The following is a 69,143-nucleotide window of genomic DNA, read 5'->3' on the forward strand; positions in this document are numbered from 1 at the left end:
GTAGCAGGATGCTGTTGGAAAGGGCCTCTCTTTGTTTCCCTGCAAGGCTTCCTCCCTTCCATGCCATGCCCTCAACCCTTCTGTATGAACAAGCCTCCAGATCAGAACATGAACCCTCCAGATCCCAGCACTGAGATCAGACTTGCCAGGGCCTCAGCACTGCTGTTCAAAGCTCCCCACAAAAGCACCTTTGGCACGGAATGGGTGCCAGCTGACAGAGCAAGCACAGGGACAGGCATGAAGACAGAGCCCCAGCAGTGTCACTGCCACGGGCTCTGGGCTCACAGCTCTGCCTGCAGCTTGTACCTGCCCTACACCAGCTCCTTCAGGCAGGTGTCCAAGTGCCCTGCAGCTCAGCAACCTCCTGCTGACCAAGGGCACCCAGGGCCCAGTGTGCCTGTGCCAGGCCGGGCTCACGGGCACAGCACATCCTCTGCCCTGGCCCTGCAGCTGTGCCATGCTCACTTGTGCTCTGGGACAGCACAGCTGACAGGCTGCACAACAGAGGGGGTGAAAAAGCACCGGCTATGCTCCAGCCCAGGGGCAGGCAGGGAAGCTGTTGGCAGTCCAGGAAGGAGGAAAGCTCTCTGACCTCTTTGTTCCTCCGGTGTTTTCCATCAGAATGAAACCCCTTCCACTGGACCTAGAGATGGCCCAACATCTATCAAGAGCCCTCTGTCATTTTCATCCTGTTTCCCGTGCATCTTCCCTTGGCAATGCTCAGCAGTGTGCAGGGAGGGCAAGCAGAGCCTGTCAGGCCTGGCTGCAGTGCCTGCCAGCAGTGCCAAGGTGTGACTGGCTGCAGGCTGCCTGCCCACGCCTGGAGCCCAGCTCACAGCATGCAATGGGCTGGAGCCAGAGTGCAGGGAAAACAATGGCTGTGGAGATCATTGTGTGCTTTGGCTCCTCCAGCCTCACCTTGTTCTTGCTGGGGGTGAAGCGGATGCGCACAGGGGCAGAGGCGCCCGGCGGCACGGCACGGTACGCATCGCTGGAGCTCACCAGCTGGAAGTAAGGTGAGCTCTCCATGGAGACCTTCACCACGTGAAGAAACTGCAGCAAAGACATGAAATTATGATTTTGCCACTTGTGGAAACAGGACGAGAGGAGACCTGTCCATGCCCTGCTAACATCCCTCCCCTGCCCCTTTTCCAAAGCACTTCCAGCTGAGCAGGCACAGGCACATCATTCACAAGGCTGAACTTGAATCCCTTCTCTCTGGCTCCAGCATTTTGGCCAGGGCCAGTAGGGCAGCGCCTGCTGGGAAGGAAGGGCCGAGCAGGTCAGCACCAGCAGGATGGAGACACAGCACCTGAACCAAGTCACCTGCATGTTCAACAAGGCCAAAAAACCTGCTGGCTTCTGCCTGCACACAGCCATGAAGTGGTCATGTTCCAGAGGGGGAATGTGCTACCTAAAAGCAAACCAGCCCATTTCTGTGGGGGAAGGAAGAAATTCCCTTCTAGCAGATCAGGTTTAGGTAGGGACCTTCTGGGGATACAGTCAGGCAGGCAGAGCAGCAAGACAGGAGACCAAACACTGTGGTCTTACTGGGAATAAAAGCAAACCTGAAAAGCAAAAGAAGGAATGAACACAGCAAGACAATCCCTAAAACAAGGAGATGGCAAAGAGAATTTAAATGGGCAGCAAAGCAGCAAGCAAGAATCATAAAACCATGAGAGCAACCAGCTTGCCAACAGTGACAGAAACACAGACAGGCGGTGTCTATTGACCGTGGGGCTTCAGAGGCATTTTCTGCCTGGAGAAACAGGACCAGCACTGTCTGACAGTGTGGTTCCAGTATGAAAAGCCAATCTTGGCTCTCCAGGGCTTCCTGCTGCCTGTGCAGGCAAGCTGGGCTGCTGGGCATTCCTGCCTGCAGCCAGCAGGCCAGGTTCGGCCCTCTGGGGTACACATGCACAGCACACATGCATTTTCTAGCACACTGATCTCATCAACCCCTGAGCACCAAAATGCTCTCCAAAAATCTAAACCAGGTGATTTCGACTCCCTCCTCTCTCCTCCCGCCAGCCCACTCTTGGCACAAGCCTCACTTGAGAAAATGTTTCCCTGACTGAAATTCAAATGGTCTCAAGTTTTCCTCCTTACAGTGGAACACAATTGACATTTTTCAACTTTTTCCCTCTCAGCTCTCTTGGGAAACTGCAAAACAATCCCAGTTTCTTCAGGTGAAGGTGGAAACCTCCAGGAGCACATGGCTTTGGATGTGCTGTGCTTCTGCAAAGGGAAAGCAGAGCACCGTGTTGCTTCTGGAAAAGTTGAGCAGAGCTGGATGAAGCTGAGCAGGAGCCTCAAGTGGAACCTGAAGGCCTCTCACTGCTTCTGCTCCATCACTCTGATTGCAGGGCTCTTGCAGAACACGGTTCCTGCAGGGCCAATGCCATTAATGAGAAGTGATTCCAGCATAAAGTGCAGAAGGCTCAGCCCCTGAGCTTTGCCTGTGAGCTGCACAAAGGGAGCCAAACTGGCTGAGAGAGGCAGAGATTCCTACCAGGAGCCAAGATTAACCAAGGACACACAGGATGTGCTATAGACCCAAGGCAAAGCATGAGAGCAGGTAAGAACTGTACAGCCCTCAACATTCCTGTCAATCCAGAGCTTTCAAGAGAAGGAAACTCCTTTGGGATAGACACCATCAACGCCTGGCCAAAATCTGGGGACAATTCCCAGCACAGGAAGATTTCCACCATCTTGCAGAAGAAGGTGCTGAGACATTTTCTTCTGCATGTGCTGCAGCAGATAACTTGCTTTGCTGTACACTGAGGGAATGACAGCACTCTCCTCTTCCAGCACAGCGTTAAAGCTCTGCGTGCCAGCACTTACCTTGTCCTTATTCATGAGAGACAGCACCATTTCCGACACCTGCCGAGCGACGAAGTTCTGAAATACCAGCTCTGGTGGGGAAACCCCAAACCAGCTCTGTTTCGGGGCAGCTGACGGCAGCTGGAGAGGAGAGAGAGCAGGGAGAGCTTCAGCTGCTGTGAGGAAGGTTCATGCAGGAGAATCTTCCACTGATCCCCAGTGAAGTACAGACTCTGAGGGAGCACGTCTGCCCAGCCCACACTGGGCAAACAGTGGCTCACCCACCTCTGCTCTGAGCTCATCCACAGCTGCTGGGCCACACAGAGCAGGCTCAAGCCAAGCTGCTCTTTCGGCATGGATTTCTCCAGGTTTCTTTCTCCAGAATGCCAGGCAGCACGTTCCTAAAACACAGCCCTGTGCCCATGCGGTCACAGAGCTCTGGGGCACTGACTGAGCACTCATGGAGTAAGTAAAACCCATGAATTTACAGGAGACTCCATGGGAAAGGATTTGGGATGTCTTTTACTCTGAGACAGGGAAACCGAGGCCCACACAACTGCAAATATCTTTTTTGCTCTAGAACTTAGACTTCAGTAAGAAGAGCACAGGACCAGAGCAGGTGTGAGAGATGAGGTGACATTTGGCTGAAGCCAAAAGGTTATTAAGCAAAAGAATGGAATTTGTTGGCTCTGTGTGTTATTTGTGGTTTGCATTTGTTCAGGTTGGTTTGTTGAGTGTCACAAATAGAGGGACAGGGTTGAAGACCTGACCAAAAGGAAGGAGGACGAGCAGGGAGCGGACAGAAAAGTTGGTGCTCAGTAGAGAATGGAAGCTCCTGAGTACCCATCCAATGGCAAAGGGCACAGGGACCGCCCCAGCCGGGTACAAAGGGGATACAAAGATTGCCATTTTCTCAGAGGGTGTGTGTGTGCCCTTGGCTCTCAGGGAGGGAGACATCCCCAGCTCAGCTGAATCCTTACTAAGAAACACTTTTCTTTTGCTTTGATCATTTTGTTCCTTTTCATTGTATTTAAAAGTTAGTGTGTTCCAAAGAGAGGAAAAGGCAAAAATAAAAAGACAAATGAGCTGAAAATAAAAAGACAAGTAAGGTGGATGCTGAATGAGGATAAGTTTCAGTTATTTTCTCAGCAACTTGGGTAAAAGTAGAGTTGGTATCTCCTTTTTCAATGGCCTTTAAATGGGTGCTTTCCTGTCATTACTGCAACCTTATTTCATGCCATTGTAGAGGCACGTCTGGAATGACACAACAACAGCAAATGCTTCTGGAGCAGAGACATTGCTTGGAGAAAACTCTGCCCTGCTTTGTCTGCCTTCTCCAGCCACACTGCTGTCACCGCAGAGACACAAGCAGGTCTCCTCTGTGACTTCACAGCAGACACATTCCGCTCAAGGGAGTGGCTGCAGCACACTGTCCCTTAGCTGTGCCCTTTCCTGAGGTGTTCCCAAGGCCCCTCTCCAGGACAATCCTTAACCTGGATTGTGTTCCGTGTCTCTTGCTGCCAATTTCCTGCTCAACAGCCCACCTCAGTCACCTACCCGTTTGGACTGTGCTTTATACCGAGCTAGTCCTGCCAGAAAAGCAGCTTTAAACACACCTCTGAGTAGGCACTGATCCAGACAAAGCACATCCATTCCCCTCTGCCCAGGGCCAGTCCCCTGTATATCTGGCAGCCTGCAAAATCTAACACCCCGTCAGGCTCCAACACATTGTTCCAGCCCAAAGCAGTAATGCAATTTGTTGTGTTCCATCTGAAGGAATTCCTGCAGATCCTTGGCCTTCAAAGGCCAACGCTGCCACTCTGCAGGGAATCCTGTGACCCCGAGCATTTGATGGTGACCACACCAAAGCAAGAGGTGGCTCCTTCAGCAGGAGAATGGCAAAGGGCAATTTTGGGCCTCTGTGTCCCCAGCCTTCCTCCCATTGTTTTAGCAATGGCAGCTGCACTTCAGCACACCCCAGCAGCTTCAGCAGAGGGTATTTGTGTTGGCTTAGTGCAGATCAGGACTCCCAGTCCACCACTCCCAGCACCTTGCAATGACAGCAGGACCTGGACACTGTGGTATTTTGCTGGAGGCAAGCCTGTCACAAGCACACACCCTCTTCAAACTTCATGTGAAACAGAAAGGAAAAGAGCAGGAAAAGGCTACCTTTGGGCGAGTCTCACTCCTGTCTAGAAATGGGCCAATTCTGGGCAGAATACTCCCCCCCAGTGCTGGCCTCCTTCTTCCTGCTGAGAAACTTCTCCCTCTGGAACTTAGAGGGAAGCAGCTGAAAGGCAAAAGTAAACCAGCTAGAGCCTCAGAGTTGTGCTTGTTCAGAAAGGCTTTTCTCGAACAAGTGGCACTGGTGAATAACTTGTGATCACAGCCACTAGGACATTCCTGGAAGCCCTGGGAGTTTCCTGCTGAAATACTTAGCATCAGTGAATTAATAATACAGAGTGGAACACACATACTCCAGCCATATGGCTCTGTCCCATTGGCTTCTCCATGACTGGATGGGACATGGTTGGGGATTTCTGCTCTTTGGGCATTTGTTTCCTCTTACGTTTCATTGGATTGAGGCAGTGACCTTTCCAGAGAATGGGGAGGAGCTCTCAGAACTGCCTGAACTCCATCCCTGCACAACGCTCAGAACTCACAGCAAGGAGATATCGCTGCTGGATGAGTCCAAGAGATGCAAGAAAGGAACGCTGTACCAAGAGTGAGGTGCACAGCAATGTCTCTAGGTTTTAGTTCTCCCTGTTGATTGTTTTCTCTGCCTGGGCTGACAGAGCCCTCCACAGAAGAAAACAGAGGCATCTCCTTGACAGAGCCTCAGCAGTGGGGCATCTTCAGCCAAGTGAGCTGCAGACAGCAAGGGACCTTTGCAGCCCTGGCTCCAGCGCTGCCTGCAGGCCTGCATCTGTGCCCACACAGGAGCTGGGAGAGAGCAGCTGCTTTGGAAGCTCTTCCAGCTGGGACCAGCCGTGGCTCTCAGGGCTTTGGGCAGAGTTTGAGCTTCCCCCCCCCCGCATGCCCAGGTGCCCAAGGGCAGCATGGTCAGAGCAGCACCGGTGAGTGGTGCCCAGCCTGACAGAAGGAATTCCTGTGGCACAGGGAAAGGGACAGAACACATGCTCAGGCCTTCAGCTGTACATTGGTTTCACTTGGCTCTGCTGGCACAGCCAGGCAAGACACAGCTGAAGCATCCCACAGTGTTCCCTATTGCACCAGGACAGCCCCAGCAACAGCAGCACAGCACAAAGGGCTGGGCAGGGGCTCTGCAGCTTCACAGCACTGCTGGACAACAGGGGCAGGGAGAGCAGGGACACCAGGGCAGTGCCAGCCTTAACACAGCCCCAGGGGGTACTCACAGTATTAGGCTTCAGCCCTTCCCTGGACAAAAGACGAGGGGTCGGTGCCTTCTTTGGCAATCCAGACGCCATTTCCAAGGGACGGTGTCGCAGGTGAGCGACAGTGCCTCAACAAAACTGGAAGGAGCAACAATGGAACTCTGAAAATCCACAACCCAATTCATGGCAGATTCAAGGCATATTCTGGTGCTAAAAATCTTACATTACTTGAAAGTAGCTAAGTGCTTGTTTGGTGTAAGTAGCTAGTATAATTAGGCATCCAGTTGGACTTTATTTGAACTCTATGGCTACCTTGTGCAATTCAAAGTTAGATCATACTGAAACCTGGAGCTAAAAATCTGAACATTAATAGCAGTTCAAACAGACAAAGCTGTAGCTTAAATATTACTCAAAAATAGCTAGAGTGGGCCTCCTCTTCTTTAGGCTAAAGCACCCTTGCTCTCTCAGCTGCTCCTCACAGCTGAGAGACTAATGAGAGACTGGAATGTTATGGCTAATGGCTTAAATATCATTATAAAGGACTTTCTGCCCATTGTGACAAAACTCTATAAAGAAGCTGCGAACACCCAAGCCCACCCCTCCCTGAAAATGCCTCCTGACTGGAACTTGGCACTGTGAGTTAAGCTGCCTAAGGGAACTTGAGACAAGATCAAGGTGACACTATTGTCCCATTAGCTCAGGTCTGGGGACAAGTAAACAAGGCTGAGGAGTAAAACCTATCCACAACAAAGCCAAACCCAGCAGCTGTCCTGAAAATCAGCTCTGTCTGGGTTCAGGCTGGGGAAGTCATAGCCACAGACTCTTCTGCTGAGGCCAGGTTTGCACACAAACCTCCCAGCAAAGACCTCCACAGTGCCTCCAGACCCATTCCTGAGGCCTCGCACCAGAAAACTGCAGAGCATGCAAGCTAACAGAACAAATCTGAAAATCCAGAACCCAACTCATGGCAGACTCAAAGGATATATGGGTGCTAAAGATTTTATATTATTTGAAAGTAGCAAGAGACACAGTCCAACTTACCCCACTCCTGGGAGGTACCTGGGCAAGGTATCCCCTTGCCCAAATCTGCATTAATCCATTGGAGTCTTACATTTTGCCAGACCTCACCACAGAGAAGACCAGAAGAGGATTTAATGGTAGGCCAATGGGATCCAGGGAATGGTGATATTTTCTACTAAACCTCTCTCTGTCACTCTCTTTCTCCTCCCCCCTTTCCCAACCTCCATCCGCCTCCCACTTTTTCTTTTCTTTCCCTCTCTTTCTCCCTCACATTTACTGTTCTATAAAATCCAGACCATTGACTTTGGCATATGGTCTCCTTTGCACCTCAATACAGAGGCATCTCCCTAAAAATTTTAAAACCCAGATGATAAAAAACCTACTGAAGCTTGAACAGAACTCATTCACCTTTAAGCAGTTTAAGCACTTACCATAGGGAAAAAATGTATAGACTACTACCTTTAGAAAATGTTGCATTTCTTCAGTAAAAAAAGCACAATCAGTAGTCCATTTATTGTTCATCCTCTCAGGTGTACATGTCACTGAACTACTGCGCCAGAAGACTGGCATGATCACATCCTCTATTTCCCTTTGGCATTCTCTTTCAGAGCACAGATGAAACAAAACCAAAAAGTTCAACTTTAGTCGGTCTTTACCTTCAAGTGAAATTCAGGACTCCCCAGCAAACACCAGTGTTCTGCACGCTGCGGAGCTTTTCGCAGAGGCCAATGCTCTGCACCTTTAGCAATTCTCTACGCCGACAATTCACCCGGCGAATGGCCCGGTGCAGCCGCCTGCAGGAGCCCAGGCTGCGCACACCCAGCCAGGGCCGCGCTCTCAGGCAGCTGAGGCCGCGCCGCTGTCACAGGCGCTGAGGGCCCGGGCGCGGTTACCGGGCAACCGCGGCGCCGAGTGCGGGGCCGGGCCGGGCCGCAGGGCTTTGCCAAGGACATTGGCACTGCAGCGACTGACTGCAGTTTGGGGCTTCCCAAGAGTCTTTCTGTAACCAATGAAAGGTTAAAATGTGGTGACAAAGGCACCTATGCCAGGTCTGTACATTGCTCTTTGCAGCACTAGTATCCGACCCTGGCTGGAACAGCAGGAGGCGGTGAGGCAGCAGGGAAGGGGGCTCAGCCTGGAGAAAAGGAGGCTCAGGGGGGACCTTCTGGCTCTGCACAACTCCCTGACAGGAGGGGACAAGAGGCTGCTGCAAGTTCAGGCAGCGCCGGAGCCGCCTGGCTCCCCCTCTCCGCCCCCGCTCCGCCTCTTCCTCCCTTCCCTCCTCCTCGTCCTCCTCCGCTCCCGCAGCCCTTGCAGCCCCCGGCAGGGGCGGGGATGGAGCCGGGACAGGTCGGAACGCAGAGAGGCCTGGGGGGATGCCCGGACTGGGAGTGACTGGGCTGTACTGGGATCATCCTGGGAGCAGCTCCTGGGTGACTGAGTTCTACTGGGATCATCCTGGGATCACACTGGCAGTGAGGAGGAGCAGCGCGATGGCTCCAGCGCTGGGGCTGAGGGCGCTCCTGGGGGGCAGGGGCGAGTGGGACCCCCGGCACCGGGACCCTGAACCGCCACTGCCAGCACCGGGACCCCCCTGCTCTCCTTAGTCTGCACAGGGACCCCCTGAATCCCCCTGTTCTGAACATCAGGTCCCGCTGCTCCCCTTTTCCCGGGCACCCCATGGCTCCCAGCCTCCGGGACAACCTGGAACGCCTTGGTCTCCCATTCCTGCCTTTCCCAGGCACACCTTTCTGCAAAACCAGAGATCCCCTGAAGTCCCCATTTCTGAACATCCCGGGTGTCCCCACTCTGGTCCCCCCTTTTTGGGAAACCCTGGACTCCCCTTTCCTGGGCTCAAGGAACCCCTGGAACTCCCTTCTACCTCTCCACATCCCTGCCCACCCCCCCCATTCCCATGACCCTGAGACCCCCCTGGCACCCCCATTGCTGAGAACCCAGACCCCCCTGCATCTCTTCATCGAGCACCAACGCAACCTTTTCCCAGCCCCCCGCCTCTCCCAGCCCCCAGCCCCACCCTTTTCTCTGGCCTGGGACCAGAAGTGCAACTGACTGAAAACAAATGTGACAGAAAGAAATAATTTTGCACCTTTTATTTACTATTGAAATACAATTTCCTCCCTTTCTCACAAATCTCCTCCCAGTGTCATTCAGCAGGGCTGTCAGAAAGTCCTTAATTCTGAGTGGGTGTTCCAAGCTGCAGCCACAAGGAAACAGGGAATGGGGATTTTCCTGCTCCTGGGAAGTTTGACATCCTCAGCTGAGGAGAGGAGGAGGCACCAGAAGGAAAGGGCAGCTGGGCTTCATCTTTCCACAGGGAAGAGGGGGGGGAAATCTCTCATCCTGTCTGCAGCTGCTCCCACAGGGATGTGAGGGCTGATCCCAGAGCCCTAAGGGTCACAGTCAGGGCTGCCCTCAGGGAATGCTTGCCTGGTATTGAGGGGCAGCGTGGGAGCACCTGGATCTTGGGGCACCCAGCTGCCCCTCATGTTTGGAGGTGCCTGAGGAGGGCTGGGATGATGCCAGGGACATCCTGCAGTGACATTCCCTCTGTCCCGCTCTGGGTGAGCTCAGTCCCAAACCTGACCTTGATCCTGGTCTCAATCTCACTCCACGTTTAGACACACTCACAGTTCTGTATTTAATCACATTCCAATTCCAAATTTGTCTAGTTTGGAACCCAACCCCAGCCCAAAGCCAATCCCATGTCTAGCCTTAACCTCAATCCCAGCTCTAATCCAAATCTCAGCCTCAACTCCAACCCAGCCCCAATTCCAGCCCCTTCCTAAATCCTCAGCCCCAAACCAAATCCCAGGTTCTGCTGTTCTGGGGGTTTGTGGGTGTCTCTGTCCCTCTGACCCCGATGATGTTTGGGTGGGGTCACACCAGGGCTGAGAGGGACAGAGACTGCCCCGACCTCCACAGGTGTGAGAAGGTCGGAGAGCTCCCCCAGCCCCAAGCACCCTCATCCGTGAGCAGCACCCCTGCCGTGTCCTTTCTCCGGTGACAGCACAGACATGGCTTTGTGCCCCGGTCTGTGCCAGCCCCGCACACAGCACTGCTCTGCGGCAACGGGGACACGGGAAACGGTGCCCGTCGTGTGTCCCCTTTGTGTTGCTGTGTGTCCCCCCATGTCCGGCTGTGTTCCCCCGGCCAGGGAGCTGCTCTGGCCCGGGATGGCCGGGCCCAGCCGCTGGGCCTTGCCGGCGGCGGGAAAGAGCCGGCCCGGGCTGCGGGACACGGCGGGGCTGCCCGGCTGGAAAGCAGCTCTGGCTCCCGCCAGGGAGCTGTGGGCCAGGGGCTGCCGGCTGTGCGGGAGGAAAGCTGCTGGGCCGGCCCCTAACGCTGCCCCGCAGAAAGGAAGGGGAGGAGGGAGCTGACAAATGAGCTCGGAATGTGGCAGTGCTGAGATGAAGGACAAGTGCCCTTGGGGCCGCGGGTCGGGGCCAGCCCTCGGGCACGGCTCCGAGCGGCTCCTGAGCCGGCATGAGGGCTGCCTGTAAGGATTGCAGGCGGCAGCCGAGAGCAGCAGCGCCGGCATTGCCAGCCGGGCCCCATGGCCATCTGCCCGTGCCTTCGCAGCCCGTGAGGGCCGCGGGCTCTGCAGCGCGGCTCCGGCTCCCACAGCCGGCCCGGTGCCTCAGGGCTGCCCCGCAGGCGCTGCGGGAGCAGCAGCGGCCTCAGGGCCTGGCCCGGGGCTCGATCTGCTCAGCACGGGGGCAGAGCCACAGCAGGGGGGAAGGAGCTGAAGGAGCACCAGGGAGCCCGGGGAGAGACAGGCTGTGAGACAAGGCTCTGCCCGTAATTTTAACAGTTTTTATTAACCTAATAACTATGTACAACTAACTTAGTTATTATATACAAGTAAAAAGTCAAGTTCCTTATGACAGTTGTCACAGGTGTTTCTCGCTTCGGACAAGATGTCCCAGGCCGAGCATTGGGCGCTGAGTCCTTTCCAGCTGGCCGGGGGCTGTTGATGTCTGGCGGGGCTGGAGAGGCTGCTCGAGCCCTGGGGCCCATGAGACCTGTCAAGGAGCTGTGCCTGGCCGGTGCTGTCCTGAGGCGGCAGGGCCTGGGCGGTGAAGGACAAGGGTGAGCTGCCACAGGTGCTGGCCCCAGCGCACCAGCACTCAAGGTCTTGTCCCACACTGGGCATGGCCATTCTCCCACATAATTGCGGCTCCAAGCTCAGTTGCCCCATGTGCCAGTCCTCCTGCTCCATTCTGCCCCTTCCTTCTTACCCCAGACACAAAATACCCATGCCACATTACCCAGCACACCACTCATCCCCCAGCTAGCACCCTGCAGATAATCAGCCCCCTGTCATCACTGACCCCCTTGCCCCGACAGGGCCATGTCTGACGCATCCTGTGTCCTGATCGCCGTGCAATGCTGGTCATTACGGCCCCTCCAGATGTGTCCATCACCGTGCAGCAGGGTCACACGAGGCTGAGGAGGAGAGGGCAGCTGGCTGCAATGCAGGGCCCAATCCAGCACCCCCCAATAATCCTCCTAACCCAGGTCTCCCTGGGGACTGAAGGCACAGATTCCTCCTGGATAGTCAGCAATGCTTAAAGCCTCAGTCACCATTCTGTGTCTCTACCTTCATCACACCTGCCTTATTGTGGTGTACCAGGAGACGCTGCAGCTGTGCAGTTGTATGTGGGGAAGCCTTGATGTTCTGCATCGTAAAACTGCTGCTTTGATGGTCCCCAGAGATCTGAGGCATACGGGGGACACTGGCACAGAGCAGCGGCCTCCTGTGGGATGGGACAGAGAAGGCTCAGTGCCCAGCCCTGTGGCATGCAGGGCATCACCCTGCTGTGCCAGGGAGGGCACTAGCAGGGCTGCTTGCAGGGGCATGTCCCTGCCAGCTCCTGTCCATCTGCTGCAGGAGCCCCAAGCCCATCCCACCAGGCTTGATCTGCTGGCTCTGTCCCCACAGCAAGGTGTGCTGGCCATGGCCATGGCAGGTCCCTGTGCACAGGACACCAGCTGGCAGGAGCTGCGCTGTCCCAGCTGCAGGGATTGGTTTTGGGAATCCTTTCACAGGAGGCACACAACTCCCCACCAAGCCTGAGCTCAGACTGAAAACAGACACAGCTCATCAGATGTGCTTTCAGCAACCTTGGGACAGAGAGGTGGGCCAGACAGGGCAGTGCAAGGCAAGGAATGCAAAAGCCCCCAGCCCTGGGGCAAGCACTGGCCCTCCACAGCTGCCTTCTGCTCCCCTACCCTGCCCCGTCCCCCCAGGCTCCTCTGCCCCAGCCCAGGTGCAGAGCCCTCCTTGCTGTGTCAGGGCTACCCTGCACCCCAGGCGCGGGGAACGTGTCCTCAGAGCCCTTACCTTTGGCTGGGCGGTGGCTCCTTGCTAAGGGGCATTGGCTGCAAATACGGGAGTTTTTCGGGGTACCTGGGGAGGGCAGGAGTCACAGGTGTGGGGCAGGGGACAACGAACCTGTTCCTGTTGGAGGCAGCACTCCCAAAGCCATGGGATTGTAGCCCATGGCATCTCGCTGCCTGTAGCCCTTAGGATGAGCCCCCACAGGCCCTGCTGATGGGCAGGGCTGCAGAGGGGGCTCCCCACATCAGCCCCTCCCAAGTAGACACTGTCACCCCTGTGCCCAGCACAGCGGGTCACTGCTGGCACCCATCTCCCCCCATGCCAGCCCTGCTGCCCCCGATGCACGGGTGCTACTCACTGGCCAGGAACCTGCATGCTGAGCATGCGGTCACAGGACAGGCACGTGAAAGGCACTGGCAGCTGCCTAAGGAGGGTGAGGGAAGAGCGCCAGCTGAGCTCCTGGGCCCACAGGCCTGCAGCACACAGGCAGCAGCTCCCTGCAGCAGCCAGCTGCTGGGCAGGTCACTGCACAGGCTCACGGCCATTGCAGACTGAACCGTGGGCTGTTGAGCCTGTTTCTCCCCATCCCCAAGGTGCTGCTGATGCCAGGTGAGGGGCACAGGCACCCATGCCACCATCTCAAGCAGCCCCTGCAGCGCTTTCAGCCCCTCTCTGGCACCAAAGTCCCCCCGTGTGCACGGTCAGGAGGGCAGGGCACGGCCCAGCTCAGGGACATAGTGTGTGACAGCCCTGCCTGGAGGAGCAGTTGCCATCTCTGTTCCCAAAGCCATCAGAATCTCCATCGCACTCACTTCTTAATCCCAGCGGCGTTTTCATGCAACAGCCTATCCTCGACTTCCTCCATGTTCCTGTTCCAGGAGTCCTCCAGGTGTTTACGGAAAGTCTTCAGCTCCAGGCGATCCAGCTGTGAACAGGTGCACAGCCTCAGCCAGCTGCTCCAGGATGTGACATGGAGCTCTCCAGGGAAAAGCCTGGAGGGGGATTCTCAGAGGGATGCTGCCGCAGGCTGTCAAGTCCCAAAGGTGCCAGTTCTTCATGGTGGGGACGAAATACCCCTCACCTTGTCTTCAATTGCATTGCTGAACTGCTGCTGCATATTGTTCCAGTGCTGCTCCTGGCCTGAAATCTGGCTCTGCAACTCCTGCATTCTCTCATCCAGCTCCTCCATGTTCTCTGCAAACTGGCTGCAATTGACTTTGCTGTCCAAGGCAGCTTTGTCCGCCTTCTAGCAGAGGGGAACGGCAGGAGAGCGGCGGGGAAAGGGATGAGGAATGCCAGGCAGGGCCAGCGTGTGAGGGGCAGAGGGAGGAGTGCTTCCTCCAGGCCATCATGCCCCTTTCAGGCTGCTGTGGCCCCATTTGCCCCATCACCCTGGTGAGCTTGGTCCCACCATGTGAAGGGTGAGGGACCCCATGAGCTCAGGAAATTCCCCCTCCCAAGGGGACAATTTCTGCCACCCAGCCCCCAAGGGACAAGGGGCATTTGTCACCCTGCCCGGGAAGCCCTGGGCTGGCACAGAGGCCCCTTAGACTGTACCATGTCCATGGCAGCCATCATGTCCTGCTGATCTGCTTTCTCCTTCTGCAGCTTCTCCAGGAACTGGGTCAGCATCTTTCAGCACAGAAAGGAACCCATGACACCACAGCAAGGTTGGGGCACACCCCAGGATGTAGGAGCACACTCCTCTCCCGCTGTCTGCACACACTCTGTCCCTGATTTGTCACAAGCCTTCTGCCCAGTTGGGTCTGTCAGGGATGAGCAAAATGGACGACAAACAGGGTGAACAAAAGGGTGATAGAAGCAATGAGCAAAGCAATGATAAAAAGGACGAGCAGCCAGCAGGCTCTTTCTCCTTCCACATCCCTTGCAGGACTGAGGCCCTCCTCAACACAACTCCTGTAGCCAGGCAACGCACCCCACTCCACTCCTGGGAGCCAGTGGGGCCCATGAAGTCATAGATTAATGGAGCCTTGGAATGGCATGGGCTGGAAGGGACCTAAAAGATCATCTCGTTTCACCCCCTGTCAGGGACAGGTAAAGGAACATTTTCCACTAGACCTGGTTGCGGCAAGATCCCATCTAAGCTGCTCTTGGACACTTCCAGGAATGGGGCAGGCTCTGTTAAGGCATCACCATGCTCACAGGGAAGAATTTCTTCCCAATATCCCACCTATCTCTCCCCTCTGTCATTGTGACGCCATTTCCATGCCAAGCCCTTGTACAAAGTCCACCTCCAGCCCTTTTATAGTCCTTTTAATTGCCATAAAGTGCTCAAAGTTCTCCCAGGTGAGTACAGCCTCATTGTTTTTCTTTGGATCAGTTTAAGATGTGTGTCACATCTGAGCCAGTTCCCCCACTGCTGCAAACCCACAGCCTGGTTTGGAGCATCCATTGGGATCAGCCTTTGCCAGGGGGGCTGTGCATGAGCCCCTGGCTGAGCTATGGGGTTGTTGGGGCACAGAATCCTTTCTTCTCAGGAGTTCAGGCAAAAAGTCTCTGTGGGTGAAGCCTTTGGACATTTTCCTCCAAGTCAGGTTTTATGTCAGCTTGACAGTCCATAAAGAAGACAATGACATCATTTCTCCTGCCAATGTCCCCAAGACTGTTGGGGAAGACAGATCAAGTTCTTCCCTTCAATACCTGCCATTTACTAAACGTTCTACTTTAGGTGTCCACAGAGCCCCATAATTACCTTGGGCCGCCTTGATTTGTTACTGAGCTCTCAAGGTAGCGCTGACTGTTCCATTAACTGCCACTTTTGCAAAATTTGCTCCACTTTCAGCCAGGTTTTATTGTCCCCTGGGGAATGGCCTGGGGTGACAGGGACAGGGACAACACTCCCAAGCCCCTCCCAAGCATCCCCCAGGGCAAGAGGCACAGAGACCCCTTGAGCATCTCCTGGGCACTGGACAAAATAAACTTGGCAGAAATCAAACTTAACTCTGCATAAATCACTTTGAAGAATATTTGCTCTTCCCACAAGTAACTTGTGATGGAAATGCAAACAAATCCCAAATATGAATAAACTGACAATCCAAGCAGTGATGTGGCAATTCCAAGTTTCATTGGTTCCTGCACAGCTCCAGCTCAGCTGCTGGCAGGTTCTAAAAGAAGAAAAGAGAATATTTGGCCCAATACAGATTATTAAAAGGAAGGGGAAGCTCTGTGTAGCTGTCACAAAGGTGACAGGGATCAAGAGAAAAATGATTCTCACATTTGGCAAAGAACCCAAGCCTGGGAATTCAGGAGATATTCAGGAATTTAGGTACTTGAGCTGGGCTTCTTGTAGGACTTTCAGCAGCCTTATGTTCCTCACCGTGGGGTGAATGAACCTTGTCAGTCTCGCTGGTAACATTTGCTCCCTTTCCTCCAATGATTTTAACACACTTTTCAAGGAAGGACAACAAAATATTTTCTTTTCACTGGCCACCCACAACAGCCATTTTCCTCATCAGTTCTCCCGTAAGTTGCTCAGAGGAAGCTGTGTCCAAGTTTCCAAGAGTTCCTCCAGAGAGAACCACAACCTCCTCAGAGGACGGGAACCATGCTGTTGTCAAAGGCACCTGGGGACAGACAACAGTGCCCTGAACTCACTGTGCCAAAATCATGTGGCAATCTGGTTAAGAAAATTGTTAGAGAGATGCCTCAGCCCCAATTAAGGCGCTAACAAGACCAAATCCAAAGTGGATTTTATTGAACAGTAAATGTGAGGTAGAGAGAGAGATGGAAAGAAAGAGAAAAGGGGGGGAGAGCAAGGGAGTGACAGGGACAGAGACCTCCCCTTGAGCAGGTGTAAGAGTCTGTCCGAATTTTCCCTCATCTGCCTCACGATCGTCATTTGAGGACCACTGAAGAGAAGATCCCCCCCCTCCCCCCGTCTCCTCTGTAGGAGAAAGTCATATGCCACAAGGCCCTGAGACCTGAGAGCATTGCTAAGCTACTGTTTCCACAAGTGTTGTTTGCTGTATGCTACACTGAGCCCAATGAGAAGGGGGCACCGTGCCCTTTTTGCAACAACAGCCTTGGAAGCTGCCCCACCTCTCGGTCTGGCTGGACTTCTCCTGAGTGGTGGAACCCTGCAGAAGACCCCTCTCACTCGTTTGCAACCACCGTGACACACAGACTGAGATGTAAGAAGCCTCTTCATCAAGAGACCCAGACATCAAACCCGCATGTGAGAAGCCCCCCTCTTATACTTTCCAAGGACTGGGACTGAGACCCCCAACCCGAGGGAGGTGTGTGGGGAGAGGCAAGCTGACCAAAGTGAGATGGACGTTGCAGGTGTGAGCATTGGGCCACAAAAACAATGGCTCATGCCCACTGCCGAACATGGACTGTGTGTACCCTTTCGAAACACCATTCTTTCCCCAAAACTACCTTTGATTCGGTTGCAAAATTCATTCCCCCTTCCCCCATTGAAAAAGAGTACAATTGGGGTCCAGATGAACTGCGCCTCTGAGATCTCCCCGACGTAACAGGCGGATCCTCAACTGGACTGGACCAAAGGACTTTATGTTTGGCAGTTATATTCCCCTCTCTCTCTCTCTCTCTCTCTCTCTTTCTCTGAATTTTTCTCTCCCTTAATCCCTCTATTGCATTTTGCTGTGGTCATTCAATAAAGGTGCGTTTGTTTTGATTATTACTGCAAATCCCCCTGTCCTGTGTCGGTTTTTGCACCCTGAGATCAATCCATGAACGATCACGAAACCCGTTCATAAGGACGGATCGTGACACTGGGGTTACTGGGAGCTACCAGGCCCATGCTGGGAGCTCTCTGTGCACACAGTGGGAAGAACTGGGAGCAACTGGGAATGACAGGATGCATGCTAGTGACAACTGGGATGTCCTGGCAGTGACTGGGATAAAACTGGGGGCAGCTGAACCATGCTGAGGTAACTGGGAGTGCCTGGCAATGACTACGAGAATGTTCAGGGCAGCTGGGATATACTGGGAGTGCCTGAGACCATGCAGGCGATGACTGGGACTGGACTGGGAGCCACCGGGAGCCACTGGGAGCCACTGGGAGCGTGCTGCGGGGAACTGGGACCATGCTGGGGGCAACTGGGGGCAAGTGTCAATGACTGTGGCCCTGCTGGGAGAGACTGGCATCATACTGGGAGTTACTTGGGGCTACACTAGGGGCAACTGGGAGAACTGGGAACACACTGGCTCAAAGGGGGAGCAACTGAGACCAACTGGAACTGTGCCAGGGGCAAATTGCATCATAATAAAGAATGACTGGGAGCAACTGGGATCATACTAGGAGCAGCTCCTGGGTGACTGAGTTCTACTGGGATCATCCTGGGATCACACTGGCAGTGAGGAGGAGCAGCGCGATGGCTCCAGCGCTGGGGCTGGGGGCGCTCCTGGGGGGCCAGGGGGGAGTGGGACCCCCAGCACCGGAACCCCCCTGCTCCTCTTAGCCTGCACAGGGACCCCTGAATCCCCCATTCTGGACATCAGGACCCCCTGCTCCCCTTTTCCCGGCCATCCCATGGCTCCCAGCCTCCAGACTTGCCATGGGCGTCACCCTAGGATGCCCTGGAGCACCTTGGATCCCCATTCCTGCCTTTCCCAGCCCCCAGCCCCACCTTTCTGCAAAACCAGAGACCCCCTGAACTCCCCCTTCCCGAACATCCCGAGTGTTCCCACCCTGGTCCCCTCTTTTTGGGAAACCCTGAACTCCCATTTCCTGGGCTCAAGGACCCCCTGGAACTCCCTTCTACCTCTCCACGTCCCTGCCCCTGTCTCCTGTCCCTCAGTTGTCCCCTGTCCCTCGGCTCTGTGGGGCCAGGGACAGCAGCAGGACCCAGGGCAGCCCTGGGGGAGAACAACCCTGAGCCCCAGCTGGGCCAGTTCCCCCCAGGTCACTCCCAGCATGGGCCCTGTGGCTCCCAGTCACCCCCAGGATGGTTCCAGTCACTTCCAGTTACACTCAGTGTGATCCCAGTATCATCCCAGTCACTCCCAGTATGATCCCAGCATGGTCCCAGCACAGTCCCAGCTGTTCCCATTCACCCCTACCATAGTTCCAGGCACTCCCAGTATGGTTCCAGTCCTTCCCAGTATGATTCCAATATGAACCCAGTCACTCTCAGTACAGTGCCATTTGCCCCCAGTATGATTCCAGTCACTCCCAGATACTCCCAGTATTATTCCAGTAACTTTAAGCTTCCTCTGTGATCCCAGTCACTCCTGGTCTCCCCCAGTATATCCCAATTGTCCTTAATGTGTTTCCACTCACTCCCAGTTGCTCCCAGTAGTTTCTAGCATTATTCCAGTTCTCATAACCACTCCCAGTCACCTCCAACATGATTCCTGTCACTTCCTGTATATCCCAGTTGCCCCATCATGGTCCCAGTTGCTCTCAGCCTGCTCCCAATCACTTCCAGTATGATTCCAGAAGGATCCCAGTCACCCTCAGTGTGGTGCCAGTTGCTCCCAGTATGATCCCATTGTTCCCCAGCATGTCCCCATTTCCTCCCAGTGTGATCCCAGTTGCCTCTAGCACAGACCCAGTCCCTCTCAGTATGATCCTTCTCTGATGCCGTGATGATCCCAGTTGCTCCTAGTATGGTCCTGGTTGCTCCCAGTTGCTCCCAGTCTGATCCCAGTTGCTCCCAGCGGCCCTGTGTTATGCTTTGGAGTGGGAGGAAATTTAGGGAAGTGATGCAAAGCTTTTTGTGTATCTGACAGTCTGTTGAGCTACTGAAAGCTAGACACGCTTTTGTGAAACACACATGGTAAAGATGAAAAAATTCAGAAACCTTTTTTCTTTGTTGGTCGGCAGGGAGCTGCTGGGTTTTGGCTTCTGCTCTGTGTCTGGGCTGTGCTGGGCTGGGCTGGGCTGGCAGTCTTGTTGCAGGCGGGGCTTCTTTTCTATTTTCTGGGCTGCTTGCTGGCTTCTCTCTCCATGGGCTCTGGTTTGGCCGGGCTGGGCTTCAGCAGCTGCCGGGCAAGGAGACAGGGGAGGCTGCGGAGCTTTAGCCAGAGCAGGGCTGGCTGTGGCTGCGAAGATCTCGCTGTCAGGCTGCTGCTTCTTCTTAGCGTGGCTGAGACCAGAGACTTCTGTGGCTGGTGTAGAAAACGAAACTCCAACTATAAAGCTGATCTGAACACAACTGAGCCACAGCTTTCTGTTACAAGTTATTGGTGGGTTAGGTAGGCCTCATGTGTGATGTTAAGTTTTTCAGTACTTCAGTCTTCTTCTGAGTGAGAGAAAAGAACAAAATGCAAGTATATAAAAAACAACATGAAGACACTCAAGTCAATAAAGAAGAAGTTAAGTCTTAGATGAGAGGGCTGAGAAGATGCTTTGTTTTTAGAGCTGAAATTTTCTTGTAAGCTGTAAAGGAGAGGAATAGTGAATTTGTTTTTACTAACAATCTGTGGGTCTGCTCGTAGATAAAACTAGCTCTGGAAGATAAAAGAAACAATGGGAAGGATTCCACTGATCGATAATTGGAAAAAGATATTTGCTTTTACAAATACACTTTAGGTTTGCAGATAAACGAAATAAGCCATTGAGAAATGAAAGAAACAATGGGGAAGAAAAACCCCTAAACTCCGTAAGAATTAAAAACTAAAAGGGAGGGTTATAGATTAGAGGGAAATCTTTGGGAAATCTTCGGTGTCAGGCGTATCAGGGCATCTGTACCTCTCAAGCACCTCAGCCAAGGGGAAAGAGAGAAGGGAAATGTGGCCAGGAAATGAGGATAAAAAGAAGGCTGCATCCTCCAAAAATTCAAGAGATCCCAGGGGAATGCCCCATGGCCTCTCCCTTTATTGGAATAAAGCCAGAAAGGATTCCTCTGTCTCCTTTGTGAACATAAACCTCTGGTGTTTCTAACAACAAGAAAATACTCTTTTTCTTCATAACGCATTAAACTATAAAGAGATTAAAGTGTTCAAATTGATATCAAATAAAGGCTTCTATGTTAAAGTAAGCAGATGTTAAAATAGTTGTAATCCCATGAGGAGTTCGAACAGACAAAGAGTGGTCTTGTGCTTCTAAAAAACGAAGAAGGGGCTGGGAAAAGGTTGAGTTGGTGCCGGATAAAGGGTGTAGGGGGGTCTCAGTACTGAGCAAAGGGGTAAAAGGGCATCTGGGTTCTCAGGAATTGGGGTGCCAGGGGTGTGTCAGGGTCATGAAAATGGGGGGGTGGGCAGGGACGTGGAGAGGTAGAAGGGAGTTCCAGGGGGTCCTTGAGCCCAGGAAAGGGGAGTCCAGGGTTTCCCAAAAAGTGGGGACCAGAGTGGGGACACCCGGGATGTTCAGAAATGGGGACTTCAGGGGATCTCTGGTTTTGCAGAAAGGTGTGCCTGGGAAAGGCAGGAATGGGAGACCAAGGCGTTCCAGGTTGTCCCGGAGGCTGGGAGCCATGGGGTGCCCGGGAAAAGGGGAGCAGCGGGACCTGATGTCCAGAACAGGGGGATTCAGGGGGTCCCTGTGCAGGCTAAGGGGAGCAGGGGGGTCCCGGTGCTGGCAGTGGCGGTTCAGGGTCCCGGTGCCGGGGGTCCCACTCGCCCCTGGCCCCCCAGGAGCGCCCCCAGCCCCAGCGCTGGAGCCATCGCGCTGCTCCTCCTCACTGCCAGTGTGATCCCAGGATGATCCCAGTAGAACTCAGTCACCCAGGAGCTGCTCCCAGGATGATCCCAGTACAGCCCAGTCACTCCCAGTCCTGGCATCCCCCCAGGCCTCTCTGCGTTCCGACCTGTCCTGGCTCCATCCCCGCCCCTGCCGGGGGCTGCAAGGGCTGCGGGAGCGGAGGAGGACGAGGAGGAGGGAGGGAGGAAGAGGCGGAGCGGGGGCGGAGAGGGGGAGCCAGGCGGCTCCGGCGCTGCCTGAACTTGCAGCAGCCTCTTGTCCCCTCCTGTCAGGGAGTTGTGCAGAGCCAGAAGGTCCCCCCTGAGCCTCCTTTTCTCCAGGCTGAGCCCCCTTCCCTGCTGCCTCAGCCCCTCCTGCTGTTCCAGCCAGGGTCGGATACTAGTGCTGCAAAGAGCAATGTACAGACCTGGCATAGGTGCCTTTGTCACCACATTTTAACCTTTCATTGGTTACAGAAAGACTCTTGGGAAGCCCCAAACTGCAGTCAGTCGCTGCAGTGCCAATGTCCTTGGCAAAGCCCTGCGGCCCGGCCCGGCCCCGCACTCGGCGCCGCGGTTGCCCGGTAACCGCGCCCGGGCCCTCAGCGCCTGTGACAGCGGCGCGGCCTCAGCTGCCTGAGAGCGCGGCCCTGGCTGGGTGTGCGCAGCCTGGGCTCCTGCAGGCGGCTGCACCGGGCCATTCGCCGGGTGAATTGTCGGCGTAGAGAATTGCTAAAGGTGCAGAGCATTGGCCTCTGCGAAAAGCCCAGCAGCGTGCAGAACACTGGTGTCTGCTAGGGAGTCCTGAATTTCACTTGAAGGTAAAGACCGACTAAAGTTGAACTTTTTGGTTTTGTTTCATCTGTGCTCTGAAAGAGAATGCCAAAGGGAAATAGAGGATGTGATCATGCCAGTCTTCTGGCGCAGCAGTTCAGTGACATGTTGTGGTGGTTTGACCAGGAAGAAGTGGGAACATTTTCTAAAGATAGTAGTATATACATTTTTTTCCTATAGTAACTGCTTAAACTGCTTAAAGGTGAATGAGTTCTGTTCAAGTTTCAGTAGGTTTTTATCATCTGGGTTTTAAAATTTTTAGGGAGTTGCCTCTGTATTGAGGTGCAAAGGAGACCATATGCCAAAGTCAATGGTCTGGATTTTATGGAACAGTAAATGTGAGGGAGAAAGAGAGAGAAAGAAAAGAAAAAGTGGGAGGGGGCTGGAGGTTGGCAAGGGGGGGAGGAGAAAGAGAGTGACAGAGAGAGGTTTAGTAGAAAATATCACCATTCCATGGCTCCCATTGGCCTACCATTAAATCCTCTTCTGGTCTTCTCTGTGGTGAGGTCTGGCAAAATGTAAGACTCCAATGGATTAATGCAGATTTGGGCAAGGGGATACCTTGCCCAGGTACCTCCCAGGAGTGGGGCAAGTTGGACTGTCTCTTGCTACTTTCAAATAATATAAAATTTTTAGCACCCATATATCCTTTGAGTCTGCCATGAGTTGGGTTCTGGATTTTCAGATTTGTTCTGTTAGCTTGCATGCCCTGCAGTCGTCTGGTGCGAGGCCTCAGGAATGGGTCTGGAGGCACTGTGGAGGTCTTTGCTGGGAGGTTTGTGTGCAAACCTGGCCTCAGCAGAAGAGTCTGTGGCTCTGACTTCCCCAGCCTGAACCCAGACAGAGCTGATTTTCAGGACAGCTGCTGGGTTTGGCTTTGTTGTGGATAGGTTTTACTCCTCAGCCTTGTTTACTTGTCCCCAGACCTGAGCTAATGGGACAATAGTGTCACCTTGATCTTGTCTCAAGTTCCCTTAGGCAGCTTAACTCACAGTGCCAAGTTCCAGTCAGGAGGCATTTTCAGGGAGGGGTGGGCTTGGGTGTTCGCAGCTTCTTTATAGAGTTTTGTCACAATGGGCAGAAAGTCCTTTATAATGATATTTAAGCCATTAGCCATAACATTCCAGTCTCTCATTAGTCTCTCAGCTGTGAGGAGCAGCTGAGAGAGCAAGGGTGCTTTAGCCTAAAGAAGAGGAGGCCCACTCTAGCAATTTTTGAGTAATATTTAAGCTACAGCTTTGTCTGTTCGAACTGCTTTTAATGTTCAGATTTTTAGCTCCAGGTTTCAGTATGATCTAACTTTGAATTGCACAAGGTAGCCATAGAGTTCAAATAAAGTCCAACTGGATGCCTAATTATACTAGCTACTTACACCAAACAAGCACTTAGCTACTTTCAAGTAATGTAAGATTTTTAGCACCAGAATATGCCTTGAATCTGCCATGAATTGGGTTGTGGATTTTCAGAGTTCCATTATTGCTCCTTCCAGTTTTGTTGAGGCACTGTCGCTCACCTGCGACACCGTCCCTTGGAAATGGCGTCTGGATTGCCAAAGAAGACACCGACCCCTCGTCTTTTGTCCAGGGAAGGGCTGAAGCCTAATACTGTGAGTACCCCCTGGGGCTGTGTTAAGGCTGGCACTGCCCTGGTGTCCCTGCTCTCCCTGCCCCTGTTGTCCAGCAGTGCTGTGAAGCTGCAGAGCCCCTGCCCAGCCCTTTGTGCTGTGCTGCTGTTGCTGGGGCTGTCCTGGTGCAATAGGGAACACTGTGGGTTGCTTCAGCTGTGTCTTGCCTGGCTGTGCCAGCAGAGCCAAGTGAAACCAATGTACAGCTGAAGGCCTGAGCATGTGTTCTGTCCCTTTCCCTGTGCCACAGGAATTCCTTCTGTCAGGCTGGGCACCACTCACCGGTGCTGCTCTGACCATGCTGCCCTTGGGCACCTGGGCGTGTTGGTGGGGGGAAGCTCAAACTCTGCCCAAAGCCCTGAGAGCCACGGCTGGTCCCAGCTGGAAGAGCTTCCAAAGCAGCTGCTCTCTCCCAGCTCCTGTGTGGGCACAGATGCAGGCCTGCAGGCAGCGCTGGAGCCAGGGCCACAAAGGTCCCTTGCTGTCTGCAGCTCACTTGGCTGAAGATGCCCCACTGCTGAGGCTCTGTCAAGGAGATGCCTCTGTTTTCTTCTGTGGAGGGCTCTGTCAGCCCAGGCAGAGAAAACAATCAACAGGGAGAACTAAAACCTAGAGACATTGCTGTGCACCTCACTCTTGGTACAGCGTTCCTTTCTTGCATCTCTTGGACTCATCCAGCAGCGATATCTCCTTGCTGTGAGTTCTGAGCGTTGTGCAGGGATGGAGTTCAGGCAGTTCTGAGAGCTCCTCCCCATTCTCTGGAAAGGTCACTGCCTCAATCCAATGAAACGTAAGAGGAAACAAATGCCCAAAGAGCAGAAATCCCCAACCATGTCCCATCCAGTCATGGAGAAGCCAATGGGACAGAGCCATATGGCTGGAGTATGTGTGTTCCACTCTGTATTATTAATTCACTGATGCTAAGTATTTCAGCAGGAAACTCCCAGGGCTTCCAGGAATGTCCTAGTGGCTGTGATCACAAGTTATTCACCAGTGCCACTTGTTCGAGAAAAGCCTTTCTGAACAGGCACAACTCTGAGGCTCTAGCTGGTTTACTTTTGCCTTTCAGCTGCTTCCCTCTAAGTTCCAGAGGGAGAAGTTTCTCAGCAGGAAGAAGGAGGCCAGCACTGGGGGGAGTATTCTGCCCAGAATTGGCCCATTTCTAGACAGGAGTGAGACTCGCCCAAAGGTAGCCTTTTCCTGCTCTTTTCCTTTCTGTTTCACATGAAGTTTGAAGAGGGTGTGTGCTTGTGACAGGCTTGCCTCCAGCAAAATGCCTCAGTGTCCAGGTCCTGCTGTCATTGCAAGGTGCTGGGAGTGGTGGACTGGGAGTCCTGATCTGCACTAAGCCAACACAAATACCCTCTGCTGAAGCTGCTGGGGTGTGCTGGAGTGCAGCTGCCATTGCTAAAACAATGGGAGGAAGGCTGGGGACACAGAGGCCCAAAATTGCCCTTTGCCATTCTCCTGCTGAAGGAGCCACCTCTTGCTTTGGTGTGGTCACCATCAAATGCTCGGGGTCACAGAATTCCCTGCAGAGTGGCAGCGTTGGCCTTTGAAGGCCAAGGATCTGCAGGAATTCCTTCAGATGGAACACAACAAATTGCATTACTGCTTTGGGCTGGAACAATGTGTTGGAGCCTGACGGGGTGTTAGATTTTGCAGGCTGCCAGATGTACAGGGGACTGGCCCTAGGCAGAGGGGAGTGGATGTGCTTTGTCTGGATCAGTGCCTACTCAGAGGTGTGTTTAAAGCTGCTTTTCTGGCAGGACTAGCTCGGTATAAAGCACAGTCCAAACGGGTAGGTGACTGAGGTGGGCTGTTGAGCAGGAAATTGGCAGCAAGAGACACGGAACACAATCCAGGTTAAGGATTGTCCTGGAGAGGGGCCTTGGGAACACCTCAGGAAAGGGCACAGCTAAGGGACAGTGTGCTGCAGCCACTCCCTTGAGCGGAATGTGTCTGCTGTGAAGTCACAGAGGAGACCTGCTTGTGTCTCTGCGGTGACAGCAGTGTGGCTGGAGAAGGCAGACAAAGCAGGGCAGAGTTTTCTCCAAGCAATGTCTCTGCTCCAGAAGCATTTGCTGTTGTTGTGTCATTCCAGACGTGCCTCTACAATGGCATGAAATAAGGTTGCAGTAATGACAGGAAAGCACCCATTTAAAGGCCATTGAAAAAGGAGATACCAACTCTACTTTTACCCAAGTTGCTGAGAAAATAACTGAAACTTATCCTCATTCAGCATCCACCTTACTTGTCTTTTTATTTTCAGCTCATTTGTCTTTTTATTTTTGCCTTTTCCTCTCTTTGGAACACACTAACTTTTAAATACAATGAAAAGGAACAAAATGATCAAAGCAAAAGAAAAGTGTTTCTTAGTAAGGATTCAGCTGAGCTGGGGATGTCTCCCTCCCTGAGAGCCAAGGGCACACACACACCCTCTGAGAAAATGGCAATCTTTGTATCCCCTTTGTACCCGGCTGGGGCGGTCCCTGTGCCCTTTGCCATTGGATGGGTACTCAGGAGCTTCCATTCTCTACTGAGCACCAACTTTTCTGTCCGCTCCCTTCTCATCCTCCTTCCTTTTGGTCAGGTCTTCAACCCTGTCCCTCTATTTGTGACACTCAACAAACCAACCTGAACAAATGCAAACCACAAATAACACACAGAGCCAACAAATTCCATTCTTTTGCTTAATAACCTTTTGGCTTCAGCCAAATGTCACCTCATCTCTCACACCTGCTCTGGTCCTGTGCTCTTCTTACTGAAGTCTAAGTTCTAGAGCAAAAAAGATATTTGCAGTTGTGTGGGCCTCGGTTTCCCTGTCTCAGAGTAAAAGACATCCCAAATCCTTTCCCATGGAGTCTCCTGTAAATTCATGGGTTTTACTTACTCCATGAGTGCTCAGTCAGTGCCCCAGAGCTCTGTGACCGCATGGGCACAGGGCTGTGTTTTAGGAACGTGCTGCCTGGCATTCTGGAGAAAGAAACCTGGAGAAATCCATGCCAAAAGAGCAGCTTGGCTTGAGCCTGCTCTGTGTGGCCCAGCAGCTGTGGATGAGCTCAGAGCAGAGGTGGGTGAGCCACTGTTTGCCCAGTGTGGGCTGGGCAGACGTGCTCCCTCGGAGTCTGTACTTCACTGGGGATCAGTGGAAGATTCTCCTGCATGAACCTTCCTCACAGCAGCTGAAGCTCTCCCTGCTCTCTCTCCTCTCCAGCTGCCGTCAGCTGCCCCGAAACAGAGCTGGTTTGGGGTTTCCCCACCAGAGCTGGTATTTCAGAACTTCGTCGCTCGGCAGGTGTCGGAAATGGTGCTGTCTCTCATGAATAAGGACAAGGTAAGTGCTGGCACGCAGAGCTTTAACGCTGTGCTGGAAGAGGAGAGTGTTGTCATTCCCTCAGTGTACAGCAAAGCAAGTTATCTGCTGCAGCACATGCAGAAGAAAATGTCTCAGCACCTTCTTCTGCAAGATGGTGGAAATCTTCCTGTGCTGGGAATTGTCCCCAGATTTTTGCCAGGCGTTGATGGTGTCTATCCCAAAGGAGTTTCCTTCTCTTGAAAGCTCTGGATTGACAGGAATGTTGAGGGCTGTACAGTTCTTACCTGCTCTCATGCTTTGCCTTGGGTCTATAGCACATCCTGTGTGTCCTTGGTTAATCTTGGCTCCTGGTAGGAATCTCTGCCTCTCTCAGCCAGTTTGGCTCCCTTTGTGCAGCTCACAGGCAAAGCTCCGGGGCTGAGCCTTCTGCACTTTATGCTGGAATCACTTCTCATTAATGGCATTGGCCCTGCAGGAACCGTGTTCTGCAAGAGCCCTGCAATCAGAGTGATGGAGCAGAAGCAGTGAGAGGCCTTCAGGTTCCACTTGAGGCTCCTGCTCAGCTTCATCCAGCTCTGCTCAACTTTTCCAGAAGCAACACGGTGCTCTGCTTTCCCTTTGCAGAAGCACAGCACATCCAAAGCCATGTGCTCCTGGAGGTTTCCACCTTCACCTGAAGAAATTGGCATTGTTTTGCAGTTTCCCAAGAGAGCTGAGAGGGAAAAAGTTGAAAAATGTCAATTGTGTTCCACTGTAAAGAGGAAAACTTGAGACCATTTGAATTTCAGTCAGGGAAACATTTTCTCAAGTGAGGCTTGTGCCAAGAGTGGGCTGGTGGGAGGAGACAGGAGGGAGTCCAAATCACCTGGTTTAGATTTTTGGAGAGCATTTTGGTGCTCAGGGGTTGATGATATCTTTGTGCTAGAAAATGCATGTGTGCTGTGCATGTGTACCCCAGAGGGCCGAACCTGGCCTGCTGGCTGCAGGCAGGAATGCCCAGCAGCCCAGCTTGCCTGCACAGGCAGCAGGAAGCCCTGGAGAGCCAAGATTGGCTTTTCATACTGGAACCACACTGTCAGACAGTGCTGGCCCTGTTTCTCCAGGCAGAAAATGCCTCTGAAGCCCCATGGTCAATAGACACCGCCTGTCTGTGTTTCTGTCACTTTTGGCAAGCTGGTTGCTCTCATGGTTTTATGATTCTTGCTTGCTGCTTTGCTGCCCATTTAAATTCTCTTTGCCATCTCCTTGTTTTAGGGATTGTCTTGCTGTGTTCATTCCTTCTTTTGCTTTTCAGGTTTGCTTTTATTCCCAGTAAGACCACAGTGTTTGGTCTCCTGTCTTGCTGCTCTGCCTGCCTGACTGTATCCCCAGAAGTTCCCTACCCAAACCTGATCTGCTGGAAGGGAATTTCTTCCTTCCCCCACAGAAATGGGCTGGTTTGCTTTTAGGTAGCACATTCCCCCTCTGGAACATGACCACTTCATGGCTGTGTGCAGGCAGAAGCCAGCAGGTTTTTTGGCCTTGTTGAACATGCAGGTGACTTGGTTCAGGTGCTGTGTCTCCATCCTGCTGGTGCTGACCTGCTCGGCCCTTCCTTCCCAGCAGGCGCTGCCCTACTGGCCCTGGCCAAAATGCTGGAGCCAGAGAGAAGGGATTCAAGTTCAGCCTTGTGAATGATGTGCCTGTGCCTGCTCAGCTGGAAGTGCTTTGGAAAAGGGGCAGGGGAGGGATGTTAGCAGGGCATGGACAGGTCTCCCCTTGTCCTGTTTCCACAAGTGGCAAAATCATAATTTCATGTCTTTGCTGCAGTTTCTTCACGTGGTGAAGGTCTCCATGGAGAGCTCACCTTACTTCCAGCTGGTGAGCTCCAGCGATGCGTACCGTGCCGTGCCGCCGGGCGCCTCTGCCCCTGTGCGCATCCGCTTCACCCCCAGCAAGAACAAGGTGAGGCTGGAGGAGCCAAAGCACACAATGATCTCCACAGCCATTGTTTTCCCTGCACTCTGGCTCCAGCCCATTGCATGCTGTGAGCTGGGCTCCAGGCGTGGGCAGGCAGCCTGCAGCCAGTCACACCTTGGCACTGCTGGCAGGCACTGCAGCCAGGCCTGACAGGCTCTGCTTGCCCTCCCTGCACACTGCTGAGCATTGCCAAGGGAAGATGCACGGGAAACAGGATGAAAATGACAGAGGGCTCTTGATAGATGTTGGGCCATCTCTAGGTCCAGTGGAAGGGGTTTCATTCTGATGGAAAACACCAGAGGAACAAAGAGGTCAGAGAGCTTTCCTCCTTCCTGGACTGCCAACAGCTTCCCTGCCTGCCCCTGGGCTGGAGCACAGCCGGTGCTTTTTCACCCCCTCTGTTGTGCAGCCTGTCAGCTGTGCTGTCCCAGAGCACAAGTGAGCATGGCACAGCTGCAGGGCCAGGGCAGAGGATGTGCTGTGCCCGTGAGCCCGGCCTGGCACAGGCACACTGGGCCCTGGGTGCCCTTGGTCAGCAGGAGGTTGCTGAGCTGCAGGGCACTTGGACACCTGCCTGAAGGAGCTGGTGTAGGGCAGGTACAAGCTGCAGGCAGAGCTGTGAGCCCAGAGCCCGTGGCAGTGACACTGCTGGGGCTCTGTCTTCATGCCTGTCCCTGTGCTTGCTCTGTCAGCTGGCACCCATTCCGTGCCAAAGGTGCTTTTGCGGGGAGCTTTGAACAGCAGTGCTGAGGCCCTGGCAAGTCTGATCTCAGTGCTGGGTGCAGGCCAGAGGTGCAGGATGTCTTTGGGTGCAGCTGTTTTCTCCTCTTCCTTTTGCTGCTCAGAGTCAGTTGAACACTTTGTCCTATTCTCAGACAGTGGGAACATAGAACTGTAAAGAGCAATGTCCTGTGTTCCCCAGCTCCATGTTGCTTAGAAAGGGGCTTAGGAATTCTTTAACATCATTAAAGTTTAGAGTAAAAATGATGGTGGCCTAGGGCTGTTATCTGTATGACCCAAGTGACACAAGAGCTGAATGCCACTGAGACGGATTTTGCAAAGTGCGCAGGTGCCTTTAAAACGTGACATAGCAGTAGAACTTAGTGTTCATGTGAGGGTGCAATAGGTAAATGGATGCCCTTGAAGGGGTATAGGAAATGGTTTTTCTTCTGCCATGGGGATGGCACTAAATGTCCTGTGCTGAGCCAGTTTCTTTTCCTGCAGGATTATTGCCACGAGCTGGTGTGCCTCACTGCAAGGGAAAGGATCGTTGTGCCAATTCGGGCCATTGGTGCCCGAGCTGTGCTGGACTTCCCTGCCCAGCTGGACTTCTCCAAGTGTCCAGTCAAGGTCAGCACCCAGCAGACTCTGCTGGTGCGCAATGTCGGTGCCCGGGCAGCTCGGTACCAGCTGAGCACGCAGAGGTGAGGCAGCTCATCTGTCCCTGTGCAAAAACCTTTGGGTGAGAGCAGAGTTGGGAAAGAGCTACAGAAGGAACCAAGCACCGGATCTGCTGCCCTGCAGCCTGGCTGGAAGTGAGCAGGATGGAAGGCATCTGCTCTTGCTTTCAGTGGCCTTGGAGCTTTCTGTGTCCCAGATTTCCTGGAGGCTGCTGGAACATGTTGGGAGCTGGCTTGCACCCTGCTGAGCACAAGCAGCTTCAGAAATGCTTCCTCAGCACTGTCAGCCAAAGAGAGCCATTCTCTGGGAGGCCACAGGCACGTGGCTTTGCAGTGATCCTGGAGGGGACCTCTGGAAATCATCTGAGCAAAGACACTGCTCAAAGCAAGAGCAGTGTCTGGGGGTTGCAAGGTGCCATTGGGAGACATGGACCTGTCTTTAGATGCCTTACAAGAAAACAAACATGTCAATGGACCTAGTTATAAAAGCAGAAGAAAACAACCTTTTAAAACCCCCTCCATACCTTATCTTTTCTGCCTGTCAGGTGCAGTAGTGATTCATTGAGAGGATGGATCTAACAGGATGAGAAGTGTCTTAAGGAGCAGCTGACAATTAACAGAGAAAAGCCCAAAATTTAGCTTTCCAGGCCCACCTCTTGACAGCGATTTTAATTTGGTTCTTACAGTGTCAGGGATGTCTCCTTCACAGCTCTTCTAGCTGTGGGCTCAGGGAACAGTTTAGTGGTGTTGGCCGAAATTCAGAGGAGTTAAGTTTAGCTGTGGAGCTTGTGTCTTTGGGTCTTGGGGAGCCAGGTGTGTGTGAGAGATGACTGCTAGAGCAGGGACAGAGGAGTCTGGTGGGTAGAGCCCAGGGATGGAGGCGATGCGGGGGCTGATTTGCACTCAGTTTTTCAGTCCTGACAGCTGAGTCCTGAACTTGGCTGGATCCTCTTCTCCTGATAATTTGAAAAGAAGAAGACACCTTCTTTCTCAGGCAAGCCCTGAAGTCATCCCTGGAATGTTATTCCCATCCTGCCACCTGAAGGCAGGAGCATGTAAAATGGGGCAGGAGTGGGAAGGGAATGGAATGGAAGGCAGTGCTGAAGCCTGGCCAGGGATTCCCCTAACTGGCAGCTTCTCTATTGCGGTGAAATTTCTGGCCAAAGACTAAGAACAGAATGCTGTGCCTTGCCCCCAGCAGGCCCTGATCCCCCCAGCCCCAGCAGAGCTGCAGCAGTGCTGGCATCAGCCCCGGGGCAGATGCAGGAGCACGAGCACTGATCTGGCTCTGGGGCTGCTGGGGCCTTGTCTTTCCTCCCCTCCCTCCAAAGTCTCACGTCCAGCACATGAACATTGCTGGCCCAAGGCTTCTCCATCATCCAGCAGTGATGTTCTCACCAGTGGCAATGGGAACAGGTCAGCCCATAATTACAGCAAGAGGTCCTGAATGAGCAGAACCTGAAGCAAGTTCATCAGCTGTTACTACTGACATGAACAAAGTTCAGCTTGCCAAATGTTCTCTTTGTTTTTGTGTGTGATGCATTCATCAGCAAAGTCCCCAGAACACATTTGAAGTGACAGATTGACCAGCAACAAAGCACCAAGGCCAGGAACTTTTGTTTCCTCACTGGGGCTGTAGAAGGGCACAAAGCCCAGCAGCTGCTGGGCAGAAGCACATTTCCCCTGAGCTGTCCCTGAGCATCAAAGCACAGAGTCTTGTGTTTGTCAGGCAAGAGCTGTTTACCTGGTGACTAAATCCTGATTGCTCCTGTTAAATCCAAAGTGCACCAACGCATCTGCATCATTATTTCCAACACATTGCACAGAGTTTCTCTGCTGGGCCAAGCAAACAGTTACCAGCCTGCATGACAGCCCAGAGTCCCAGACTGCATTGCTGGCAAACACACAGAAACCTCCGGTTCTGCTTCCTTGATGTGCTCCTGCTCATGGTGCTTCATTTAGCTGGGATTGGACCCTTCAGACTGTAAATGGCATCGTCCTTTTGGGTTTCCATGTCACTGTATTGCTCTAGTCTGCATTTGCACTCTTTCAGAGTTTTGATTACTCCTCTTCTTAGAGCAGCTTTCATTGAAATGCCTTTAAAAGTTGCCCTTTTTAGGCTAAATCACGATGATTTCAAGGTAAAATAAACCAAAGAAGCACACTGCAAATTCAACAGGAACTATTCCTTGGTCTTCAGGGAAAAGTTCCTTCTCCCTGTCTGATTCCTAGGCTGTAATCTCCCAGGACAGGGAGTGCCCTACCATTTGCATCTCTTGAGATGGGATTTGTAGGCAGCAGGAAAAGAGAAATTCCTGAGGCAGTCAGTGTCAAGTTGTGCATGCAAATAGCTCTGAACCCTCTCTGTGCTTTTCACAAACCATTCTCTGATGGGATTGCTGGCAGTGGGAGCCTTGAGGCTCATTGCAGAGAGCTGGATGCAGAGAATGGGGAGCTGAGGCCCTGTTACCCCCAGGGTCTTGTGAGGGCTGGATCTTGTCAGCAGTGGCTCAGTGGCTGTTTGTGATCCTGTCTGTTCTGTCTCTTGTGCTGCCTGTGCTTGGTTTGCTCCCTGCTTGGCCAAGGGAGCTGCAGGGAGCTGCAGTGCAGCAGGAATCTCATGGCCAGGCGTCCCCAGGCCTGACCCCTCTCTCTGTGTTGCAGTCCTTTCTCCGTGGTGCCGGCCACAGGAGCTCTGGGCGCTGGTGACACCGTGCAGGTGACAGTGGCATTTCACCCGCTGGCCAGCGGTGCCCATTGCGGCTCCCTGGCCGTGTGCTGCAGCTCAGGTGAGTGCTGGGCCCTGCAGGGCACAGGACAGTTCTGCACATGGCTCCCTGCTGTCCATCCCCTGCATTGCCTCCAGAGGTGCCTCCCCTGTTCAGCCTTACCCCAAAGCAAACTGAGAACTCCTTGGTGTTTAGGGGCTTGAGAAAGGCAAAGATTTTTGACTGCTGTTTTGCTGGGACTTGCTGAGTGGAGGAAGGAGGAACTCTGATTCTCCACTACCATGTGGCTATGCCTGGGTGAAGTTTTATTTGATTCCTGGGCAGTGCTGTAGGTGAGGTCTCCATCAGACTGTCTCCAATGCAATGGATTTCTTGCACACCTTTGTCCCATATGCTGCTTCTCCATTGGCTTGTCACAGGCCCTTTTTCTGTGTGGCCCTTACACATAGATGTAGTTTCTGTCTAACAACATTTTCAGGCCTTTAAGTTCCTTTTTTGTGACAAATCAAAACAATTTTTTCCCTGTCCCCATTTCCCAGGCTGTTGAAGCTGTTGCAAACCTCTCACATCTATCTCCCATTTGATTTCTAGACTGAGGGATCCCATTCAGTCTTAATGTAGAAACTGCTCTGTACTCACTGATCTTTCCTTTGTCCCTTTCTTCTTTGATTTGCAATGCTCCAGCTTGGTTTTTCAGATCAGAACAGTATAAAATATTTAAAGACTGATGTGGCTGTGGGTTTGGACAAGGAGATGATTTTCACGGTGCTCATTCTGTAGTGGTTTGTCACATTGCAGAGCCAGGCTGGTTGTGTTTCCTCACCTGTGTCCCCTCCTGCTGTGGGCTGTCACTTCACTTGTTCCTCTGGGCCTCCTTTTGCTGCCCAGCTGCCCCCAGGCATATTTGCTGGTCAGCAAGAAGGGATCCAAGGGATCAGGAGTCTCCTGGGATGCCCAGGGAGAGCCTGGGCAAGGCAGGACTGAGCAGGGCTCCTCAGCCCTGTCACCTGAAGGACTTGGATGCAGAAATCCTGGTGATCTGAGTGGGTCACCGGAGCACATGGACCAATCTCCCTGTCCATCCTGTCCCCTTGGGGCCAAATCTCTACAAACACCCTCAGAAATAAGGTGTTTTAGGAGGTGCCCAGGACATCCTCACGCTGTACACACAGAGCTGAAGGATGTGATCAATGGGGTGGTCCACAGAAGTGCTCCTTCAGCGCAAAACTGGGACACTTTCTTCTGTGCCCTGTGCTTTGCTCTGTCCCTTGTGCTTCCATCAGCCAGTGAGCTGAGCAAAGACTCCCCTTTGCTTTGTTCCAGGTGAAGAAAGAATCCACACAAAGCTCCAGGGAGAAGCTGTAGATGTCAACATTGGGCTGAGCCCAAATTCCGTGGAGCTTGACAAGACTTTCACCAGCATGTCAAGCCACAGAACCCTGTTCATTGAAAACAGGAGTAACATCACAGCCCACTTCCAGTGGAAGGCTTTTGCTACTGAGGAAGAAGAGAATGAAGCGAAGAGGAGGTTGGTTTGAAAGATGCATTTCAGTGAGATACAGGCCCAAGACTGAAACTAACGTGTGGCCTCAGGGGATGTTGGTGCTTTTGAATGGTTTAGGCCAAGTGAACCATGCCCGGCACTGGGGTGTGTGTCCCTGGGCTTCAGGAGCTCAGCACTCAGCATTCCAGGTCATTTATACTCCAACCAGGGATGGCATTTTGGGAAGGAAAGGTTGATTGGGATGACTGGATTTCCTCAGGTTCTAATTGGGCTCTTGTCTCTCTTCTCTTCTTTCTACATGACCTGGCAACATCCTTAAGCATTTCCTGAGTTGCCAGTCCCTCTTTCCAAAGGTGATACAGCCTCTTTTTTCCCTTTAGTTCCTTCAAAATCTCCTTGCCCATGCGGGCTGGTAGTGTGTCCCTGTGCTGCTGTCAGAGAGGTTTTGTGCTCTCAGAGCAGAGAGGATTTTTTGTGAGAGAAGATAGTGCAGGATCCTTTCCCTCTCAGGACATTCTAGTGCCATGCACTGGGATGGGATCCAAAAAGCTCTGGCTCATGGAAAGGTCTCTCCAGGAGTTTGCTGTCTCCCTCCCGCACAACAAAGTTCCTTCCCCTCTCAGAGCCTCTGTTTTCATGCATATTGCATATAAAAACTTGAATGTCCCTGAAGGGATTCGGTGCCTGAATTCATCAATTTCCTGTGGAAGTGCTCTGGGATGCTCTTGTGAAAGGCAGAGTAGGGAACGGGGCAGGTCCAAACTGGAAGAAACAAAGAGTGATGCTGGTAACACGTAGCTGCAAGCCAGCTTTGTCTCCCCTTGCCAGGGAAATGCTGCAGTGGGTGCTCTGTGATCTTTCTGTGCCCCCCCGAGCAGCTCAGTGGGAGGAAAAGCCACTTGAAATGGCTGGTTGATTCTCCCTCATCTGTGGCAGAGGCTTTGAGGCAGGAGGCTCTCTGGAGGGATGCTGGCTTTGCAAACCTCTGCTGAGCTTGCAAGGATGGAGTGAAACTCCCTGCTGGGCCAGGGAACAGCAAGTTGTCCTCTGATCCCTGTGGGACCCTCGTGGCTTGGGCTCAGCCTTTGCTGGGGAGCTGCTGCTGCTCCTCCTCAAGTGCTTTGCTCTCCTGTGCTCACACTTCTCTCTGCAAATCTGTGGCTCATGAAACCATCTGCTGGCCTTGTCTCTCCCTGGGGCTGCAGGCAGTGCTTGCTGCGGCCGCCCAAAGAGGTGTCTCAGGAAAACTTCACAGAGGAGAAAGAAACAGAGAAGGTGAAGAGCTTTTGTGGAGATCACAGTGCCCTCCTGAGCAGCATGGACAAGGAGAAGATGGTAAAGGTGCAAGAAGACCCCATGCTGTTCTCTGATGACATTTTTTTCCTTGAGCCAATGGTAAGTGATAGCTGAGAACATTCTCTTCCTCCTCCTCCTCCTCCTCCCACCCACCCTACTCCCTACACCCACCCCTTCCCCGGCTGCGGTCACTGGGCAGATCCTCAGCTGGCTCCATGTGCTGGCAGGGAGGACATGGAGTTTCTGGTGAGGCTGCAGGGCTCGCTGCTGAAAGCATTTGTGCCCTGCAGGCTCCAGGCAGGGCTGGGAGCCTGACAAAGCCCAGCTCTGCTGCCAGGCTCGAGCTCAAGGCACTGCCTGCGTGTCCTTGCAGTGTCCCAGGGAGCAGTTCTTGTAGGCAGGGGCTCCCCTGACACGTGGGGCTCAGCAGAGGCTGTTGGAGCACTGCCAGCTCACACACTGACCTGAAGCTTGCAATTGTTCCCTAGCAAAAGGAGGCCAAATTCAGCCCAAGGTTAATGACAGAAATGCCAATCCCCTCCTGTAACCATGCCTTGCACTATTTCTGAGTGTCCCTTCCAGCGTCATCTGTGAGCCTGGACACCAGGGTGGAAGGTTAAAATGGGCCTTTGGAGTTGTCCTGCACACAGGGACAGAAAACCTTTTCCTTTTCTGGTGGTGCAAGCAAACTGCCACATGCTCCCATCAACCAGAGCCTTGATTCTGAGTACTGGCATTGTGAGAGATGATGAATGCCTGGTGTGTGCACAGTGGAACACCCTTCTCATCTTGGAGTAAACCCTAGAATAATCCCAACCTCTGCTTTCTTTCAGTAGAGGTTAAACTAATATTTTTATTTCCAAGGAAGGGGATCATGTTCTCTTCTTGGTTACAGCTATGGCCCATCTAAGGCCAAGAGCCAGCAGGGCACAGTGGCAGTTGCATCCCACTGTAGCTGACAGCAGCATGATGTGCCCAAGAGCTTGTGTCAGAGCAGCAGGAATATTGTGGAGAGTGGGAGCTGACCAGCTGAGCATTGAGAGCTGTGTTGGGCTGGGTTTGGAGTGTTTCCTTGGCCCCTTGTGTTGTTCACTCATCACTGATGCTCTAAACAAAGGCTTACAGGAGGGTGGTGAAAACAAGAATGTGAAGTTTGCAGACCAATCTTTTGCTGTCCCTTTCTGGTGTAGGAGGGAGAAATCAGGCCGAATTGTTCAGCTGAAATCAAGGTGACCTTCAAACCCCTGGAAGCACTGGAGTATGGAAGTGTGGCTTACTGCAGCATCTCAGGTGCAGCTCCTTTGCCCTGCCTCTCTCCCCCTCAGTGAAGCCATGGTGCCAGCCTGAGCCCACTGGGCTCCCATGGAAGTGCTGGGAAGGGTCCCTGGTCAGCAGGGCAGTGCTGGCACATCCCCCCTGGCCCTGCAGCTCCCAGGGAGTCTCCCGTGCCAGGCCAGGGCTCAGAATGCTGTGTGTGCCTGACTGATCCCAGAACAGCCCAGGCAGTGCAGGGAGAGGTTTTCATGCCGTGGCTTTGCCAGCATTCCCTCAAAGGCCAGAGAGCTCCAGAGCAGAACAGCTTCAGTGAACAAGGACTCAGCCCCTGCAGGACCCTGGCCTCCAGGATGGCTCCATTTGCCATGGATCCATCATCAGGGAGCAGGAGCTGAGTTAGAAATGGGCTCCCTGAGCCTGGACCACCTCCCAGTGCCCAGACAGCAGCAGAGCAGAGGGGGCTGAGCCCACTGAGCCCGGGCTGTTGGTAGAGGGAGCAGCCTTGGCCAGCAGCTGCTTCTCTCCCTGTGTGGCAGTTGTCACCTTGCAGCTCTCAGTCTGTGGCAATAGAACACAGTGCTGAGTGTCACAAGGGGAGCACCTGGGCAACAAAGTCCTGTGCTCCTGGGCCAGGGAGTTTGGCAATTGCCAAACCCTGTTGGAGCTTTGTGCCTGCACTGAATGGATTTCAAAGCTCCTCTAGGTGCAGGGGAAGGAAACCACAGAATCACAGTATGGTAAGGATGGAATGGACCTTAGAGATCATCTAGTCCCAAGGCCCCTACCATGGGCAGGAACACCTCCCCATAGAGCAGGGAGCTCCAAGCCCCATCCAGCCTGGGTTGGAACACTTGCAGGGCTGGAACCTCCACAACATCCCTGGGGAACCTGCTCCAGTGCCTCACCACCCTCACAGGGAAAATTTCTTCCCGAATATCTCACCTAAATCTCCTTTCTCTCCATTTCTACCCATACCTCCATGGCCTGTCACTACAGGAACCAGAGATGTTTTAAACTCAGCAAACTGGTGGCTCAAATTGGAAAGCAGCCCAGGGAATGGGTTAGAAATTGCAAGTCAGCCTCAGGGGATATGTCCTGAGGGAAGAGAAGGGTCCATATCTTCTCCTGCAGCATCAGGAGCTGGTTGCATCCAGCTCAGAGTCGGGGACTAGCACTGAGGCAGCCTGGAAAATCCAGTGGAGCAGAGGGAATGATTGTACTGCAATGGACATCTCTCCCCAGGCTGTGAGAGCAGGCTGCCCCTGCAGCTCAGAGGGGAAGGCCAAGGACCCTTGGTTGAACTCAGCTCTCCTACTCTGAACCTTGGGAACGTTTTCGTCAACACCCCCCATGTCTATGAGGTGAGCAGCAGGGCTTGGAATGGATCCTGATGGCTCCTGAGGCAGCAGCAAGCCTGGTGCAGCTGTGGACTTGCTGCCAACCTGGGCAGCTGTGAGCAGGGAATATTTGATGGACTGCTCAAATCTGGGGGGACACAAAGGTGTGTCAGTTGTTCCTGAAGCCCCAGTCCCTGCCTTTGGGCAGCCTTCCTTAGGGATCAGCTGGGAGGCTTCCTACAAAACAACTCCTTGGCCCATGAAACCAAGCCTGGGTCAAAAAGCTGCATGTTCAGAGGCTTTTGTGGCAGTGCCAGACACAAGGCACCTTTGGACTGGGCTCTGCAGAAGCAGCTGCACCAAAGTGGCTGCCTTTGAGCTTCAGCCCACTGCCAACAGCTGCCAGCCAAGTGTCTTCTGCTTATTGCTGCAATCACAGGAAATCCTTGGGAGTTCTCTCCCTTGCTGACCAGTCCCTCACAGCACTTCAACCTTGGTGCATCTCTGGCTCTAGAAAGAGAAAAGTGTTCCTGGGAATAAAGCAAAGGGTTTTTCTACCTATTTGTCTCCCCCCCAGTAGAGTCAAGCTTGCAAAAACTTCATGAGGCACTGCATCATGGCAGACACTTTCAAAATCTTGGCTGTGGATGGGAAAGACACGCTGAGATTTGTTACAAACGATGGTGCTCTCTGTACGTTTTGACGCTGATGCCTCATTCTCAAGGTATTGTTTTCATGGTCTGGGAAAAGGTGAATGAGCAGATGGTGCTGTTGGAGCTGTGCTCACTGGGGCAGCAGCAGCTCTGGGGTGATTCCCTAGGCAGCTGCAATCAGCCCACGTTGCTCTCAGCGCCAGCTCTCAATGCGCTTGGTGCTGCTGGGCAGAGGGGCACTGCTCTGTGTCCATGGGATAAGCCCAGGGTGACTGCAGTTCTGTGGAGTTGCCACTGCTCTGCATGAAAACCCAAAGGCAGAAGTTGTCCTGTTGAATCTTTGGACTTCTGCCATTCAGCAGCACAAAACATCTTCTGCCTTTTCTGGGTGTTCATTGCATCATTAGACAATAACTCACAAGAAGGGGAGATTCCACACGTATTTCCATTTTGCTCTCTTGCTGCTGCAGGTGAAACTGATGAACCAAGGAGCTATTGATGCTCCCTTCACCTGTCTCCCTTCAGCCATCAACCTGGGTTTGTGTTTCAAGTTTGCCCCCGAGGAAGGCATCATTGCAGCAGGTGGGAGCCAGAGTGTGCAGATCTCCTTCAGTGCCACCGTGCTGGGGAGCTTTGAGGAGGAGTTCCAGTTCAGTGTGGCTGGATCTCCTACGCCTGCCATCCTGACCATCAAGTAAGGACCCTGGGAGCTGGGTGGGCACATCTGTAGCTGTCTCTGGGACATCCCCCACCTGCCTCCTTTTGGGGTGGAGCAGAGGAGAAAGGTGTTTCCTGAGGTCTGAATCTCTGCTCTGCCGCTGGCATTGCTTTGGTGTCAGGCTGCCTCCTGCCCTGTGTGGTGGCTGGGAGCTGGAATGACTCGTCCCTGCAGGGATCTCCCTGTGCCTTGGGCCATGGCAGGCAGTGGGATGGATCAGCTTTGGGCAGCAGCTGCTCTGGGATGTCCCACCTGAACACCCAGCAAGGCCCCCAGGGCTTTGCAGATGGGCCAGCCTGGCTGATTCTGCAGCAGCAGCAGCAGTGTTTGTAAAACCTTGTGTGAATAATCCATGCCAGATGGGCAGCAGCAGCCTCAGCTCACCTCTCATGGCCATGCTGTGGGGCACAAGCTGTGCCCCCAGCTCCTGTGCCCAGAGGGCTCTGGTGCCTCCTTTGCACAGCCAGCAAAGCGCTGATGTGGGAGTCAGGAACTGTGCCAAGGACTTGGGCACCATCCCGTGGGCTGGTGCCATGGCAAGAGACAATCCTGGCCCAGCCACAGGGAGAAGGGCGGATCATAGGGGAGGCAGAGCTCAGTGCTCAGCACCACAGCAGCGTGAGGCCTTGTCCCTGCCAGCCTGAGCCATGTGCTGCAGGATAATGGAGTGGAAGCAGGAGAGCTGATGCTGGCTGCTCTGCAGCTTTGGAGCTGGGCTGCTGCTCTTGGGCAGCACTGGCTCAAGGCAGTGAAGAAATGAAAGCAATCTGCACCTGATGGTACCAATGAGATAAGGGAGATGGGTAAAGAAGAACAAGGAAGTTATTCCTTAGCAAGAGAAAAGTGGTGAGCAGGTCTGCCCATAGTGCAGAAACAAATCTGCTGCCTTTGTTTTTGGAGGAAAAGTGCTGCTTTTTTCATTTGGAAATCAAGAGGGAACCTTTCACCATCAAATAATTGATTCTCCTCTGTCCCTCCCCCAAAATGGCCATGGGGTGTTTGTGCATAAGCAGCTTTCTCCTTGAGCAGGGGCAGGTGTCTCTTGTTGAGATGTGCAGAGCAGAGCCAGGGGCAGTCCTGTGAGTACAATAGAGGACACAGCTGACTGGTTCTTGATTTTGAACCAAAAGGCAGAGTGGGCACTGATTGGCATCAACCATGAAATCAACTGGTGAATGTTGTGCAGCTTCAAGTGCTGATTTCAGTGGATGTTGGTGGCTTTTGGAGTGTGTCTGCTGAGTTCAAGGGAAGGTGAGGTTCTGTGCTAGATTCAGGACAGCCAAGTTTGGTTGTTGAAGCTCTTGCTCTTGGCTGTGCCAGCTGGTGCACTGCTGACAAGCTGGTCCTTTCCTCTAGGATTCATCTGTGCCCTGGGTAGAACTGTTGCTGCCCTTTTCAGAGGATGTTTGGGAATGCCCTGGATTCGTGTCTCAGAACAGTGTCTGTAATGATTGTGTGGGTCAAACTCTCTTGAGAAAGCTCCTCCATGGGAACAGCAGTTGCAGCTCAGAAGGAGCAAAGCAGGGAAGCTGTGGCTGGAAGGGCTGCTTACAGAAGTTAGTGGGGACACCTTGATGTCCATGCCATTGCAGATGGGGAAACTGAGGCACGGAGCCATGTCTGGGTGTGTGTTCAGGGTCCTTCATGGGACCCCCAGCAACCCGGGGGCTTCTCCTGCCTGCCCTGTGCCCAGAGCCCATCAGGGGCTGTTGGCTGCTGCCCCTTGGCTGGAGCTGCCTCCTGTGCCCAGGGCCCTGTGCTGAGCACACGGGGCTGTGTTGGTTGGAAACCCCGGGTGCCCTGAGCCCGGGTTTTGTGCCCCCGAGCCACGACAGCCGGAGCTTTGCAATGCCTTTAACCGAGCCATTGCCTGCTCTGTCCTCGGCCTGCAGGGGCAGCGTCACTGCACCGAGTTTACACTTCGACCTCGCTGAGCTCGACTTCGGGGACATCTCCTTTGGTGAGTGTTCCCTGGGCTGGGACACAGCCTCAGGGATGTGTGCCTTCCAACAGAAAAGCATCCCTCACTCCTGCTCTGCCCCAGCAGCCTCTTCAGGCTGTGAACTGCAGAGCTGCTGCTGCTGCTGCTGCCTCAGGGGGCATTTTGCCATTGTGAGATCCAGTGGAAGCAAGGAATAGAAAGGCAGAATTTTCTGGTGTCTCTGTGCTGCTTTAAAAGACAGATGTCTGCCAAGGAAGGTGGGAATCTTGCTGCAATGGAAAGATGAGCCCCTCCCTCCAAATGATTATCCCTTTGAAATGACAGGGCTCCCAGGCAAAAGTGTGGGAAAAGGAATAACAGTTCTTTGCTAGACTGTCTCAGGAGAGCACAGACAAGAAGGCAAGAACAGACATTTCCCAGTCCTGTTTTTCCCCTTTGGTGGAGTTCTGGTGACAGCAGGAGGAGCTGTGGGCTCTGGCAGGCCAGGGATCCCCCCCAGCCGGTGCGGGAAGGGAAGGGAAGGAGGAAATGCTCCTTTTGCAAAGCCCCAGAGGGCAGGGGGATGCGGGCAGTGCCCAGCAGCAGCAGCAGCAGCAGCGGGGCAGGCAGGCAGGGTCGGTGCCAGCGCTGAGCTGCAGCCAGGGCAGCCCCGGGCCAAGCACAAACCTCCCGCAGCAGCAGCGGCCGAGCTGCGACCCCCGAGCGGGAGGAAGGGAAGCTCCGCTCCCTGCCCAGCCTCAGCTCCCACTGCACAGCCGCCCACGGCATCACGCCACAACTCCCAAGAACCCCCCAGGGAAAAGCCCAGCCCAGGGCCAAAACCCCCCAAAACCCCCCAGAACCCCTGTCCCCCTTCCCAGACCCAGGGCAACGTTCACTGCCAAGCCTAAAGCCAGAACAATGAAGTTCATGAACTTCTGAAGGAAACTCATTGCCTTTCTTGAGCTTCTTCTTCCCCAGCCTGCATCACCACAGAGGCGCTTGTCAAGTTGACTTTGGAAGGAATGAAACACGAAAGGAAAGAGATGGAAATATGGTTCTGAAGCAGGAGATTGATCCTGCTGAATCAATTTTCATTCCTAAGGGCTCTTCGGCTGAAGGCAGCTGTTGTATTTTTGCTTCTTTGTAACTCTTGACTGTTGTCTGCATGTGCTGGCCTCAGTCTCCTTGGAGGTTTTGACATCTGGGTTTGTCCTTTTTGTGCCTCTCTTGCCTCCCTGCTGGAGTCCCTGCTGGAGCTGGCAGTGGTCACTTGGATGGGCACAGAGAAGCTCTGGGCTGCAGCTGCAGTTGTTTTTCCTCCCCATCTGTGTCCCATTGACTCTTGGTGAGCAGGCCTGGGGAGAAGTCTCCTCCCCACAGAGCTGGCCAGCCCAGCCAGATGTGCAGTGCAGAGCAGGCTGTGGCTGCTCTGCGCGCTCTGCAGGACATCCCCACCATGAGTGGCTGTATCTCTGGCTTTGCAGGATGGAAAGCAAATCTCAGAGCCAAAGTGGGGTAAACCCTTGCAGGCAGCACTCTCAGTGAGCAGCACGGCTGTGATGTCCCTGTTTGTGGGCTGAGGTGGGACCTGGTTCCTGATTGCTAATCTCAAAGCAAGGCTCGGCTGTGCCCCCAGCTGAGCGGGCTCTGAGCTGTCACGTGCTCAGTCTGTTTGGCCCAAAGCAAGAGATGCCTTAAGGATCCTTCAGAGAGAAGCTGCATTAGGGTTCTTTGCCTCACGTTCTAGTTGCGGATTCCATCCTCACTTTCTTTTGCTGTAGCTTCTTCTCACTGACAACTCACTCTTTATATGTCTTGAAAAAGGTGGGAGTGTTGGCAGGCTGAGCAGGGAATTGGACAGCTTGAATTCTCAGAGTAAATGCTGGGTCTGGGTGCACACTCATCACTGAGAGAGAACTGGTGCTGGTTTGGGGCAGGTGAGGGAGCTTGGCCCCATCACAAAGAGAGAAGCTTGCAGTGTTCAGCAGGGCTAGGAGTGGACATTTTCAAGGCTGCAGTCTGGAATCTGTGTCAAAGGGAGCTAAGTGACGATTAATTCCTCACGCAGCTTCTGGGTGAGCTGTAGTTCAGATCATAGAGAGCTCCACTCCAATGCCACTTTGATCCTGCCAGGATCTTGCCCCCAGGATCATGGCCTGCTGGGTGCCTGAATGGATATTTGTGTCCTTGCCCAGGCTTTCCCTACACGCAGTGCTGCCGCCTCACCAACAGCTCCGCGGTGCCCCTGACGTTCCAGCTCCGCATGTCGGACGATGGCACGCAGCCGGCTGTGGACAGCGTGGATCAGATCCGCAGGGACACCGACCCGGCCTGGAGCAAGGGAATCCATTTCCATGTGGAGCCCAGGGAGTTCACCATCAATCCCAGCGGAGGCACCATCCTCCCCCAGGGACACCGGGACATCGAGGTACGGCAAGAGCCCAGCCACAGCCGCTGCAGCACCAGGGCTGGAGCTGCACTGCAGGGTGGGAGGGCTTTAGCTCTGGTGCCAGCTTGGAGCATGCTGGCACTGAGAGATCTGCACTGCTGGGACGCCTCTGCTGGCTGGCTTACTCGGGATGTTCCTCAAAGAGCACTGTTTGCTTTCCAAAATCATATGCCTGAGTTCACAGACCTTATGGTCAAGGCCTGAAGCCATTCTTGTGTTTTTGAGAGCGATTGATTTGATTGCAATGGGGCAGAGCAAGGATGAGGGCAGAAGGTGGCTGTTAGAGAGATGTCATTGTATCAAGCAGTGAGCTTTTCTTTGTGGTGTCATTTCCCCCCTCCTGGGCAGCAGAATGATTTGTGTTCACTGCAGGAAGCTCCAGTGGAGACAAAAAACTCTGCAGCCATGTGTAGCGGTTCAAATTTATTGTATTGATTCCTTGTTAAGTGGTTTGTTCTGTGGTACCCCGTGTTCTCCCTGAGTTGGTTTACCCCTGGGTTTTAGCCTCCCTCAAAGCTGTCCCTCATGCCATTCCCTGCCCCTTGTTCCAGCTCTTTCCCTGCCTGTCAAACCCAGCCCCTTTTGTTCCCCAACCTTCTTTGCCAATTTAACCTGGAGCCAATCCCTGTCTGCAATGCCCCTTTGGAATTCCCCTATTCCTGGAGGCCCCATTGGCCCAAGTGAGCCATCCTCCCCACCCTCCTACCCAAAGTGGCCCCAGACACTTGATGTAATCCCCTCAGTGCTCCCCTGAGGATTCCCTTTTGGCTTGCTGTTTGTATTCACCCTCTGATTTGTATCTGTACAAAAGCCCTTGCACGGGAGTGTCCAGGGCTCTTTTGGCTTTGACCCTTTTGCTTGGAATAAACCCTTCCTTGTGGAACTTCAAGACAGAGATCCTCCTCCTTTCTCCTCTGCCTGGTCCCGTTGGTGGCTTGTCTCTTGCGGCGTAGAGCAAGAGGCTCTGAGGGTTCTGCCTGTGGTAAATGCCCACCCTGGGGCAGTTCTGAGGGTTCTGCCTGTGGTAAATGCCCACCCTGGGGCAGTTCTGAGGGTTCTGCCTCTGGTCAGTGCTCACCCTGGGGCAGTTCTGAGGGTTCTGCCTCTGGTCAATGCCCAGCCCGGGGCAGTTCCCCACTCCTGGCGTGGGGCCGGAGTTCTCAGAGCCAGCCTGGGGTCAGGGTCCAAGGGCAGCCATGAACTGCCCAGCACCTGCTGGGCCACACTTTGCCCTCAGCCTCCTGCTGTAAAGCTGAACTCGTTGTGGTCGAGTCAGATTTCCTCGGCATGGATGTCTTTGTAGTCAGATGAGAAATTGGCCCCTTAATTTGAATGCAGTGTTGCATGGAGCTGTAGTCTAATGTTTTAACGTAGCTGACCTGACATAGGAAGGGGACCAGGACACCAGGTGGTTCATCACAGGTCCAGTTTATTGAAGAAAGCTTCAAACACTTATACAGCAAATAATAAGCTTATGAATATTCTGTAAGCCAAGCAATCTATTGGTTAAACTATACCATTAACTCTTCCTCATTCCTTAGGGGTTACATCTCTCTTTTCTCATGTCTCTCTCACTATTTGTTATCCTACTACAGCTAGGCCCAAGGACACGCTATCTCACAGGTGCAGGACTTGGAATTAGCCACAGTCTTGTACTTTTACATTCTCTAGTCTCCTAAATTTCCCAACACTGACCTGTGCCCTTATAGCAAGGTGTGTTTAACAAATGTGGTATTGCCAGAAGGCTTTTGTTACTCTGAGACTGTGCTCTACACATGGAGCAGCAGAAGAATGAAGGGCAAATCCTCCCTCAGGAACTGGAGGTTATCACCCGTGGGTAATGAGCTTTTGTAAGGAAGCATTAACTGTTCTTCTCTTCCACCAGGTGACCCTGTGCTCCAACACGGTGATGGAGTTCTACCGGAGATTGCTGGTGGACCTGGAGGGTATTGGCAAGGGAGTGGCATCCCTGATCATCACAGCCAGGTACCAGCCCTTGCCTGGCCTCCCCCAGGCACTGCCTTGCCCAGGCTGTGCTGGCTGCAGCTGCCAAGGAGAAGTGCTGCTGAATGTCCTCATGTTGTGCCAGCTGGACACGAGAACAGCAGTGCTTGGGCAGCAGCCCGTGGTGAAAAGCACGTTTGCTCACAGCCCAGCACGGTCCTGGGCCCTCTTCTAAAGGCACCAGGAATTATATCATTGATTGGCCTTGTTTTTGGTGCTTGAGGTGGAACAAATTTCCTGAGGGCCTCCTCTCCTTCAGGCTGCAAGAGGTGGAGTTGTGCTGGCTGTGAGCACGGTGCACTGGTTTGGGCCACACCAAGCAGCTGCTGAGAGTCAGGCTCTGCCTCTGTCCATGAGGGCACATGGCAGGGGAGAAGTGGCTCCCAGCAAGAGTGGGGAGGGCAAGGTGTGACAAGGGGAAAGCAGCCCTTGATGTGGCAGGTCAGCTCCAGTTTTTGTCCTTCCCTCTGCTTCCCGTTTTGAGCTTTAATGTTGTCAGAGTTGAGAGCAAAAGTCGTTGTTGCTGCAGCAGAATTCCATGCTGCTGTGCTGCTGTGGGTGTCAGTGTGATGCCCAGAGGGATGCAGCTCCCTGGTGCTGTTCCCTGTGCCAGGCAGAGCCATCCAGGCAGTGCCTGGGCTGCCACTGTGTACAGCAGGTGGAGCTGGGGCCAGGCAGTGCCTGGAGCTGTGCAGTGAAGGAGCCAGGGAGCTGCAGGGCCTGGCAGGGGCTGATCAGCCCCTCTGTGGGGCAGCTGCTGTCTCGTGCCCTCCAGGGCTGGGGCAAAGAGCTGAGTTCTCAGGCAGGGCAACAGCACAATGGCAGAGAAGGGAGTCAGTTTTACTGAGACCCTGGAGCTGTGTGTTCCTTGAGCCTTAGGGAGCACTGATCCTTGTTGGGAAGGCTCCCCCAGCGCTCGTGGGTCACTGGCACTGTTGCAGGAGTCCTTGCAAGCCTTCTTGGGTAAAGGAGGGGCTGAGGCAGCTGTGGGGCAAAGTGCTCTGCCTGGGGCGCTTGGCAGCCTCTGGGTGCTGCCTCTCAGGGTTTGCCCCTCCTTGACAAGACATGTGGGAGTGGGAAGAGGTAGAAGGCAATTTATCCCTGTAGGGCTCTTCAATGTGCATTTGACAGTGACCAATGGGTTCTGCTCCATTTCACAGTCTTTGGGGGTAGGCATTCTCCATTCTCTCAGTATCTCTGATTGTCCTGGGGTCATCTCTTTGCCCAGATGTCTCGTTCCTGAGCTCCAAGTGTCCTCCCCAGTGGTGCTGTGTGATGAGTGCCACCTGAAGGTGCCCTACGAGAGAAAGATCCTCATTAGGAATCCCAGCCACCTTCCTGGCTGCTACGGGCTTATTCCCCAGGTTTGGCATCACATCCACCTCCTCCTGTCAAATATTCCTGAGGAGATTATTAGGGGAACAAAGGGTTTGGATAAGACCTTGCTGCTTTCTATTCAGTCTTAAAGATCTGCTGAGAGCAGGATCCTACCCAACTGTAAACTTTAGGAGGCAGTTTAAGCTCCTGAAAAAACAGTTGATGCTCTAGTCCTCAGGGTGTTTTCCTGTGGGAGATCTTAGAGGGTTGTGAAAAGCTGCTGCACCCACAGACACCAGTGCCTGTGCTGGCAGCCTCCTTGCAGGATCCCCTGGGAGTGCTAACCCTACAATTCTTGCATCTTGTTTGTGCCTTTGACCTTTGTCCTGGGGAGCTTTAAAGGTGTGTGTAAGTTTCTGTTGTGGTGGATGTTAAGGAGCCTACAGTTTCTTGAGAGGTCCCTCTGAATCTGCGTTTCATTGTGTCCCTTCCAGAAGCGCAAGGAGGACTCTGCTGTGCTCTACTCCAGCCCCAAGCCCTGTGGGATTGTGCAGCCCCAGAGCACAGCAGAGATCCCAGTTGTGGTGGCAGTGCAGGCCCTGGGCACTCATCGCACCAACGTTCTCATCGGCGTGTTCGGGGATGAGAGAAACCCCCTGGTGAGGGCAAGGGGAGATGTGAGCCTGTGTGCAGCTGCTCCTGGCAGGGTGCACAGGGACAGGGATTCTGCCGGGGAAAACAGGCACAGGCTGCTGGGGAGAAGGACAGGAGGGACGGGGGCACAAACAGCTCCTGCCTTAGAGGTGGGAATCTCAGTGTCTGACACAGAATGGAGTTGGGCTCAGCTGGAATCCAGGGGGCATTTGAGGTCATTATTCTTTCAAATGCTGGTAACTTTGGAAACATCTGTTTGAAAATGTCATCTCTCTGAGCGCAAGAGAGGATGTCAGAAGTCTTCTGGGAACCTTGAGCTTTCTGTAAAAGAAAGGAAAGCTGGCATTTGAAGAGTGGTTGCAAGGACTGAAACTTTGATTAAAACATATGGAAATGGCAATGCCAAATTCCCCGGATGGCACCAAACATCTGAACCCGGGCCGTCGTGGCACTGCCTGTAAATCAGTGAACAGGAAGGAAAGGCAATGCAGGCTGTGCCAGGGAGCCTGAAGTTTGAGCAAACAGTTGCTTTTAACTATCAGGCTGCTTCCCTTAAAGAGGAGGGTTTCTCCCCACCAGAAGAACCAGTTGTTTAACCGTCAGGCTGGTCTTACCTAGAGATTTCTTGCAAAGATAAAACCTTTCGGACAGTAACTTTTAGTTTGAAAGGTTCTCTTAGCTTAATCCTTTTCAATTTGGAGGTGAACATGTAATTTTCTTTTTCCCCAAAAGCCCAGCATTTCAGCTGGAGAGTGGTAGCTGTCCCTAAAGAAATAACTTGAGCAGGGTTGAGCTGTTGAAGGTTTTTTAGGTTTCTCTGTTGTGGTTTGTTTTGGGTTTTTTAAAATCTTTCTTGCTTGCTTCCTGGAACAGAGAGCACAATTACGGAGCTCAGGACGGCTGGCAGAAATCTCCCCAAGCCCAAGGCTGGCAGAGCTTGGCAGGATCCCAGCACCACAGCCTGTGTATGTATGGATGGAAGGAAGGATGGATGGGGAATGCGACCTGAGTCACCTGGGAGTGTTGTAAAATGTCAACCAACCCCCCAGCGGTGTCAGGGGAACATTCCTGATAAATCCCTGGTGGAGCTGCAGAGTTTCTGGCCTTGGGCACTGGGTGGGCTGTGCTGGCTGGGCACTGGCTGGGTCTGCCCCTCGGTGTCTCAAATCTCACCTTTTTGCTGCCTTCTCTGTCTTTTCCTCTCCCACTGTGCTTTTTGCATCCCCACCAGGTGTAAATGCCTGTCCTCTGTAATTGCTCAATGCGAGCAGTTGCAGCTGCTGCAGCACCTCAGTGCCATCCCTGGGCTGCCTTTAGAACAGACCTGCCCCAGCCTGGATTGGGAAGGGCTGGATCAAACCATTTCTCAGTCCAACGAGCCAGCACCCAGCCAGGGGCTGCATCCTGGCCAGGAGCTGCTCGTGCAGGTGTCCCTCCCTCCCTCTCTCCCACTGCAGGTCCCTGTTCATAGTTATTTATTTTCCAGAGATGAGCTCCACCCACCTAAATTCAAACCCCAGCCACCGAAGGAGAGGAGAACCAGTCTGGATTGTGCGGCAACTCGATGGAGGCACTTCAGGACTGGACAGGAGGAGGCAGCCAGAGCCCTGAAAGAAGTGCAGGATTTTACCCACTCTTCAGGAGCAGAGGTAGATTTTCTTGTACACCGACTGCTTGCTTTGCCTCCCCAGCCTGCCAGCACCAAGTCCTGCTCATGCTGAGCTCCCTTTTTGCTGCCCTGCTGTGCTGTGCCCTGACAGTGGGCTGGGCAGCAGGGCCAGTGGCTGGACATGGGCTGAGGGGGAGAGAGAAATAGGAGAGTTTTCCTTGGAGAAGCTGGCTCAGATCCTACAGGCCTGTGCTGAGTGTGGGATTTTTTTGCCTTGTTTCCTTCCCAGTGTAAGATGAGGCTTTTCTCTGCATCATCATGGTAACACCTCCAGCTTCCCTCACAGAGCAAGCTGGGATTATGCTGATCTCCATGGACCCTCTTCCCAAGGCAGCCAGACTCCCTGTTTGCAGGGCTCTGCTTTCACCCAGAGCTGCTATTGCACTGCTGGCCCTGGAGCTGTCTGACAAAGGCAGACTTTGCAGAGGGGCTGTCTCTTCCTCCCAGCACAGAAAATGGCTTGTTTTTTGGGTGCCAGCACCAAGTCCTGAGCACCCTCACCTGCCTCGAGGCTTGGAGGGATTCAGGTGCTCCCTGGACGTGGCGCACACTGCCCTGGGAGCAGAGAAGGCAAGAGGGAATCTGACTCCCTTGCCCATTGTCAGTGTGGCAAGCAGGGCTGGAGCTGCCAGTGCCACTGGGGGCCCTCAGCATTGGCCACAGAGGGGCCTCCCATCCCTGCAGGCCATCGCAAAGTGCTGCTGGAGCAGCTGCTTGTTGGAGAGGCCGTGCAGGACACGTTGCAGGGCTGCCCAAGGATGCTGTGCAGCACCTGTGGAGGGCACTGCTCCCCCTGGAACTCCTCAAGTGCTCCACAGGAAATTGTTGCAGGAGCTTTTGCTGTAGCACCTTGAGAAAGAAGCATTTAAATCAGAGAGAGAGGGGAAGAGCCTCAGGAGTCAGATGAGCTGGACTGGACTCCTTCCCTCAGCTCCAAGAGCTCTCACTCTGAGTCTCCTCCTTTTCTAAAAGCAGGAGGTTTTGAAACTTTGTAATGGCAAATTGTGCATCAGAGAGAATTTCTACTGCCAGGAGACATCCTAGTTCACTTTCATGTAATGTACTAATTAATGCATTGTGCTGTGAGTATGGGAGAAGATTTTCCCCATGGTCCCTGCACTGGTCAATGGCATGGATGCAGGATGAGGTGAGGGTGATTCTGGCAGTGTTTGGGGAATAGGCCCCTCTGGCTACAGCTCCAAGATGCTCTTCTGCATCCATTTCCATGCTCAACACCTCAATCTCACTTGTCTTCCATCCAGTCTTTCAATATCCTGCCACTGCCAGGTGTGCTGCAGCCAGGAGAGAGCCAGCAGGTCACCTCCACCTTCTCTGGCCACCTCAACACCACCTGCAATGTCCCGGAGCTGTGCCACATGGAGGGAGGCTCCACCTCTGAGGTGCTGGTGCCCAGGGCGGCCTCACGTGTCAGCTCCTCCCTGAGCCCCCAGGAGATCAACTGTGGCTCTCAGGCCTCTCTCAGGGACAGGTGAGTCAGCCTTCCATGGGTTCCTGCTCTGCCACGGGTTATTGTCCCTGCAGGGCTTCCCTGCTCCAAGGCCTCTGAGCTCAGAGGAGCTGCAGAGCAAAGGCCAGCAGCAACATAGGGATGGCCACTCTGAGCTCCCTGGCTGCCAAGAGAGGAAGGACCTTCTTCTGTTGAGACAGAACATCATCTTCTCTATTTGAGTGCTGAGCCCTCCTGGCTTAGCTGCTCTCTGCGGGGAGCTGGGCTCTGGGCCTGCCTTGGCACCGCATTTAGAGGTGTCTTGAAGTCCATGGTGTTGAGTGGCATCTTCTTCATCATCTGCCTTCTTCACCAGAACAGTGGGATTGTGGTATGGGCAGGCGTGGGGCACAGAGCAAACCTTGCTTTGGGTCCTGCTCCTGCCACAGATGAAGTCCTTGCACTGCTGATCTGCCAGGGTTCTCCTTATGGTGGCATAGCAGCCAGAAAAACTCCTGTGCTTTAGGCTCCCCTGCAGCTGCAGCCGTAGGCAAGCACAGGAGAAGCTCAGCTCCAGCAAGGCAGCCCAGCTCAGGACACACAGGCCAAGTGTGGAGCTGGGAGTGGAGGTGCTTAAAGCAAGCCTGTGCATCAGGACTTCTTCAGGCCAGGCTGAAGTTGGTTTCATGGGGAGGAGACGGACGAGGCTGCTTCCAGTGGTTTCCATGGCAGCCAGCACTGGTTTGCTTGGTCCCAGCTGGGTTCCAGCAGGAAATCTGCCCGACAAGAGCCTGTCTTGCAGGAGAGGAGTTCCTGCAGCCTTTGCTTTCTGACTGATAGGATTGTTCTCATGAAGGAGCAGGCTAGGAGTCGTTAAAACCGAAGATCACGGGCAGAGACTCTCTAACTAATTAAAGTTAGACAGTGGGATGTTTATTAACACTGGCGGGCGGCACCAGAGCCGTCCCTAAAAGGCGTGACCGCGCTGTCCAAGGTTCTTTGCCCTCTCTTTATTTCCCAAGATCTTACACACAATACATCTGCACAACCCCAGCACCTCCCATCCCTGCTCTGTATTCAAATGAGGTCATTGGTCCTTCACTCCTGTGCAATTCTTCCCTTGAATTGGGTTGGTGTCTCGAATTGGGTCAGTGGTCTTAGGGGATGAAGTCAGGAATGTCTTCATCAGGTCTCTGTGACCCTCTGGCACCATCCAAGGTCCCCTGCTTAGTGATTGATTGACATCAAGCCCAGGTGCTAACCATTGTTCTACTGGTTTCAAGATGTTCTTATAACAGTTCACTTCCTCCACTTCCCTCTCCTAATGGTAAACAATAGAACAATCTGCTCCAGCTTAAGCATCTCATAATCATTAACCTATGGTCTGCCTATCTAACCTACATCCTGATCAATGGGAATTGCTTCTAACCCTCAGCTGAAATCTGAACTCTTTAAAATCATGCTTCAGCTATGCCCAGGGAGAAGGGGGCTGAATGAGCTGAGTAAGAACTGTAGGAGAGCTAAGCAGATGTCAGCAATCTGTGCTCTGCTTTAAACTGGGAAGCCAAGAGACAAAGGGCGTTTCCAGGCACCAGTGCAGAGAGCTGCTGGATCAGCCTTTGGCAGGGGCTGGAGGGGTCTGGCTGTGCCTTCAGAGGGAGCTTGCACAGTCAAGACCTTATGATGGCAAAGCTCAGGTTTGGCCGGTCCTGGAGGTCCCCTTCCACCCATGCCCTCACTTGGGATGTTCCCAACCTCTGTGGGTTGAGGAGAATTCACGGAAATGGCCTCAGGGTCAAGGAATGAAGTGCAGGGCCAGCCAGGACGAGGGAGCCCAAGGTTCTGGTGGGACTCTCAGCCATATTTTCTGTTTTGTCTGCAGAAGGGAGCTGAAGGAGCCAGCTCAAAAGGTCGAGGAGGAGGCAAAAGCCTTAGAGGAGGAAGAGAGGAGGAAGGAGGAAGAGAGGCAGAAGAAGGGAAAGAAGAGTGTCTCTGTTGGCAAGCAACCTCCAATACCAGCAAAGGGGAAAACCAAGACCCGAGAGAATAAGGAAACCAAAATTCCAAAAAAAGAAACCAAAATCCCAGAGAGGAAGGAAAGCAAAGCATCAGAAGGGAAGAAAATCAAAGCATCAGAGAAGAAGGACACCAAAGCATCAGAGAGGAAGGAAACCAAGATCCCAGAGAAGAAGGAAGACAAAGACCCAAAGAAGGCGGAACCCAAAGCTCCAAAGAAGGGAGAACCCAAAGCCATCAAGAAGGGGGGAACTGAAATCCCATAGGACTAAGCTAAGATGGAGAAGAACTCTTTATTCTTTATTCATACAACTCATTTTACACAGTTTAACAGACCTTGTGTGCACCTTTAGTTCATTCAAAGGTTTCTTATCAGTTAGTCGATTATTGGTTAATAAAATAGATTTTACTTGTGCATCAAATCTCTCTATTGTTTACCTCTTCACTGATTCTCATGGGACAAATTACTTGTTATTGCAGGTGCATTTGTTTTTCACCCTCAGAATAGAATGGTCACAAAGTCTCATTCTCAAAATAGCTTCACATGGGAACTTGTAACTGCTTAGTTGCACACAGAAGAGATGATAGGCCAGCTATTGATGTGGCTGAACAAGGCTTCATTTCAAAAGGCTTTTCTGTCGCAGACATTTTTTCACAGAAAACCTTTCTTTCAGTTTTCTGTGTCTTCTGGAAGGCTGAGGCCTCAGAGGAGAACATAAACAATTATTATCAGCTTCTGGGGAATGCAACAGGGGCACCTATTTTGATTGGTGATTGGTTCATGTTCCCATGTTTATAATTAAGGGCCAATCACAAAGTGTAAGCCAGGGGACTGAGTCCTTGGCCACAGCTTTGTTGGGATTCTTTTCTATCTCTTCCTAGCTAGCCTAGCTGCTCTGCAAACCTCTCTCCTTATTCTTTCTAGTATAACTATAATGTATTATATCTTATATTAATAAATTCAGCTTTCTGATTCAAGAAACAAGATTCACCGTCTCTCTATCACCAGCAGCGCCCACTCAGGCGCGGTAATATCTGGTGACCCGACGTGTCAGAGCAAAAATTAATTTAATAAGACCAGAGGAGCAAAATTGCTGCACTGGGTAAAATCCTGTATGTGTGGCATTTGATGGTTGCTTTGAAGTGACCAAAGAAAGTGGATTCAAGCCAGGAGCTGAAGAACTGAAGATCCTGATTTGGACAGAGTTCACAGCCAAGGCTGACCACAACAGAACCTTCTTCTGGAAAACCATCAGGAAAGATGATGGAAAAGGGCAGCAGACCTGTGGAGCTGGCCAGAGCAAGCTGGACTCTTTTAGAAGGTACTGTGGGCTTTTCTATCCCTGATGAACCAGCCCTTCATAGCTTGTGGCTGTTTGTTTGGCAGACACATGCCTTGCCAGAAGACATTCAGTTCTCCGCTTCAGAGGAAAAGCTTATTGCCCTCTGGAAATATTGGTGCAGAGAAGATGGTTGCTTTTTGTCAGAAACAGATATCTATGGGTTCTTTCGATGGGCAAAGCTTTTTGGGTTTTTTACTGATGTCCTGTACGCTTTAGATGTTTTCGTCTGGGAGTGCATGGACTCAATTATCCAGTGCGTCTACAGTCAGGGACGCGTGTTGCCTTCTATCTACCCAGCATTTATAAAGCTTTTCCCAGTCCTGAAGCGCAGAGCAGCTTGTTTTCAATGGATCTCTAACTGTTATGGACAAGCTCCGTTTCCACCGCCCTTGGCAGAAGACCCCATGGGTGATGACTTTGGGCTTTTCGCCCCCCCCTGCTTCGCGGCGCGGGGGGCTGAAACTTCGCGGCGCGAAGAAGTTTTTTTTACTCTTGCTCCGGAGCATGCTCAGATGGAGTGTTGTCCTCCCCCCCCTTCTCTCTTTCCGGGGGGATGGGAGTGGCCGCTCAAGCCAGCGCCGGCCTCTCAGACTCCGCCTCCTTCACACATCGGAGCGGCACCGGTCTCCGAGGCTTCCTCCACGCCCCTGCTAGAGCCGTCACTCCAGGAGGTCCCGCCCGCGGTTTCACCGGCCTCCCCGCCCCCGCCAGAGCCTGTGTCGGAGAAGGCAGAAGAGAACAGCACTTTCGGCGATTGACCTGTTGCTAAGCAACAGCGATGCCCCGCCGCTTCTCCCGGCTCCGCTGCTGCCTGTTTGCGCTCCGAAGGAGACTGCGACTGCGCCTCTGCAGCAGACCCCGGAGTCAGCGGCGGGGCACGGCGCCGGCCCCGTGTCGTGCCTGCCGCTGCTTTCAGGGCTGGGGGACGCGGCGGAGGTGGGTTCTCGCGCATCCCCGCCGCTTCAAGCCGAGACAGTCCCAGAGTCAGCGGCAGAAAACGGCGCTGAACCTGCGGGACTCTCGGAGCAGCCCGCGGCTGATCCCACGATCAGCGTGATTCCCTCCTCGGCCGGCTCCTCCGTGGCCAGAGTCACTGCCGCGTTCCAGGCCAGCCCCAGCGTCATCCACAGCCCCGTGGGCCCCCACCCTGGCCCAGCGCCCCCCATGGCCGGCCCGCCAGCCCCGGGCCCGCTCCAGGAAGCGGCCCCGGAGTCTGGTCTCTCCTTCAGTGGAGCGGGGGCTGCCCGCCAGCTGACTCTTGCGGCAGTCCAGCTGCCGGCTTTCAAGCTCGGCGGTTTGGGGGGTGGTGTTTCGGTTGCTGTCCCATAGAGGCTGCCATCTCTGCCGCCCATCTTGTGCCCTAGCGGCGAGGGGGAGGGGGCTCCCGAAATTTCTGCCTCTGGTCCCCAGCCCGGTGGGGGTGGTGACATGTTGCTGTGGGAAACAAACATTCCCAGACCCAAGATGAAGATTCTCGGGGCAGCTTCTATTTCCCTGCTGCTGGCATGCCTCAGTGGTTTAGGGGAAAGGAAGCGTCTCACTACCCGTGCTGCCATTGTACTGGCAGCAGGGTTCAGGCCTGTGGATATGCAGAGCCTTCCTCATGGGTTTGGCCTGGGCCGTTGGGCTCAAAAAATTCCTGGGCTGGTCCCACTGCGTGGCCTCCTTATGTTTTTGGGGACTCTGGTTTCTCCTACCGGTCCTGGTCCCCCTTTGTGAGCCAGTTTTGGGGTTCCTGGTCCAGTATGGGCCAGAGCCCCCAGGGCCTTTCCTTGTCTGGCACTGCTCTGCTCGGGTGCTGCTCTTTTGTTTTTCAATAAAAAAAAAAAAATTAAAATTAAATAAAAAAGATTGAAAACAGCGGGCAGCAGCTCTGAAGCATTGAAGGGCCAGAAAGGACATTCCACAAACTGTTTAAAAATTGTGTTATGACTGTCAATGGTTTTTTGATAACTATTGATGGGATTCCTTTTGCAGCAAGTTGTTTTCAGGACCAAAAAGGACTCTCAGATATTCCAAGGGAAACAACTTTGGCTCTTGGACTGTTCCTGAAACTCAGCTGCATGGACTCAAATTCTCTTTGCATTGTATTTTGCATTTTTCTTATATTGTAGCATTGTTCTAGTGATTTGTTAGTTATTGTATATTCTACAGGTGAAGAAATTTCCTGTTCATTCCACATCAGCATTTTTTTTTATTTTATACAATTTAGAAAGGTGAGATGTCGCAGACATTTTTTCACAGAAATCCTTTATTTCAGATTTCTGTGTCTTCTTGAAGGCTGAAGCCTCAGAGGAGAACATAAACAATTATTATCAGCTGCTGGTGAATGCAACAGGGGCACCTATTTTGATTGGTGATTGGTTCATGTTCCCATGTTTATAATTAAGGGCCAATCACAAAGTGTAAGCCAGAGGACTGAGTCCTTGGCCACAGCTTTGTTGGGATTCTTTTCTATCTCTTCCTATCTAGCCTAGCTGCTCTGCAAACCTCTCTCTATATTCTTATTAGTATAGTCATAATGTATTATATATAATATCTTAATAAATCAAGCCTTCTGATTCAAGAAACAAGATTCACCGTCTCTCTATCACCAGCAGCGCCCACTCAGGCGCGGTAATACTTTTCTTCTATCATTATTCTACCTATGACATCCCCCGGTGTGTCCTTGGACCCACATTGTCACAACTGACCCACGGTTCCATGAGGTTCCCCTGTGTCACCATGGTCACTGTCAGAAGCTGGATGAGATCAATGTCCTGAGACACTGTGGGATGAGCTGTCAATCAGTCACACAGTGGGTACAGTGCTAACCCAACCTGATTGCCTGTGTGATCAGAAATCCCACCTGGGGGAGGCTCACAAGGGCCCGGGGGCTTAAAATATAGAGCACAAGGTGAGCCCCTGGTATGGACTCTGCCCTCTCCTGGGGTTTGTGTCTCACCCACACTGGAACCCTAGGAGCTGTTAGTCATATATGTGTCTTTCTATAGAGCTTCTGTCTTTCTGTCTCTCTCTCTTTCTTCTTGTTCTAATGCTCTTTATATGGAACATTTTTGGATACCCTAACAGCTTACGTGTTTTAATGTTTCCAGGATAAATGGGCTAAGTTAATGAAGTTACTGCTATGATTAGTGTTTTATGTGTAATTTGATGTTGCGTTAAATCCTATTCCAAAGTTCTTGATTTTTTGCACTTTGCCAGTAGAATTTTGTGTCATTTTGACCTCTTACAAATATCTGGCTGGTGTTTTTCCTGTGCACCAAATTTGAGTAAAGGTGGCAGATGAATTGGTGAGTTGGCACGCAAGCCCTGAATGGAGCTCCGGGTGCGTGGAGGATCGGGGCAGTGTGAGTCGCGCACAATCCCTGCAGTAGGAGGACACGGGTCCCTAGCGGGGTTTAGGGTGCCCCGAGTACAGCGGCAGCACTGAGTAGAGCCAAGAGGGCCCCAGTGCCCAGGGTGGAACGGCGGTGCTGGGGGTTCAGGGTGCCGCCCTTCAGGTAGAAACCGTAAACCCACTGAAGGCCCCTGAGGGGATTGGGGTCACAGGGCAGGGCAGGGCTGGGCTTACAGGGCAGGGCAAGGCTGGACCTGCCCCTTCCTCCCCCACACACAAAATGTTTAGAGCCAACAATCTCCTCCAGTCTGTCAAAACAGGCAGTGTTGGAGGTGAAATCCCAATTGTGGCCATGGGCACCTGGCTGAGAAGGACAGTTCTTTTCCATGGGAAGGAAAGCACAGAGCCTCAAGGTTTGGAAGGCAAGTGAGAGCCTCAGCAGGCCACGGCCAGCTAGATTGTCAGTAATTGCAGAGTTTGGATTTAGGGAATTTTGGAGGTGGAAACCCAATCTCAGCCATGGGCACCTGGAGAAGCAGACAGTTCTTTCCTTAGGAAGGAGAGCATGGAGCCTTTCCCAATGTTTTGGGGACGGATGAGAGGTGACCCTTGTGAAACCACTGCCAGACAGACTTGTCCTGGCAATATTCCTATTGGAAGAATCCCTGGATATAAGGACCTTTGGAGGTGAAATCCCAATTCTGGCCATGGGTGCCTAGAGCAGGAGGACAGTTCTTTTCCATTGGGAAGGAAAGCACAGAGCCTCAGTGTTTCAGCAGCAGATGAGAAGTGACACTCAACATGCAAAGGTCAGTTGGACCAGTCAGGCAGTCTATGGGAGGCCAAAGCAGCCAGACTTGTTTTGTGTTCCCTTGGTTTTGTGGGGCTCCATATTGTCACAATGGTTCCTTGGATCCATGGGGCCCCGCAGTGTCAGAATGGTGACTTGATTCCATGGGTTCCAGCAGTGTCACAATGGCCCCTTGATTACAAGAAGACCTGCAGTGTCACAACGGCCTCTTGGTTTCACGAGGCCCCACAATATCACAATGGTCCTCCCAGGATCACAATGGTCTCACTGATTCCATGAGGCCTCACAGCGTCACAATGGTCTCTGCGTTTCCATGAGTCCCTTGAGTGTCACAATGGTCTCTGTGTTTCCATGGTGCCCCTCAGTGTCACCATGGCCCCTTGGTTCCATAACACCCCAAAGTGTCCGAATGGTCTCCATGGTTCCATGCAGACCCACGCTGTCACAATGGCCCCTTGTTTTGATGAGGCCTCTCAGTGTCACAATGATCCCTACATTCCATGGAGCCACACAGCGTCAGTACAGTCCCCATGGATCCATGAGGCCCAGCAACGTCACAGTGCTCTCCATGATTCCATGAGGCCCCACAGTGTCACAATGGTCCCTTGTTGTCACAGGGTCCCACAGTGTCACAATGGTCTCTTGGTCTCACAGGGCCCCACAGTGTCACAATGGTCTCTTGGTCTCACAGGGCCCCACAGGGTCACAATGGTCCCTTGGTTCCATGGGCCTGTGCTGCTGCATTCCCCCCTCCCCTTCTCAGGCCGCCCTGCCAGCTGAGAAATGCTCCCTGGGCCTCAGCCTTGGCCAACAGCCCCAGGCTCAGCTCCTCTGCAGCTCATCACAAACACTGTCTGCTCCAGGCACTGCTGCTGCCCAACCAGCTCCTGGTTCCTATAGGAGCAGTCCTGGGACCTGTTTGTGTTCCCTGAGCGGCACAACATCCCTGTTCTCACACTGCCAAAGAAAGCTGCTGATGCCAAGTGCGGCCAGGATGAACCATTGCTGGGACTGAAGCCCCTCTCTTGGGGCCCTGCAAACAGCGCTCCAAAAGGAGCCCTTGGAGCTCTCCTGGGTCAGCCACTCCCTCTGAGTGGGGCCTCTCCCAGCCGGGAACTCTCCCGTTTGCTGCACTCGGGGATCCTGAACAACAACAGAGCCTGGGCCGATCCCCCCACTCCTCCAGGCTCAACCCTTCACCCGCTGGGGAGATGCCAAAGGACCCACAGTGAGCATTTCCTGCCCTCAGGGGAATTGCTCACAGGTGCCTTGCACTGACTCTTTGTGTCTGTGTGCACACAGGAGTGCCTGTGCTGGGGAAATGTGGCAGAAATGCTGCACTCTGAGGGGCTTGAGTGCCTTGGATAGCTGAGTCAGTCAGGCCTGTAGGGAAGGTTAAATCACAAGGCCTAAGTGAAGTTAAATGCTGCTGAGAGGTTTTCTTTTGCTAAGCAGTTACCTTTAGTATAAGTTTTATGTTAAGTTCAATATTGTTAAGTGTTATTCCTCTGTTAAATTGCGAAGTCATAGGTTTAAGTTAGGTTACATGCTGTTATACTCTGCTCTTTTGCTAAACTGTGAGGTTGAAAGTATCAGTTAAGGTTAATGTATAAGTAAAGTCCTGTTAAGTTTGAGCTCTGTTAAGCTTTCAGGCCATGTTCCTTTTATCCTTGCCCTTGCTGTCCTTGTGTCACTCACACATGCACACACAGGGACAGTTCCAGGTTAATTTCTGGTTTTATTGCCTGGATTCTGTTTGGTTTTGTAGTTGCTTTGTTTCCTTGGTGTGCCTGAAGTGTCCAGTCAGGAGCAGAGTGACTCTTGCCAAGGAACTTTGTGCTGCTGTCCCTTAATATTAAATCTGGTTTTGGCTGATCCCTTGCCGGGGGTTTTTCAGCGCTCTCAAGGCCTCGTTTGTAACAGGGTGAAGGAGCCCTGGCCCAGGCTCTGGCCCTGGGGGACACGGGGACGCTGCCGGGGGGTCCCTGTCCCCCTGTCCCACCCCCAGGGCCCCGTCCCCCCGTCCCCGTGTCAGGCTCTGGGGTCGATCTTGTGGAACATCCTCTGGGGGAGGCTGCGGGGCCGGGGGACCCGGGGGGACAGGGGACCCCGCTGTGCACGAGCAGGGTTGGACTGCTCTGGGGGGAACAGTGAGGGGGGCCGGGGCAGAGTGACCTCCCCAGTGACCTCACACAGCACCTGTGATGTCACACTGCCCCTGTGATGTCACACTGCCCCTGTGATGTCACACAGCCCCTGTGATGTCACATAGCCCCTGTGATGTCATGCTGCCCCCATGATGTCACACAGCCCCTGTGATGTCACACTGACCCTGTGATATCACACTGACCCTGTGATATCACAGAGCCAACTCTATGTCACCCTGTGATTTCATACAGCAGTGCTGTGACATCGCAGAAGACTGATGTCACAAAGTCACCCTGTGATGTCACAATCTGGTCTGTGATGTCACAGCCTCCTCTATGATGTTACACAGCCACCAGGTGAGGTCACAACCTACTCTCTGATGCCTCAGAGCCACCCTCTATGAGAGCAGACACTGCTCTATAGCCTCACACCCTGCTCTGTGATGTCACAGCAAGCTCTGTGATGTCAAAGCCAGCTTTGTGATGTCACACAACCCTCAAGAACCCTTAAGAACTCAGTTCTATTGAAACACTGAAGTTTCTTGTATTTTGAAGAGATCCCTGTCAGGGACACCACAGGGAAAGTGTCCCCAGGCCCCAGGCAGAGCAGAGAACTGGAGGCAGTGATGACAGGTGGGGACAAAGAGAAGCCAAGTCTTGGTGCCCTGGGGCACAGCAGGGTCTGTGCCACCAAGGGCTGTGAGGAGACACCTTGTCCTGAGGCACGGGGGCCTCCTGGCACAGCCCCAGCCAGGCTGGGCACTGTCAGCCCCTTGTCCTGCCCTCAGCATCCTCCCCTAGCCCACATCCCATGGCCTCAAGGATCTGCTGGAAGGAGTCCCTGGGGAGCCTTGCTCAGGAATGGTCCTGGGGGCTCCTTCATGCTTCCAGGGACTGCAGGTTTTTCAAAGGACTTTGGGTTTTGCTTTTGCCTTGGAGTCTCTGAGAGCTTTGTGCAATCATGGCCTCTAATTATGTGTTGCAATTAGTCCTTAGAGAGGCTTTGTCAGTAACACCACTCAGTGGGGCTCATAAATGCTTCAAGGTACTTCAGTTCTTTTAAGGTATTTGGTGTTTCCCTTGGGATAGACTCTGGGAGATATTTGTCCAATCATGGCCCCAATTATCTGCGTTAATTAGTCCCTGGAGAGCTTTGTACTGACACGAAATGGGGCTCATTAATGCTTTGAGACACTCAAGGTGTTGAAGGTACTTTAGATTTTCTTTTCCACACTGTCTGAGAGGTTTTTGTGCCATCCTGGCCACAAATTCTCTCCTCCAAGGAGTCCATGAGGAGCCTGTGTTGGAGAGGGACCTCAGAGGGAGCCATGAATGCCTGGAGACACTTGGGGTGTTTCCTCTGCCTTTGACTCCTGGCAAGGTTTGTGCAATCTCCTCCCAGGCCCTGAGGTTCAAGGGCTCACTCCAAATGCACAGTGAGGCTCATGAGGATCAAGCAAGTCCTGACAAACCCTGGCTCTGCCTTGATTTCCCTCTGCTCCAGTGTAGTTCATTAGGAGGTTTTCCTTTGACAGTTATGGAGAAATAGTTCAAAGAGCTTCCAGGAAATATGTAGTCCTATTTTAAAGGGTGTCTTTTTATTGCTGTTCTTATTACACAAGAGGTGATTGCAGCATTCAGTGACTGATATTGATCCAGGGACTCTCCTAAGGAGCCCTGGCCTGCTCAGAGAAGTGGTGCCTTGAGCTCTGAGCCAGTGTGGACAACCTTGCTTCATATTTCCCAAGCCCATGGTCTCTCTCCTCACTCACCTGGAACCTGCTTTGCTTGGAGAAGTGGCTGCACACAGCCAAAGAGGGATTTTCCTTCATTTGTTTTTGAAGCAATCTAAAACTCCTGAGTTTCCCCACTGAAAACAGACATCCTCCTCAACTGTGTGCCAAGCCCAAGCTGCCACCAGAAGCACTCCAGACCTGCCCTGGGCCAGCTGTGAGGGTGCATCATCATCCCAACATGCAGTGGTGCCATTGCAAGGGACTGTTGCCATGGACACTGCAAGGACCCCACTGCTGGGTTTGGGTGCCATGGCAACCCCCATCAGTTCAGGTTTCCTTGGAAACCAGCCCAAGGAGCCATTTCTGCAGCCAGGTTCCATGGCCACTTGCCTGCAGAGCTGTTGCTGCCCTTGGCTGCCATGGCAACCCTGGGACAAAGCGGTGCCAGGGCTGTTCCAGGTACAATTGCAGTGACACTCGTTGGTGCCACCAGGTGCCATGGCAACGGCCACGGGGACCCGTTCCTTGGTTTGGTGCAATGGCAACCAATGCCCGGACCCGTTGTGATGGTTGGTGGCCATGGAAAGCTGCCCTGGGCCCTTGCTCAGGGCTGGTGTCAGTGCCCAGAGCCAGAGGGGATCCCTTGCTGGGGGCTGTGCCATGGCCACCTGCCCTGTGCCGCGCTGGCCGCTCTGGCACCAGGAACCAGCAGCCACCGGCACTGCCAGGGCCAAAGGCCAGGTCAGCCAGACAGAAAGGGGCAGGGCTGGGCACTGTTTCCATGGCAACCGGCACTGGGGGGACACCTGGGTCACCTGGCCTGGCAGTTGCCATGGAAACCCCCGGCAGGGACTGAGGGCACAGCCCCTGGCACTGAGACACTGCTGGGCCGGGTGCTGAGCACAGCGCTGAGCACGCAGAGATGATTTTGTTCTTGCTGAGCTGCAGCACAGCCAAGGCCTGTCCTGCCCCTCGTCCAGCCACGCTGGGGAGGGGCTGGGGCTGTGGGGGAGCTGGGCAGGGGACACAGCCAGGACAGGGGACCCAAACTGACCCCCGGCATAGCCCAGAGCAGAGCACATCATGCTCAGGGTATGAAGGGGGGAACAGGGAGGAAGGGGGGAATTTTGGAGGGAGGGCTTTTGCCTTCCCAGGTAACACTTAGGCAAAAGGGGGCCCTGTTTCACCAGTGGGCAGGGTCACTACCAAAGACACAGACACCAAGTTAAGGAATTGTGTCATTTATATCATGCACAGCTGCAGAGATTTACAAAAGGATAAGCTCAGCAAAGCACATCATCATTAGCAAAGAATTACAAAAGAAGCTCAGCAATCCATCATAACCCATCATTATATTTTGATGACCAATCCCTTGGTGAAACACCAGAGGTATTTGTGGCAGACAAAGATTCTGGCTGACTATCAAGGTACACCTTACAGACATCAGTAGTACTTTAGTGACACCGTTCTTCATTATTTTTTCTCAATCTCATTCGAGTTAGGAACAAGAATTCTGTTGTCCATGGAGCTGGCACCTTTTTAATTCCAGAATAATGCCCCCAGGCCCTTTGCTGTTCAGCTTTACCATGCTGTCTGTGGCTAACAAGGCTTGGGGGGCCCTTTCCCCTCTGGCTGGAAGGGGCCGGGTCCCAGTCCCTGAGGGGCACCCAGGCTCCTGGATGGAATTGCTGTGCAAGTCCCTCAGTGTCACAGCAGCCTTCGCACGGAGCCCCGTGGATCAGAGCATTTTCCACAGGGGCCCTTAGAGCAAACAGGGAGATCTGGTCTGGCAGGATGTGTTAAACAATATAAAAAATATATACATATTTTTTACACATATGTGTATACACATATATACCCACATATATATGTGAATATATTAATATATATATATATATGTCTTTATATACTATAAATATGTATATAGATATTTATTATATCAATATTTCACTTGTACAAATGCATATTAGCTCAAGATTAAAACCTTCTGTTGCTCCATGTGGGAGCATTCCAATAATCATTGTTCCTTCTGAAAGTGCTGTTTCCTATGTACTCTCAACAAATTCATCTTTGTCTGCCCAAACCCACAAGGTGTTTTCCTTTTCCATTTGCAATTTTTGGATGCACTTGAAGCCATCCAGGGGTGCAGCTTCTTTTACCCGACTGCCCCACTGCTCACAAGGGGCTCCGACCTCAGCCCACTCCAGAGCCAGGGAACTCCAGGGAAGGGCTTCCCAGCTGGCAATTTCTGATGGGACTGATTCCTCACATTTACATTGAACAAATGACATTTTGTTGGCATCTGGCCAGACTGTGCCAGTTTTGTTTTACCAGTGGGCAGGGTCAGCACCAGAGATACAGACTCCAGCTGAAGGAATCAGTGTCATTTCCTGCAGCTCAGAGCAGCAAAGAATCACAAAAGGAGCAGCTCAGCAATGCACCCAACCATCCCCACCAAAGATTGCCTGCAGTGATTAACAAAGATCCAGCAGCATTTACCCTCAGCCTTTACCATCCCCCAGACCCACACAGCAGCTGGGGAAGCTGTCACAGCCAAGGGCTGCAGAGCCACTCCTGGGCACTGGGAATTCCTGCAGGTGCCTCCAGCCCCAGGTGAGGCTCCAACCCCGCTGGGAGAGGGCCCAGCTCTGACAGTGCTGAATGAACAAACTGACAGCACTGCTAGTGTGGCAACATCTGCTTTCATCCTCCTCTTGGGTCCCTCCCAAAGCCTGGCCAGGGCTCAAGGAGGAACCAAGGGAGCTGACTTTGACCATACAGCCCCAAACAAGGCCAGATGTCAGATTTCATGGCCTTGTCTGGCTTCTAAATACACAAAGGTCAATACATGTTTCACTAAGGAGTGGCTACATCTATCACAGTGTTAATGACCATGCATATTTCATCAGGGAGCAGATACAAAGATAACCTTTGCTTGGAAGGTTCATCCAGAGGCCACCTTTGGCTCAGGGCCTGCTGTCCAGGCCTCACTCAGGGCTGGTGTCCAGGCCTTGGCACTTCAGGGACGTGGTTTAGTGCTGGGCTTGGCACTGCTGGGTGACCGGCTGTACTGGGTGAGCTCAGAGGGCTTTTCCAACAGAAAGGATTCTGTGATTCCATGATTATATCCGCTGCATTCAGCTGGGGCTATTTTAGCAGCATTCCTTTGCTCCAAAAGTTCCCTTTTGCCCAGCTCCTGTGGCCTGAGGCTTCAGCTCCTTCAGCTCCTGGTGCTGAGCTGCTCATGCTGAACAAGACGGCTCGGAGAGAAGAACACAGTCCATGCAATTCCTTCTGGGACACGGAGAGGGGAGGCTGTGCAAACAGGAGCTTGTTTGCTGTGGCCTCCTCCTCTGCCCTTCACACTTTTCAGCGCTTTGAACCAGCCAAGAGCTTTCTCCAAGAGTGCAATGGAGCAGCTGTTCCTGCTCCCAGGCCTGGCTCTCTCCAGTCTCTGCCCTTGCCTGGTTCTGTCCCTCTTGCTGTGCCCTCTGTTCCCCCAGGGCTCGCTGGCTGCTGCCCAGGACTGTGGCACTGGCACAGATCCAGTGCTCCAGAGCCTCCTTTCTGTGCCCTTGCAGCTGCCTGGGCACAGCAGCCTTTTCCATCTGGAAGCTCCCCATGGACAGGGAGTGCCCAGCTCCGTTCCTTGCACAGCCTCCAGGAGCCCAGGGCTGCCATCTCCAGTCCCTGCTGGCCCTGGGGGCTCCCAGGTGCCTCAGGCTGCTGTGACACCGCTGCACACGGGAGGGAAGAGGGGCAGGGGCTGTGCTCAAAGTCAGCTCCATGTGCTGCTGCTGCTGCTGCTGTGGGGTCATTTGTGCAGCCCTGTCTGCCCAGAGTCAGGGATCAGATGCTGCCAGTCTCTTCCAGCCCTGGCTGCTCAGAGTTTGGGCCTTGGAGCCCCAGGTGGCCAAAGGCAGCTGCTGCTGGTGCCTCTGTGTGCCCGTGTTCAGCAGTGCTGCTCCATCAGTCTGTGCCCAGCAACGGGGAAAAGCCTCAGCCCTGCAGGGCCAGGAGCTGCTGGGCTCTGCCTGAGCAGCTCAGCCAGCAGGAAGGGAGCTGCTCCACATGGGAACCAAGAGCAAAGGACATTCCTTTTATAGGACATGTTTTCTATTGAAAGGAAAAAAAAAGGAAAAAGTAATCAAAAACTATATAAAATGTGAAAGTGTGAAAAAACCCCAAGTGTGCAGTGAAAAGTCATCTCTAACTTTGAATTAAGAGGCAACTTATCTTTTGAAAAGAAAAGTTATTTACTTTGTAAATGTGCTGATGGCATGGATCCATCTTACTGACCTCAGCAGTCTTTTTAAAAAGTTTTTGGGGATTGTTTCCAATATTGTTATTTTAAATTGTGGTCGAGGCAAGAGGAAGTTGCTTTGTGCCCTTCCAGCTCCAAGCAGGACTGGGAATGGAAACTCTTTCAAAGCCCAAATCCTTTACAAGACGACCTTCCTTCTCAGCCTGGGAATGAGCGGAACATTCCCATTGAAACTTTCAGGGATTTCTTAGAGTCACAAAGTCCCTCTGACAGCTTTTTGCTCTGGTGTGGAAGTGCAGAAGGGCAATTCTCCATCCACCAGCTCCAGACTGCACTGCCTCAGGAGCACGGCCCACTCGCCAGCTTTGGCCCACTCGTGGCACTGCCAGAGGAGGAAGAAAGTGCAATTGCACAATTCCAGCCAATCAAGAAGGAAGAATGGGACAGACAAAACACCCTGTGCAGATCCAGGCGTTCAGCTGCTACTATGGAGAGTTTGGGTCCTTGCCAGTTGGATGTGTGTCCCCAGCTGCAATCTCTGGGCCTGCAGCAGAGTCTCACTCACCTGCCAAAGCAGAAAGCTCAGGCGCTGTGCTCACAACGGGCTCGTCTGATGCAAAGCTGTCAGAGCAATGTGAGGGCAGAGCCAGCCCAGCTGGGCCCAGGGCTGAGCCCAGCTGAGCCCTGGCAGAGCCCAGAGCAGCCTCAGCAGCCGCAGAGCCCGGCTGCAAGGAGAGAAAGCAGAAACCGCCCGTCAGCTGAGGGCTCCTGTGCCCTTGTGCCAAGGCCTGCGGTGCCCAGGCCATGCTGGCTGTGCCCAGAGCTGCCCATCCCTGCTGCCTTTGGCAGCAGAGCAGGAGGGCAGCACATGTGCCCAGCCTGCAGCCAGCCACGGCACATCCAGCCCTCAGCAGCTGCCCAGAGCCAAAAAGCAGCTGGGCAGCTGACTGAAGAATTCATTGTATCTGCCCCAGCAAAGGGGGAACCTTTGGTGCCCAGCTGTGCCATGCCCAGATCCGGGAGCAACCCCCTGCCTATAGACTCACCTGCAAATTGGACCTGGAGCCTGGCTTTGAAGAAGGTGCCAGAATCCAAGTCCATCATCTTCAGCTGGCCAGGCCAAGGAAGAGATTGTCATCTTTGAGGTTGTCCTTGGTGTCTCCAGCACCAGCCCCATTTGGAACAGCTTCTCCAGGGGCTCCTTCTCCTTCCCTGGGGTCAGACCAGGCTGTCAGGGCTCTGCCCAGGGCCCCAGCCATCCATGAACCATACAAACAAAACCAGGGGGATGGTGGCCACCAGTGCTTGTCACACCGGGTCTCCAGCTCAGCTCCAGCCCAAGAGCTGCATGTTCCCTTCTGCTGACCCCTGCTCAGAGCTACAGGCAGGACAAAACCAGCCTGGTTTGCTTTGCCACTGATTGCCAAGAGATGTGTGGAGCTGGTACCTGCCAGGCCCCTGGATCCAACTGTGCACGTGGATCTCTTCAGTCTTCTAGGGCAGAGGAACACCCTTCACCCAAGGATGACAGAAAAGATCTTCTAAGGATGGCCTGTCCGAGGGTTGCATGGACAAACACCTCTTAATGACATCTTGGCACGCTGGGGAGAGAAACCAGAAATCACCAGTCAGTTGGAGAAGTTGCCCTCCTGTTCCCATGCCCAGGTCATGCTGGGTGTGCCCAGAGCTGGGCCTAAACTTCCCCGTGGATGCTCTGTTTGGAGGACAGCAGGAGAGCAGGACATGTGCAACCTCCTCAGCAGCTGCCAGAGTGGTTTGCCCATGAGCCCGCTGCTGTCTCCCAGCACTGGTATTCCCCCCGTGCCCAGAGATGAGGATCCACCTTGAGAGAGCCATCGTGGGAACAAGATTCGCCCCCGGATGATCTCCTGGCCCCTCCTGAATGGGTGCTTCCCCATGACCAGGTGGCACAGCAGGAGGCCCAGGGACCAGATCGTGGCTGCCTCGCCATGGTAGCGTTGGTGCTGGATCCACTCTGGTGGGCTGTAGGACAGGGTTCCTGTGGAACACAGACACAGCTCAGCAGGGGGCTGCTGCTGCTCCCAGAGCCCGGCCCCAGCATCCCTGGGCCTGTGGGGCCGCCCCAGAGGCACACGGGGTGAGCGCTGCCCTCTCACCAGCACTTGGGACTTGTGCACAAACTTGGGGATGGAAAAGAAGCCACTGGTCTTGGAAGAGGGCAGAA

General features: G+C 53.2%; 2 protein-coding genes across 2 annotated transcripts in view; one reads left to right on the plus strand and one right to left on the minus strand.

The window, feature by feature from the left end:
* Window positions 1-26,933: 26,933 nt before the first annotated feature.
* Window positions 26,934-57,520, plus strand: LOC131562074 (hydrocephalus-inducing protein-like). The gene is made up of 15 exons (XM_058811650.1): window positions 26,934-26,963; window positions 28,755-28,889; window positions 30,129-30,328; window positions 32,969-33,093; window positions 34,357-34,561; window positions 35,743-35,932; window positions 39,569-39,792; window positions 41,709-41,776; window positions 43,936-44,168; window positions 46,075-46,175; window positions 47,422-47,485; window positions 48,107-48,169; window positions 51,096-51,260; window positions 55,492-55,773; window positions 57,479-57,520. The coding sequence occupies exons 1-15, from the start codon at window positions 26,934-26,936 to the stop codon at window positions 57,518-57,520; spliced, it is 2,127 nt and encodes a 708-aa protein (XP_058667633.1).
* Window positions 57,521-68,431: 10,911 nt separating this feature from the next.
* Window positions 68,432-69,143, minus strand: part of LOC131562076 (serine/threonine-protein kinase pim-1-like) — a 10,015-nt gene continuing 9,303 nt past the window's right edge. The window contains exons 5-6 of the mRNA XM_058811651.1: window positions 68,781-68,957; window positions 68,432-68,538 (exon numbers count right to left, since the gene is read on the minus strand). Of these exons, the coding sequence (XP_058667634.1) occupies window positions 68,432-68,538; window positions 68,781-68,957 (284 nt within the window). The remainder of the gene's footprint in view (window positions 68,539-68,780; window positions 68,958-69,143) is intronic.

Source organism: Ammospiza caudacuta, chromosome 10, assembly GCF_027887145.1.
Source record: "Ammospiza caudacuta isolate bAmmCau1 chromosome 10, bAmmCau1.pri, whole genome shotgun sequence".
Taxonomy (NCBI): domain Eukaryota; kingdom Metazoa; phylum Chordata; class Aves; order Passeriformes; family Passerellidae; genus Ammospiza; species Ammospiza caudacuta.

What these genes read in the sequence shown, in the direction of transcription:
- LOC131562074 (XM_058811650.1), top strand. Translation starts at nt 26,934, where the DNA reads ATGGTGCTGTCTCTCATGAATAAGGACAAG. An exon ending in CTCTCATGAATAAGGACAAG is followed by an intron (nt 26,964 to 28,754) that starts GTAAGTGCTGGC and finishes TCTTTGCTGCAG; the next exon opens with TTTCTTCACGTGGTGAAGGT. An exon ending in TGCCCAGGGCGGCCTCACGT is followed by an intron (nt 51,261 to 55,491) that starts GTCAGCTCCTCC and finishes GCGCCTCTGCAG; the next exon opens with CAGACCCCGGAGTCAGCGGC.